This window comes from Hypanus sabinus, chromosome 30 (genome assembly GCF_030144855.1).
Source record: "Hypanus sabinus isolate sHypSab1 chromosome 30, sHypSab1.hap1, whole genome shotgun sequence".
Classification (NCBI taxonomy): Eukaryota; Metazoa; Chordata; class Chondrichthyes; order Myliobatiformes; family Dasyatidae; genus Hypanus; species Hypanus sabinus.
Genome location: NC_082735.1, coordinates 25,502,118 through 25,567,484, shown reverse-complemented (window position 1 = coordinate 25,567,484; position 65,367 = coordinate 25,502,118). Strand labels below are relative to the sequence as shown.

Below are 65,367 nucleotides of genomic sequence, written 5' to 3'. Positions count from 1 at the left end.
CATGGCTGCATTCCAAGCCTCCATTGAAGCCAGTGATATTCTTCCTGCCTCTCCACAGATCCCATTTGCCCAAGCTTGTTCTCCAGCTCTCCCCGGGATACCTCTTAAACCACCTTGACCTTCTCCTTTACCTTCCTCTGCAACATGTTTCAGTTTCTCCCTGTCCCCTGATCTAAAGGGTTTCTTCCTGTGGGTGAGACGAGCATTCAGATCACCGGTGAACCGCGGTTTGTTGTTTGGGAAGCAGCGAACGGTCCTTGGTGACATTACATTGGCCGCACAGAAGTTGATGTCGCTAGTGATGCAAGTTATTAATTTCCTCCCCATATGGTTCACAAAGCACATACCAGTAAGTAACCTCAAAGCAGCCCTTCAAGGCCTCGAAGGCCTCTGGAGACCATTTCATTACTGTCTTGGTGATAACTAGCTGCTGCTGTACTTCAGGCTGATACAAAGCTCAATCTAAATAAATAAAATAAAGATTATGATTAAAGTAAATACAAAGGTCAGTTTCACTTGTGATAAAATTCAGGGGCCATTCAGTTGAAACAATTGGTTTAGAGAGATGCAGAGTCTTATCCTGGCCCTGACTTGGCTCTGGAATTCTAACTTAAAGGGCAGTTGAGGAGGAAGACTTCATTGCATTTAATAGGAACTTGGATACACTCATGAAAGGAAAGTCCTTTGATCTGTTAGTTCCCAGTAGTTGGGGATATTGAGGTAACCTTGATTCCAGGTAACCAGACAAGACAAATTAGTCACCGGATTCTCAAAAAGTAAATCATTGAAAATACAGAGCCTCTTTCAGCTTTAAAGAAACTCTTCACTCTTCACTACTGTCACCACTTGGTCTCAAAATGAGGTTCATCCTATTGCAGGCAGCTGGTTCACAACTTTTAAATCCAAGGTTTTCTCATATCATGGCCTTTAAGTTAAGCCAATATATTTTGTCATCTCTAATATTCTAAATCTATTTTTGCCCTCTGTAGGCCAAGTTTGTTGATGTATCTTGCATCACTGGATTTTGGTCATGTCCTGAATCCCACTGCAAAGAACTACCTCATCAGAGGTTTGAGAAGCTTTCAGAAAGTTAGTGGATGGACTGTGCATCTTCTTGGCATTCTCCAGTTGGTTTTCTTGCACTCTTTATCACTTGTTAGAGAAGCAACTCTGATCATCCACATCAGCAACCCTTCTGGTTCGTAGGGACTAACTGCACTCACTCCAACTTAGTGCTGAGGAATCAACATGGCTCTTAACTCCAAGGTAATGCTCATTCGAGAGTTAATGATTTACTATATTACAACCAATTCCCATCCCGAGAAGCTGGAAATTGCCAACATATATTCAGGTATACCCTTACCAGAACTTCCACTGACAACTGGTTACAGTTGACCATATTTTTCCCAAACATATTCAATATTAGCAAGGCATGATAATGAGTTTTAACCCCCTATGCTGATCCTTTGTCCTCCAGGAAGACCACAACATTGTGATAGGGTTTGGAGGCTTGTGTACCTCAATGTTTCAGAGCTATGCTGTCTAGAATCAGGGCCTTGTGCTTTGACTCTTGGTAGGGTCGCCCATGCCAAATAGGTCAAAGTGTAGACGCCAGTCTAAGAGTGGTCTACTGGTCCTCCAGGTTTGAGGGGTTCAGCTCAGGGCTAACAACCCTGATTGGTCAAAAAAAATTGTTATGCAAACAACAATGAAGGGTCCTATATCAGAATTAGGTTTAATATCACCAGCATATGTCGTGAAATTTGTTAACAGTGGCAGCAGTAAAAGGCACTCCATGATAACATAGAAAAAATAAGTAAATCAATTATAGTAAGTATATTTATGTGTATTAAATAGTTAAATTAAAAATAGTGCAAAAACAGAAATAATAAAAGTAGTGCTTATGGGTTCAATCAACACACACAAAATGCTGGTGGAATGCAACAGGCCAGGCCCCATCTATAGGAAGAAGTACAGTCGACGTTTCGGGCCGAGACTCTTCATCAGGACTAACCGAAAGGGAAGACAGCAAGAGGTTTGAAAGTGGGAGGGGGGTCAGGCTATAGGAGGAAGTGAGAAGAACGTAAAGGCTGATTTTGCATGGGGAAGCAAAACTGAACCAAGATGACTCGCATGCAGTCCGGCAGGCGATCACGAGTGGCAGTTCGAGGCAATGACACCATCCCCGAGCACGGCAAGTGTGGGGGAGGAAATGCCAGCTAATGCTCCGGGTGGGTTGGAGGATCAGCAAAGCGCAGGAGAGAACCCGGCCAAGACCAGGGACCCCAATGGAGCAGCTCTGTCAAAATCACAGTCAGTGTGTCCTTGAACTGACCTGTACAGCTCTATCGCAGCAAACGGACACTGTGGACAACCACTGACTGTGTCTTTTTACACTAAGTCATCACCCTACCCACCAGTCTATGTTTCATTCTTCTCTGTCTTCTGTCCTGAATGTTTGGGCATGCTAATTTCTGTTCTGTATGTTTGATTTTACATGTTAGTTCATGTTCTGTATCTGTTTATTTTCCCGCTGTGGCAGGGTGGAACAAGTCGCAGTTAGTGAACCCAAGGCCGGTAGCATTTTCTGCGGTGGGAAGAAAGGGTTAATATTTAGATGACTAACAGGAGCACGCGTACTGTGTGACTGAACTTACAGCGAGTGTGATATGACAATAGAAGCACTCACTACCTTATAAGGGAAGGCAGATGAGCTTGAAAGCTGGGACAGCCTGACTTAAATAAAGCTTCTTCTTACCATCAGACTTCATGAACCAGTCACTTCCTTTCACACACCCTTCACAGTACTGCTGCTATATTATTATACTCCATTCTCTCTCAGTTATTCTGCTATTGCCATCTTAGCATTTCTTTTGACACCACTTCAGAATGTACTACAATCTTGTCCTCTTAGGCCATCATTATTTAATATTGCTCTGGAACCTTTGGCAATTGCTATTAGAGTATCACCTAACATCTTTGGCATTATTTGCGGGATGGATATACATAAGTTATCATTACATGCAGACGGCTTGTTATACGTTTCCGATCCTGAGAAATCCATTCCTGCGGTGATATCTTTGTTAGCTCAGTTTATTAATTTTTCCGGGTATAAATTGAATCTTATAAGAGTGAATTGTTCCCCCTAAATAGGCAGGTTCCAATTTACGGAAATTTACCTTTTAAATTAGTTAATGATTATTTTATATACTTAGGGATTAAAATCACAAAAAAAATAAGGATTTATTTAAGGTTAATTTTCTACCCTTAATTGGTCAGATTAAATGTTTGTTTACTAATTGGTCACCATTGTCTTTATCATTGATAGGTTGAATTAATGCTATTAAGATGATTATTTTACCTAAGTTTTTATATATATTTCAAGCGGTACCAATTTTTTTTCCGAAATCCTTTTTTGATAATGTTGATTCCAAAATTTCTTCATATATATGGCAGAATAAAAATCCTAGGTTAGGTAAAAAATATTTACAGAAGTCAAAAAAGGAAGGTGGATTGGCATTGCCAAATTTTAGATTTTATTACTGGGCAATTAATATTCAATATTTGAAATGTTAGTTAGGGGATTTGGATTTATCTCCTAGCCCTCATTGGGTAAATTTGGAAATTAAATCTGCACAAGGATCTTCATTGAGTTCTACTTTAGGGACTTCTCTTCCCTTTGCTCTTTCTAAATTGCATAAAGAAATTGACAATCCAATAGTTAAACACTCTCTACATATATGGTTTCAATTTCAGAAATTTTTTGGGTTGAATCAATTTGTTTTAGCAATTCCTATTATATCCAATTTCCTTTTTCATCCCTCTATTATAGACCAAGATTACCTAGTTTGGAAGACTAAAGGTATACTACGATTTTCTGATTTATTTTTGGATAATTGCTTCATATCTTTTGAACAATTATCTAATAAATATAATTTGCCCAGATCTCATTTTTTTAGATATTTACAGATTAGGACATTTTTAAACACTGTACTTTCTACCTTTCCAAATCTAGATTATATGTGTATTCTGGAGAAATTGTTAGAATTAAATCCTTTTCAGAATGGTGTAATATCAAACGCTTACAATATAATTATGGAAATACGTTCAGAGGCCTTTTATAAGATTAAGAATGATTGGCAAAGAGAACTTAACTTTACTATCCCTATTGAGAATTGGGATAAAATTCATCGACTAGTTAATTCATCCTCTATATGTTCTAAACACTCATTGATACAGTTTAAAGTTGTGCACAGGGCTCATATGTCCAAGGATAAATTAGCTCATTTTTATTCCCATATAAATCCTATATGCGACAAATGTCATTCTGAAATAGCTTTTCTAACTCATATGTTTTGGTCATGTCCGTCCTTGGAAAAATATTGGAAAGATATTTTTGATATTATTTCTACGGTATTTGCAACCTCATCCTATTACTGCAATTTTTGGTTTACCAATGATGGAGTCAATTTATTTATCTCCCTCTGCTTGTCGGATGATTGCATTTCTTACATTAATGGCCAAATGATCTATTTTGGTGAATTGGAAAGAAATTAATCCCCCTACCACATTTCATTGGTTTTCTCAAACTATGTAATGTTTAAATTTGGAAAAAATTAGAAGTGTCATATATGACCCTTCTATTAAATTTGAAAAGACTTGGAGGCCGTTTATTCAATATTTTCACATGATGTAATTTGACCCTGTTCCAATCCTATTTTTTTCTGGTTCTGATTTTATATATGTAGAGAGGATTGGAGTTGGGGACACTGATGATTTTTTGTCTTTTCTCAGATACTTTAATCAGCCCATGTTTTTTTTCTTTTCTTTCTTTTTTTTTCTATTAGTTTGTTAGATTAGTTCTTGTTTTTTGGGGTAATAATTTTTTTTCTTTTTCTCTTTTTCCTCTTTGTTTTTTTATATTGCTATACCTAGTTTTTTCTTTGTCTTGTCTATATTATATTTGTATCTTGTATGATTTGGGAAGACTTAACTACATTGTACTTATTGCTTATGTGCTCATTTTAGATTTTGTAATTTTGTAATCCCATTAACTATGTATCAATCTTATTATAGATAGATAGATAGATACTTTATTCATCCCCAAGGGGAAATTCAACATTTTTCCAGTGTCCCATACACTTATTATAGCAAAACTAATTACATACAGTATTTAACTCAGTATAAATATGATATGCATCTAAAATCACCCTCCCAAAAAGCATTAATAAATAGCTTTTAAAAAGTTCTTAAATAGTTTACTAAAGTGCATTGAGTGGTAACTTAAGCTCAGTCCTAACCCCGGCACTTAACATGTCTTGCCCCTGGTGGTTGAATTGTGGAGCCGAATGGCGTTGGGGAGTAATGATCTCTTCATCCTGTCTGAGGAGCATTGCATTGACAGCAACCTGCTGCTGAAGCTGCTTCTCTGTCTCTGGATGGTGCTGTGCAGAGGATGTCCAGGGTTTTCCATGATTGACCGTAGCCTACTCAGCACCCTCCGCTCTGCCACCGATGTCATACTCTCCAGTTCTGTGCCCACGACAGAGCCCGCCTTCCTTACCAGCTTATTAAGACGTGAGGCGTCCCTCTTCTTAATGCTGCCTCCCCAGCACGCCACCACAAAGAAGAGGGCGCTCTCCACAACTGACCGATAGAACATCTTCAGCATCTCACTACAAACATTGAATGACGCCAGCCTTCTGAGGAAGTACAGTCGACTCTGTGCTTTCCTGCACAGGGCATCTGTGTTGGCAGTCCAGTCTAGCTTCTCGTCTAACTGCACTCCCAGATACTTGTAGGTCTTAACCTGCTCCACACATTCTCCATTAATGATCACTGGCTCCATATGAGGCCTAGGTCTCCTAAAGTCCACCACCATCTCCTTGGTCTTGGTGTTAATATTGTTAATATTAATAGTTAATTGTTAATAGTGTTAATGTTGACATTAATAAAAAGATTGAAAAAGAATGTACTACGATATTTGCACCATTTTGCTGTTCTGCACTGTCATTGTTCAAGTTATTCAATATGTGTCACTGTACACATCGCTGAGATTCATTTCCTTGCGGGCATACTCAATTAATCCAATAACCATAATAGAATCAATTAAAGACCGTGTCAACAGGGTGTTCCACCGGTGTGCAGGGGACAATAAACTATGCAAATATAAAAGTAAATCAGCAATAAATATCGAGAACATGAGATAAAGAGTCCTTGAAAGTGAGTCCATAAGTTCAGGGAACAGTTCAGCGATGGAGCAGGTGAAGTTGACTGAGGTACTGTCCTCTGGTTCAGAAGACTGATGCTTCTGAACCTGGTATTGTGAGACCTGAGGCTCCTTCTTCCTGATGGCAGCAGTGAGAAGAGAGCATGACCTGGGTGGTGGGGGTCTCCGATAATGGACACTGCTTTCCTGCGACAGTGTTTTGTGCAGATGTGCTCAATGATGGTTGGCGGCGGGGGGGGGGGGTCTTTACCGATGAAAGACTGGGCTGAATCTCCTGGTGTGCTTGACAAACTGATCAAATCAACCTTCATGACTCACCTGAGGTCAAAGGACACCTTGGTTGGTGCTTCTGGGCATTAAGCTATTGGTTAAGCAGTTTTCGCCACCACCTTAATGTGCATCTTAGGGTCTGCCATTTTTTTCTTACATCTACAGGGACCAATCTTTGCTCTAAGCAGGAATTTTTTTTTACACGGACTGAAAATTACATGGCACTTTAAATCAACATTATATAAAAAGAAATTCCAGCTTTGCGGCAACAAAGGACCATTTACGTTGCTGAGCAGCCATACAGCTTAGAGGAAACAGTGTCAGGGTCTCCTAACCACTCAACAATGTCCAAAATCCTGGGGGCTTCCATTTCATTCTCCTTTTCCTCCTTTCTTAAAATATAGAATGATTTCCAATACCTTCTCAAGATATATTCCACCTCACCTCTTAAAAGATTTGAAAGGTTGAGCAAGCTAGGGCTTTTCTCCTTGGAGCGATGGAAGCTGAGGTGGGGTGAAGATGATGAGAGGCATAGATAAAGTGGACTGCCAGTGATCCCTGGGAGTAAATCCTCACCTCTTTCCTTGCTGCTGCCATCAGGTAGAAGATACAAGAGCCTCAGGACTCGCCCCACCAGGTTCAAGAAGAGTTACTACCCCTCAGCCATCAGGCTGTTGAATAAAAAAAGAGGGGATAACCACACTCATTTGATGAGATGTTCCCACAACCAATGATCTTACTTAAAAAGACTCTTTATCTTGTTATTTCGTGTTCTTGGCATTCATTGCACAACTTGCTCGACTTGCTCTTTCATTGATCCCGTTTACAGTTACCATTCTATAGATTTGCTGAGTATGCCTGCAGGACAAAGAATCTCAGGGTTATATGTGGTGACTGATGATAAATTGTACTCTGAACTTTGAACAGCTAATGTAAGAGCATACTTTTAAGGCGATTGGAGGGAAGTAAAGGGGTTGACATCAGATGCAGTTTTATTGTGGTGGAGGCCAATAGATTAGAAACATTTAAGAGATTCTTAGATAGGTTCATGGATGGGGGAAAGAAGCTATACAGGGACGATGGGTTAGATTAAATTTAGAGAAGGTTAAAAGGTTGGCACAACATTGTGGGCCAAAGGGCCTGTACTGTTCTACGTTTTATAGACAATAGGCAATAGACAATAGGTGCAGAAGTAGACCATTTGGCCCCTCGAGTCTGCACCGCCATTCTGAGATCATGGCTGATCATTCACTATCAATACCCAGTCCCTGCCTTGTCCCCATATCCCTTGATTCCCCTATCCATCAGATATCTATCTTCTTGAAAGCATCCAGAGAATTGGCCTCCACTGTCTTCTGAGGCAGTGCATTCCACACCTCCACAACTCTCTGGGAGAAGAAGTTTTTCCTCAACTCTGTTTTAAATAACTGCCCTCTTATTCTCAATCCATGCCCTCTGGTACTGGACTCTCCCAACATCTGGAACATATTTCCTGCCTCAATCCTATCAAATCCTTTAATTATCTTAAACGTTTCAATCAGATCCCCTCTCAATCTCCTCAATTCCATGTGTACAAGCCCAATTTCTCCAATCTCTCTGCGTAAGACAGCCCTGCCATCCCAGGAATCAACCTAGTGAATCTACGCTGCACTTCCTCAATTGCCAGAATGTCCTTCCTTAAACCTGGAGACCAAAACTGTACACAATATTCCAGGTGTGGTCTCACCAGGGCCCTGTACAAATGCAAAAGGACATCCTTGCTCTTGTACTCAATTCCCCTTGTAACAAAGACCAACATTCCATTTGCCCACTTCACTGCCTGTTGCACTTGCTCATTCACCTTCATTGACTGATGAACTAGGGCTCCTAGGTCTCTTTGCATTTCTCCCTTACCTAACTCTACACCGTTCAGACAATACTCTGCCCTCTTGTTCCTGCTTCCAAAGTGGATAACTTCACACCTATTCACATTGAACGACATCTGCCAAGTATCTGCCCACTCACCCAGCCTATCCAAGTCTCCCACATCACTGAATCGTGGCTGAAGGATGGTTGGAGTTGGAGCTGAATATCCAAGGTTACACGTTACATCAGAGCAATAGGAAGGTAGGCAGAGGGGGTGGCATGGTAAAGAACAGCATCAAATCAGTAGAAAGATGTGACAGAGGATCAGAAGATGTTGAATCCTTATGGGTTGAGTTAAGAAACTGCCAGGGTAAAAGGACCCTGAGGCAAACGAGAACTGGAAATGGGAGACAGCTGCAACAGTAGCCAAGGATGAAGAAATGATCTTTCAAAAATCATTGGACTCTGGCATGGTGCCAGAGGACTGGAAATTTGCAAATGTTACTCCACTCTTTAAGAAAGGAGGGAGGCAGCAGAAAGGAAATTATAGACCAGTTAGCCTGACCTCAGTGGTTGGGAGGATGTTGGAGTCAATTGTTAAGGATGAGGGGTGATGGAGTACTTGGTGACACAGGACAAAGTCAGTATGGTTTCCTTCAGGGAAAATCCTGCCAGACGAACCTGGTGGAATTCTCTGAGGAGATTACAAGTAGGATAGATAAAGGGGATGCAATGGATCTTGTATGTTTGGACGTTCAGAAGGCCTTTGACAAGGTGCCACACATGAGGCTGCTTACCAAGCTAAGAGCCCATGGTATTACTGGAAAGTTACTAACATGGTTAGAGCATTGGCTGATTGGTAGAAGGCAGCAAGTGGGAAAAAAAGGATCCTTGTCTGGTTCACACAAGGAAATCTGCAGATGCTGGAATTTCAAGCAACACACATGAAATGCTGGTGGAACGCAGCAGGCCAGGCAGCATCTATAGGGAGAAGCACTGTCGACGTTTCGGCCCGAAACCCTTCGTCAGGACTAGCTGAAAGAAAAGATAGTGAGAGATTTGAAAGTGGGAGGGGGAGGGGAAGATCCAAAATGATAGGAGAAGACCGGAGGGGGAGGGCTGAAGCTAAGAGCTGGAAAGGTGATTGGCCAAAGGGATACAGAGATGGAGAAGGGAGAGGATCATGGAATGGGAAGCCTAGGGAGAAAGAAAGGGGGAGGGGAGCACCAGAGGGAGATGGAGTACAGACAAGGAGTGATTGAGAGAGGGGCAGAGAGAGAAAGAATAAAAAAGGAAAGAGAGAAAAAAGGGGGAAATAAACAAATAAATCAGAGATGGGGTAAGAAGGGGAGGAGGGGCATTAACGGAAGTTAGAGAAATCAATGTTCATGCCATCAGGTTGGAGGCAACCCAGATGGAATATAAACTGTTGTTCCTCCAACCTGAGTGTGGCTTCATCTTGACAGTAGAGGAGGCCATGGATAGACATATCAGAATGGGAATGTGACGTGGAATTAAAATGTGTGGCCACTGGGAGATCCTGCTTTCTGTGGCGGACCGAGCGTAGGTGTTCAGCGAAACAGTCTCCCAGTCTGCATCGGGTCTCACCAATATATAAAAGGCCACACTAGGAGCACTGGACGCAGTATACCACACCGGCCGACTCACAGGTGAAGTGTGGCCTCACCTGGAAGGACTGTCCGGGGCCCTGAATGGTGGTGAGGGAGGAAGTGTAAGGGCAGGTGTAGCACTTGTTCCGTTTACAAGGATAAGTGCCAGGAGAGAGATCGGTGGGAAGGGATGGGGGGGGAACGAGTGGACAAGGGAGTTGCATAGAGAGCGATCCCTGCAGAAAGCTTGCAGAGGGATTTGGACCAGCTGGAAAAATGGGCTGAAAAATGGCAGATGGAGTTTAATACAGACAAGAGTGAGGTATTGCACTTTGGAAGGAAAAACCAAGGTAGAACATACAAGGTAAATGGTAGGGCACTGAGGAGTGCAGCAGAACAGAGGGATCTGGGAGTACAGATACAAAATTCCTTAAAAGTGGTGTCACAGGTCGTAAAGAGAGCTTTTGGTACATTGGCCTTTATTAATCAAAGTATTGAGCAGAAGAGTTGGAATGTTACGGTGAGGTTGTATAAGGCATTGGTAAGGCTGAACTTGGAGTATTGTGAGCAGTTTTGGTCACCGAATTACAAGAAAGATATTAATAAGTTTGAAAGAGTGCAGAGAAGGTTTACATGGATGTTGCCGGGACTTGAGAAACTGAGTTACAGAGAAAGGTTGAATAGGTTAGGACTTTATTCCCTGGAGTGTAGAAGAATGAGGGGAGATTTGATAGAGATGTATCAAATTATGATGGGTATAGATAGAGTGAATGCATGCAGGCTTTTTCCACTGAGGCTAGGGGAGAAAATAAACCAGAGGACATGGGTTAAGGGTGAAGGGGGAAAAGTTTAAAGGGAACATTAGTGGGGGTCTTCTTCACACAGAGAGTAGTGGGAGTGTGGAATGAGCTGCCAGATGAAGTAGTAAATGTGGGCTCACTTTTAACATTTAAGAAAAAGTTGGACAAGTACACGGATGAGAGGTGTATGGAGGGATATGGTCCAGGTGCAGGTCAGTGGGATTAGGCAGACAAATGGTTCGGCACAGCCAAGAAGGGCCAAAAGGCCTGTTTCTGTGCTGTAGTGTTCTATGGTTCTAAAGCAGAAAGGGGGGGGGGGAGAGAAAGATGTGCTTGGTAGTGGGATCCCGTTGGAGGTAGCGGGAGTTACGGAGAATTATATGTTGGACTCAGAGGCTGGTGGGGTGGTAGGTGAGGACAAGGGGAACCCTATCCCGAGTGGGGTGGCGGGTGGATGGGGTGAGGGCATATGTGCGTAAAATGGGAGAGATGCGTTTGACAACAGAGTTGATGGTGGAAGAAGGGAAGCCCCTTTGTTTAAAAAAGGAAGACATCTCCTTTGTCCCGGAATGAAAAGCCTCATCCTGAGAGCAGATGCGGTGGAGACGGAGGAATTGTGAGAAGGGGATGGCATTTTTGTAAGAGACAGGGTGGGAAGAGGAGTAGTCCAGGTAGCTGTGAGAGTCTGTAGGCTTATAGTAGATAGATATCAGTAGATAGGCCGTCTCCAGAGATGGAGACAGAAAGATCAAGAAAGGGGAGGGTGGTGTTGGAAATGGACCAGGTAAATTTGAGGGCAGGGTGAAAGTTGGAGGCAAAGTTAATGAAGTCGACGAGCTCAGCATGTGTGCAGGAGGCAGCGCCAATGCAGTCGTCGATGTAGCGAAGGAAAAGAGGGGGACGGATACACATATAGACTTGGAACATGGATTGTTCCACAAAGCCAACAAAAAGGCAGGCATAACTGGGACCCATGCGGGTGCCCATGGCTACACCTTTGGTTTGGAGGAAGTGAGAGGAGCCAAAGGAGAAATTATTGAGAGTAAGAACTAATTCCGCTAGACGGAGGAGAGTGGTGGTAGAGGCGAATTGGTTAGGTCTGGAATCCAAAAAGAAGCGGAGAGCTTTGAGACCTTCCTGATGTGGGATGGAGGTATATCGGGACTGGACGTCCATGGTGAAAATAAGGCGGTGGGGGCCAGGGTACTTAAAATCATTGAAAAAATTCAAAGCATGAGAAGTGTCATGAACATAGGTGGGAAGGGATTGAACAAAGGGGGGGATAAAACAGTGTCAAGGTATGCAGAAATGAGTTCAGTGGGGCAGGAGCAAGCTGAGACAATGGGTCTACCTTCTTGTCTAGTTGGCTGCCAGTGACTAGTGGTGTTCTGCAGGGGTCTGTGTTGGGGCCAGTTCTTTTTCTGCTGTATATAAATGATTTAGATGGTAGAATAGATGGCTTTGTTGCCAAGTTTGCAAATGATACAAAGATTGGTGGGGGGCAGGTAGTGTTGAAGAAACAAGTAGGAAGCAGAAGGACCTAGACAGATTAGGGGAATGGACAAGACAGTGGTAAATGTAATACTATGTTGGAAAATGCATGGTCATGCACTTTGGTAGTAGACATAAAGGTGTGGACTATGTTCTAACCAGAAGGGAGATTTTGTCAACAACATTGGTTGCCATGTCAGCAGTGTCTCCACAAAATAGGAAGTACTGGCTGCAAGTAAAGATCGTCGCTGACCACAGATGATGAGACATGATCATCACGATCTTAAGCCTGTCGACTCCTCAAGTTGAAACCTTGCCTCAGGACAGTTTCTATCAAAACATCAACAGTTCCTCCCCTCCCTCAGATGCTGCTGAATTCCGCCAGTGGATCGTTTGCGGCTCCAGTTTCCAGGATCGGCAGCCTCTTATTTTCCTAAAGTTAGGCCTCCTTTGAAGAACTGTGTGCAACTCGAGTTGCCACATTAGCTACAAGAAGAGGCTGGAGGAACTTTTTATACTAGAGTGTCAGAGGCTGATGGGCAATGTGACAGAAATATATTAAACTATGACAAGCCTAGACAAGGTACATAGAGTAACTTCTCGGGATGGAAATGTCAAATACCAGCGGGCATAAATTTGAAGTGGGAGGAGTAAAAGATAAAGGATGTCTGAGAGGCTTGTTCTTTTAAATTTTGAATCAGGTTGGTACACGCTCAGAGTTCAAAATTTCAAAGTAAATTTTATTATCAAAGTATGTATATTTATAACCATATACAACCCTGCGATTTATTTTCTTATGGGCATACTCAACCTCTATAGAATAGTAACTATAACAGAATCAATGAAAGACTGCCCAACTGGGGTGGTCAACCATACTGCAGAAGTCAACAAACTGTGTAAAAGCAAATTTAAATAAATAGCAATAAATATCAAGAAATGAAATGAAGAGACCTTGAAAGTGAGTCCATTGCTTGTGAGAACATGTCAACGATGGGGCAAGTGCAGTTTGCCCCTTTTGTTCACAAGCCTGACAGCTGAAGGGTAGTAACCATTCCTGAACCTGGTGGTGTGCGTCCTGAGGCTCTTGTACCGTCTACCTGATAGTGGCAGTGAGAAGGATGTGGGATTCCTGATGGTGGGTGCTGCTTTCCAGTGACAGTGCTTCATGTAGATGTGCTCAGAGGTCGGGAGGGCCTTGCCCACGGTGGGCTAGGCCGAATCCACACTGCCAGGGAGGTGGCAGAAGCAAATACAGGAACATTACCGAAGAGGTATTTAAATAGACAGATGAACAGTTCGCTAAAAGGATACTCTATGTACAGTGTTATGAAATTCCCGTAACTGGATCACTTACCAGCAAAGATAGAGAGGTCCGTTGAAGTCTGATGGTACTATTTTTAACAGTATTTATTTATAAAGGGGCACTAAAATAAGATTAATACAGACATTCAGATAATATACATCGTCAATACTCAATCTAAAAACGCGGGTATAATAATAATCATCAATTAAGCAATAGCTCTATCGTTTGTCTAGGGGATATTGTATTGTCCGATGGAAAGATAAAAGTCACTGTCCTTTCAAGTTGCAGCTTTTGGGTTTAAGAGAGAGACGGTTTTAAACTTGCCCGGGTCTTTTATGAGGCCAATCCATTGAGTCGGGGGAGTTGGTTCCCCATTGTTAGTTCCAAGTCGTTTTCCGTGGTACCAGCCACCAGCCCCCAGGCAAGGGAACCAAACGCACGTGGCTTCCTTCAAATGGCTTCCCGCTATTACGGGATCGCTAGCATTTCTTTTGGTGCGTCTGAAGGGGTTGTTCCCCAGACCCTCTTTTATACTTCCTCACGGGGTCTCAGATGTCAATCAGGTTGGGGTGATGCAATCTCTCTCTCAACCAGCCCACTTCGCCCGAGGGCTTGCACGTAGCATTGTCCCCAATCCACAAACGTTGCCTCCAGGAGACAATGGCCATGTCTCTCTCTCATTTCCTGGGTCCTCTGACCCAACCCATAATGCTCTTGCGATTCTCACAAAGGAGGGGGCTACCCCGCACCCTTCGGCCCCTCAGAGCTGTGGTGCATTCATAACAACAGGTAGACAGGATTAGACAGATTAGCATCATGGTCAGTACAGATATGGTGGTCTGAAGAACCTGTGCTGTATTAGTCTATGGCGTATTTCAATCAAGTTTCTTCATTAACCCCTTAGTTGTGGGCAAGTAATCACAACTAGTTTTGATTATACACATGCATACACATCCAATTGCCAGAATTATTCCTTGGATTCAGATTTTATCTGCTTGAGATGTACCCTGGGTAGGTTTCAAACTGGCAGGTTTTTCACCAAGTCCCTTCCTCAGGGTCGTCTTGCAATGGTTTGTCTGTGGAGTTACTCTAGTCAGTTATCTCATCATCATTCAGGTGCCTTGCCGTTCTCTCCATCCGCCATGGTCCCTGACCCTCCGAATTGTAGTTGTTGCCTCCCCTGTTTCTAATGTTATGAACCCAGTAACTGGGTGTCTTACCAGCAAAGATAGGAGTATCCTTTGGAGTCTGGTGATACTATTTTCAACAGTATTTATTAGTAAAAATACACAAAAATAATATCAATGCAAATATACAGATAATATACGTCATCAATACTAAACCTAAAAGTGCGGGTATAATAATAATAATCAATAAGAAATAAGCTCTATTGTTGTATAGGGGATAATGAATTGTCCGATGGAAATACAAAGTTCAGTTCAGTTCAGTTCAGTTCATGCAGGCTGCGATAGTTGTTGGTCACTGTGTTGCAATTGTTGGAGAGAGAGTAACAGCTATTGACTTGCCGACTTTCCTTTATGATCTTGATCCAGTGATTATTGTTGTTGTGGCCATTCACATATGACCCCTCCGCCCTTTAGCTAGGCCATTCCATGAAGGACTCATCACCCAGGCAAGGGTGGACACACACACAAGCCCCCACCGGTCTCGTAGCATCTCTCCTGGTGCATCTGAGGGGTGTTCCCCAGACTTTACTTTTATCCCCACTCACGGGGTCTCAGGTGTCAATCAGGTTGGGATGATGCAACCCATCAAACCCGCCCCCTCTGGTTGCCCCCTGAGGGGTTTCAATGAATAGAACAGTACTCAATACACAATCCTTCTCCAAGAGACAATAGCAGTAACCAGTGGTTCCGTTCCACTTTTGTAGGAGGAGACATTCCACTTTGTGTATCTCTGCATTGTCTCTCTCTCATTAACTGACATGAGCTGTTTATCAATAACAACTATCTTTTGCTGTTATCTCTCTCATTTCCTTGGTATCAGACCCGAAATAGTAGCGATTTTGTGATTCTCAAAAGGGGGGGGGCGACTTCGCACCCTTCTGCCCATCAGAGTTGCTCCTCATTCGTAACACTAACCATGATGTTACTCCATCTATCATTCTCATTCTCTGCCTCTGCTTCTGCTTCCTTCCAGCTTTCCTGTTGTAATTAAATGGTCTAATGTCTCTCTCCGCATGATGTGTCCAAAGAATTGCTGTTTTCTGATTTTTTTAAATAATGAGCATTTTGTTTTCATTCTCTGTAGAACTTCTTCATTGGTGATCCTGTCCGTATACAATATGATAGCATTCTTCCGAGGAACCACGTCCCTGCTCCATTGATTCTTTTTTTCCATTGCATTTGTGATGGTCCATGACTCACAGCCATACATCAATTTCAGAAGAATGTAGCAGCTGAGAGTTCCAAGGCCGATGTCAATTGCTCTTTTCTTGTTCATTAGGGTGTTTCTCATTTCTGGAAATGCTGTTCTTGTCATTGCTATTCTTGCTTTTACATCTGTTTCATTTCAGGATTTCATTTCCCAATACGATCTTACAGTTCAGATATCAGGTTTCTTTGATATTCCCATTACTTCAGTTTTCTTTTTGTTTAAGGTTAGGTCAAGTCTTTCGCTCTCTGCGTTGATGGTAGATACTAGTTTCTGTAAACTTATTTCACTGTTTCTATCAGTATTGTATCATCCGCATAATGGAGGTTGTTGATATTGTATCCACCTAAACTTATTCCAGGTAGGTCTTCTTTCTTTCTTTTTCAATCTTTTTATTGAGTTTCATATAAATATAAAAAAAACATAACATAATAATGAATAGGTTATGAATACAATAGACTTGAGATTACATTGATAATAGGATAATAATATCCTATTAAACATCAACAAAAAAAGTACATTAATCAATCGAGTCTATATAATTATATATGAAAAAAAAACAAAAATAATCATCAAAAGAAAAAGAAAAAAAAATTAAAAATGTGTGAAAGAAAATATATATATGAAACAAACACTAAACTAAAACTAACATGGGCAATAATAACAGTTTATAAGTATATGATAGTGTCAAAGAACTCCGGAACTCCATACCTGAACATGAATAAACAGAGAGAAGGTCTGGGAAAGGCCAAATTAATTCATATGAAAATGTCGGATGAACGGTCCCCAAGTTTCTTCAAATTTAATTGACGAGTCAAAAATAGTACTTCTAATTTTTTCCAAACTCAGATAAGAAATAGTTTGAAAAAGCCACTGAGACATGGTAGGAGGATTTACTTCTTTCCAATTTTGTAATATAGACCTTCTGGCCATTAATGTTACAAAAGCAATCATTCATCTGATTGAAGGAGAAAACTGATTACCATCCTCATTTGGTATACCAAAGATTGCAGTAATAAAGTGAGGTTGTAAATCGATGTTCCAAATTGAGGAAATGGTAATGAATATGTCCTTCCAATAGTTATGTAAAGTGGGACATGACCAAAACATGTGGGTCAGTAAAGCCACTTCTGAATGACATCTGTCACATTGAGGGTTAATATGAGAATAAAATCGAGCAAGTTTATCTTTAGACATATAAGCTCTATGTACAATTTTAAATTGTATTAAAGCATGTTAGGTAGGTCTTGTATAGTTCCTATGATGTTTTCGCTGTACAGGGAGAACAGGTCTGGTGATAGAACACAACCCTGTCTGACTCCTCGCTTTATTGGCTGATATTCACCAAACTCGTTGTCTATCCGTATGGCTGCACTTTGTTGCCAGCAGAGATTCCTGATTATTCTTAGATCTTTTCCGTCAATATTAATATCTAAGCATTTTCATGATGACTTGGTGTTTCACTGTGTCAAAGGCTTTTGTGTAGTCAATGAAACAGAAGTATAGGTCTTGTTGTACTTTTATTGACCTTTTGATAATATTCCTGAGAATATAGGTGGAGTTTGTGGTTCCCTTGCCTTTGACAAAGCCGCACTGTTCTTCACTGATCTCTGCTTTAATTTTGTTTCTTATTCTGAGCATGATGATTCTAAGTGGAATTTTTGTGAGGTGGCTCATTAAACTAATTGTTCTGTGTTGCCAACACTCCGTTGCACATGGTTTCTTTGGCTTGTGAAGTTATCTCAAAAGGTATCGATTTATAACATCGGTACTTTCCGTACCTTACATAATTCTTTTTACAGTCAATTATATGACCACAAGTGCTGTCTTAACTCATTTTAACTCCTTCAATCTCCCACATGTACCACACCACGATCACATCTGCTCTTGCTTTCGGTGTTTATGATTTCATAATCTATCACACCTAAAATAGCCTTACCTGCTTAATTTGTTCTCTGGAATAGTTCACAGGGCTGTAAAGTTGTTTCATTTATGTCCTCACCTGGATATTGACCAAGTTTCAATCATGTGACCCACCCTCACTGTGCTTATTTGTCCTGTGATTGTTGGTACATTTTTTTCTGTCCTACAGAGGCCTTGCAGGGTCCTTTGGAACACTGCAATCTCCCTGCCTGCTGGGGTCTCAGTAATTCCAAGGTGTCCTTTGCCAGCTCTGAACCCTATAATGCCACAAACTCCTATAGATTTTACCCTCCAAACAATTTCTAACATTTGAAAGATTATTACCCCACAGTTCACTAAAAACAAATTTCTTCCAACAAAATTTTCCTCCTGTGAACTATTGCCCACAGAAATCTTTTACATTTATATAAATCTCAGTATTTCAACATTTTCTGTATTGGGATCTCAGCAGCAGAATAGTTTCTAAAGGTGATAAAAAAAAGACCTTGTCCAGGATTTCAATTTGAAAGCTTTCATGCTTTTAAACTTAATGCCTTGGTATATAAACTGCAGTTGTCCACCTGACGATTTCTTAGTTGTACCCCATATCTCAGAAAGGGTGTGTTGTCATTGGAGAGAGTCCAGAGGAGGGTCATGCAGACGATTCCACGAATGAAGGGGTTAACATATGAGGAACATTTGGCAGCTTTGTGCCTGTACTCACTGAAATTTAGGAGAATGTTGGGAGGGGGATCTCATTGAAACCTACCGAATGTTGAAAGGACTGGATAAGGTGGATGTGGAGAGGATGTTTCCTATGATGGTGGTATCCAGAACTAGAGGGCAGAGCCTCAAAATTGAGGGGCGGCCCTTCAAAACGGAGGAAGCCAGAGAGTAGTAAATCTGTGGAATGCTCTGCCACAGACTACGGTGGAGGTCAAGTCCGTGTGTATATTTAAGGCAGATCGCACATGGCATCAAGAGCTGTGTGAGAAGGCAGATGTATGGGGGTTGAACGATATCCAGGATCAGCCATGATGGAATGGCGGAGCAGACTCAATGTGCTGATGGCCTAATTCTGCTCCTATGTCTTATGGTCTTAGGGTTTTCACCCGCTAGTCTTACTTTGAACAATATGTGTACCTTCATACCCTGTCTCTAGACATCCCTGTATTTAAAACCAAGTTTATCTTACCATATCTGAAGAAAGATTACTCCATTCATTCTTCCAGTTTTTGACATTACTGTTACATGACTTATGGAACAACTTAGCTTTGACTGATAAGAATTTCTTCAATGTGATCAGTTTTTAATGGATGCAGCAAGTTTCTCTAAAGAATTTAAGTAAATAGATATTGATGAGTTAGTCACTTTGTACTAGTGCAGCGTTTAGCAAAACTATCAAGTGTTCCCAGTCTTCCTATGAGACTGGTTAAAATAGTCAACTCCATCAACTCCAGTTCCCCTTCCGAACTCTCCTCACAATCTGTGCTCCAATTGACAAGTTTCTCATGTGCAAAAAAAAAAGTTCTAGCAGGTCTAATTTTGCATGAAGATGCCTTGCTGCATGTGAATTTCACAGAGTGTACTGCAAAACATGGTCTATATTGATGCCTCTCCAATTCCTCTACTACCTTGATATGGAAATGTACCTCAAAACCATGTTGTAAGTTTCCACATTACTCTCATTTCATCACTAGTAAAGACTGCTCTTGATAAAATTTAACGGCCTGTTCAATAATCTCAATTTTACAGTTTCACGTTATACGTAAGCTTATTTAATAATTTAATTGCACTGTAATTCAATATGTGTATGCATGAGCAGTGAGTCTACTGAGTGCTCTCCAGCACAGACATGTTTCTTAGAGTAGTCCTATTCTCAGAAGCTGGCATAAATCCATCAGTGTATCTCCCGGTCACTCAGTGTACTGAGGCTAACTGTGAGGACTGGTTCTGGGCAGGCTCCTGTGTGATGGAAGCTGCTGTTTCTCTTTCTCTACTAAATGCACGGCTCCCCTGAACCAGAGATTTCTCCATGGTAATAAGAACAGAACTGTCTTGTCCATACTAATCCAACTGCCGCCGCCATTGGGCTATAAAAGTGCAGGAGCAGTGTGTGGTTAAGTGCCTTGATCAAGGACACAGACGCTGCCTTGGGTGAGGCTCGAACTAATGACCTTCAGATCGCCAGCCCGAAGCCTTAACCGCTTGGCCACAGTCAACCAATTGGAGGTTTCCATGATGTCCAGCAAGAGAAGTTGGGTGGTCTGTCGACACATGGAGCAGTCACTGCCAGTCCCTGGTAATGGCCCACATTCACTGTGCCCCCTCTAGCCCCACACCTCAACACCGAGCAGCCACGCCGCCAACTCTGACTCTTCCGAAAGCAGACCTCACAGTCGGCCTCTACTGGGAATCTTGGTTGTCATGGCGAATCTGACCAAAGGGCCCGTTTCTGAGCTGTATGATCTGGGACTCTAACTTTCAACACTGAGTTATCAGTGACTCTAACTTTCAACACTGAGTTATCAGTGACTCATCTTCCCAAGATCATTGCACCGGGTTTCAGGCACAGCAACGTGCAACAACAGGGAGACCAAGAGCTCACATCAGGCTCATGGACATCAGCGCTCAGTCAGAGTAGATGCCCCTTTAGTGAGGGCCGTACCTGTCAGTGGGCAACCAGAGGTACTGCGACAGATCAGTGCAACGTGAGGTCACGCTGAGTGTGAGAGCTGCACTTTGGTCAAAATGGTGACAGACAGCACTGCTCAGAACAATCCCTGTTAAAGACTAAAGATTAACTTTATTTGTCACATGTACATCACAACCTACAGTGAAGTGTGTCTAATTCAGACATTCAGTTTTTAAATATATATTTAAATACAATATTCATTAATTATTTTGCCATTGTGCCTTTCCTGATCATTAAATGCACTGATAGTGACTACAATACTTTGAGATAACTTTGAGGAGATGTCTAACTTTTAAAGTGAAGTCAAATACAGTGACTATAAAAAGTATACATTCCACTCCCTCCTGGAGGTTTTTATGATTTATTGTTTTACAATATTGAATCACAGCGGATTTAATTTGGCTTTTTTGGCACTGATCACCAGAAAATGAGTCTTCCTGTCAAGGTGAAAAGAGGTCTCTCCAAAGTGATCTGAATTAATTACAAATATAAAACACAAAATAATTGATTGCATAAGTATTCCCCCCATTTAATATGACACACAAAATCATCACTGGTGTAGCTAATTGATTTTAGAAGTCACGTCGTTAGTTAAATAGGGATCTGTTTTTGGAGACCTGTGTGCAGTCAAGGAGTTTCTATTGACTGCAGTAAAAATACACCTATATCTGGAAGGTCCAACTGCTGCTGAGTCAGAACCCTGGCAGAAACTACACCATGAAGACAAAAGAACATTCCAAGCAATTCTGCGTAAAGGCTATTGAAAAGCACAAGTCAGGAGATGGGTACAGGAAAATTTCCAAGTCACTAAACATCCCTTGAAATACAGTTAAGTCAATCACCAAGAAATGGAAGGAATATGGCACATCTGTCAATCCGCCAAGAGCTGGGCATCCTCACAAAGTGAGTGAACATGCAGGAAGGGATCTAGTGAGGTTGGCCACCATGAGACCTGTGACAACTCTGGAGGAGTTACAAGCTTCAGTGGTTGAGATGGGAGAGACTGCACATACAACAATTGTTGTCCGGGTGCTTCACCTGTCGCAGCTTTATGGGAGAGTGGCAAAGAGAAAGCCAATGTTGAAAAAAACTCACATGAAATCTCATCTAGAGTTTGCCAGAAGGCATGTGGGAGACTCTGAAGTCATCTGGAAGAAGGTTCTATGATCGGATGAAATCAAAATTGAGTTTTTTGATCATGAGACTAAACACTATGTTTGGCGTATGCCAAACGCCATACATCATCAAAAACACACCATCCCTACCGTGAAGCATGGTGGTGGCTGCATTATGCTGTGGGGATGCTTCTCTGCAGCAGGCTTGTGAAGGTGGAGGGTAAAATGAATGCCACAAAATACAGGGCAATCCTGGAGGAAAACCTGATGCAGTCTGCAGGAGAACTGCGACTTGGAGAAGATTTGTTTTCCAGCAAGACAATGACCCCAAGCATAAAGCCAAAGCTACGCAGGAATGGCTTAAAGACAACAAAGTCAATGTCCTGGAGCGGCCAAGTCAGAGTCCAGACCTCAAACTAGTTGAGAATTTGTGGCTGGACTTGAAAAGAGCTGTTCACTCATGATCCCCATGCAATCTGACAGAGCTGAGCATTTTTGTAAAAAATAATGGGGAAAAATTGCAGTGTCCAGATGTGCAAAGCTGATAGAGACCTATCCACACAGACTCAAGGCTGCAATTGCTGCCAAAGGTGCATCAACTAAATACTGACTTGAAGGGGGTGAATACTTATGGAATCACTTATTTTCTGTTTAACAATTGTGATTAATTTAGATCACTTTGGAGAGATCTGTTTTCACCTTGACACGAAAGAGTCTCTTTCTGTTGATCAGGGTCAAAAAAAGCCAAATTAAATCCACTGTGATTCAATGTTGCAAAACAATAAAACATGGTACTTTCCAAGGGAGGGGTGTGAATACTTATTATAGGCACTGTGTAGTTACTTGTTTTCCTTTGTGTACTCGGTCATCGTGAAGTGAATGAAAGAAGGATCTTTTGAGACTATCAAGTCCACGTAGCCTATCCTGTACCTCATGATATTTTTGAAGTTGTGCACTAATGGTTGTCTTTCATGGTAGGAACACAAATATTGTCTAAGGTATATATATTTGGCTAAGGTGCCCAAGGCTTTTGCACAATACTTGTAGATATTTTATGTATTACACGTTACTGCTGCCGCAAAAAAAAAACAAATTTCATGACGTGGGTGATGATAAACTTGATTTTGATATGGGTCTCTATTGTAGACTGAGAGTGGGAAGGGGACAGGGAGAGGGGAATCATGGTTGGGAAAAGGGGAAGGGAGGAGGGAAGCACCAGAGAGACCTTCTGTAATGATCAATAAACCAACTGTTTGGAATCTAATCACCTTGCCTGGTGTCTCAAGGCTGTTTGTATCTGTATCCACGGCACCCCCTGCCCCGGCACTCCTTCTCTGCCACTGTCCCACACCCATATAACATATAACTATTACAGCACGGAAACAGGCCATCTTGGCCCTTCTAGTCCATGCCAAACGCTTACTCTCACCTAGTCCCACCGACCTGCACTCAGCCCATAACCCTCCATTCCTTTCCTGTCCATATACCTATACAATTTTGTTTTTAAATGACAAAATCAAACCTGCCTCTACCACTTCTACTGGAAGCTCGTTCCACACAGCTACCACTCTCTGAGTAAAGAAGTTCCCCCTGGTGTTACCCCTAAACTTTTGCCCCTTAACTCTCAACCCCTCCTGTGATACCCCACCCTCACCATTCTCAACATCCTTTACTCCCGCCAGATTTACAATCTTGCTCTCTGCTCCACGTCGACAAATACAGTACCGTGCAAAAGTCCTAGGCACCCAAGCTATATATGCCTAAGACTTTTGCACAGCATTGTAAATACATGTTGTTCTACTGGGCATCAGGCTCCTTTGATTCCATCATCAGGCATGCCCACCACCCAGGCCATGATTTCTTCCCGCTGAAGGTGGTACAGCAGCCTTAGGACCCACACCACTAGGTTCAGGAATAGTTATTACCCCTCAGGCATCAGAGTATTGAACCAATGGGGATAACTTCACTTGCCCCATCATTGAAATGTTCCCACAGCCTATTGAGCCACCTCCAAGGACTCTTCATCTCACGTTCTCAAATTGTTGTGTTTATTTATTATTTCTTTCTTTTTATATTTTACAGTTTGTTGTCTTTTGCACGCTGGTCAGTCAGCAGGGTGAACTTTTTGTTGGCGAGATAGTGCCTCCAGTGCCTAATAGCTTCCACTATGGCCTGGGCTACTTTCTCCACTGTGGAGTGCCGAATTTCAAGCCTTGAAGGGTACAGGAGAAGAACACTACCGGCCTTCCTGCTCTTCCTTCCGGCTCTGAGGGTGTTGGGAAGAGGGAGTTCCAACAGGGGGCAAATACAGTCGGGGTTAGGGCCAATAGACAATAGGTGCAAAAGTAGACCACTCGGCCTTTCGAGCCTGCATCGCCATTTTGAGATCATGGCTGATCATCTACTATCAATACCCGGTTCCTGCCTTGTCCCCATAACCCTTGATTCCCCTATCCATAAGATACCTATCTAGCTCCTTCTTCAAAGCATCTAGAGAATTGGCCTCCACTGCCTTCCGAGGCAGTGCATTCCAGACCCCCACAACTCTCTGGGAGAAGAAGTTTTTCCTTAACTCTGTACTAAATGACCTACCCCTTATTCTCAAACCATGCCCTCTGGTACTGGACTCTCCCAGCATCTGGAACATATTTCCTGCCTCTATCTTGTCCAATCCCTTAATAATCTTATATGTTGCAATCAGATCCCCTCTCAATCTCCTTAATTCCAGCATGTACAAGCCCAGTCTCTCTAACCTCTCTGCGTAAGACAGTCCTGACATCCCAGGGACTAACCTTGGGAATCTACGCTGCACTTCCTCTACAGCCAGGATGTCCTTCCTTAACCCTGGAGACCAAAACTGTACACAACACTCCAGGTGTGGTCTCACCAGGGCCCTGTACAAATGCAAGAGGATTTCCTTGCTCTTGTACTCAATTCCCTTTGTAATAAAGGCCAACATTCCATTAGCCTTCTTCACTGCCTGCTGCACTTGCTCATTCACCTTCAGTGACTGATGAACAAGCTTACCTAACTTTACACCGTTCAGATAATAATCTGCCTTCCTATTCTTACTCCCAAAGTGGATAACCTCACACTTATTCACATTAAATGCCATCTGCCAAGTATCTGCCCACTCACCCAGCCTATCCAAGTCACCCTGAATTCTCCTAACATCCTCATCACATGTCACACTGCCACTCAGCTTAGTATCATCAGCGAACTTGCTGATGTTATTCTCAATGCCTTCATCTAAATTGTTGACGTAAATCGTAAACAGCTGTGGTCCCAATACCGAGCCCTGTGGCACCCCATTAGTCACCACCTGCCATTCAGAGAAACACCCATTCACCGCTACCCTTTGCATTCTATCTGTCAACCAGTTTTCTATCCATATCAATGTCTTCCCCCCAATGCCATGAGCTTTGATTTTACCCACCAATCTCCTATGTGGGACCTTATGAAATGCCTTCTGAAAATCGAGGTATACTACATCCACTGGATCTCCCTTGTCTAACTTCCTGGTTACATCCTCGAAAAACTCCGATAGATTAGTCAAGCATGATTTACCCTTGGTAAATCCATGCTGGCTTGGCCCAATCCTATCACTGCTATCTAGATATGCCACTATTTCATCTTTAATAATGGACTCTAGCATCTTCCCCACTACTGATGTTAGGCTGACAGGTCGATTGTTTTCTCCCTCCCTCCTTTCTTAAAAAGTGGGATAACATTAGCCATTCTCCAATCCTCAGGAACTGATCCTGAATCTAAGGAACATTGGAAAATGATTACCAATGCATCTGCAATTTCCAGGGCCACCTCCTTTAGTACCCTAGGATGCAGTCCATCTGGGCCTGGGGATTTGTCAGCCTTCAGTCCCATCAGTCTACTTATCACCGTTTCCTTCCTAATGTCAATCTGTTTCATTTCCTCTGTTACCCTGTGTCCTTGGCCCATCCATACATCTGGGAGATTGCTTGTGTCTTCCTTAGTGAAGACAGATCTAAAGCACTTATTAAATTCTTCTGCCAGTTCTCTGTTTCCCATAACAATTTCACCCAATTCATTCTTCAAGGGCCCAACATTGTTCTTAACTATCTTCTTTCTCTTCACATACCTAAAAAAGCTTTTGCTATCCTCCTTTATATTCCTGGCTAGCTTGCGTTCATACCTCATTTTTTCTCCCCATATTGCCTTTTTAGTTAAGTTCTGTTGTTCCTTAAAAATTTCCCAATCATCTGTCCTCCCACTCACCTTAGCTCTGTCATACTTACTTTTTTTTTAATACTATGCAATCTCTGACTTCCTTTGTCAACCACTATGGCCCCTTTCCCCCGTTTGAATCCTTCCTTTTCCGGGGAAACTGATGAACTGATTTTGCACCTTGTGCATTATTCCCAAGAATACCTGCCATTGCTGTTCCACTGTCTTTTCTGCTAGGCTATCCGTCCGGTCAACTTTGGCCAGCTCCTCCCTCATGGCTCCATAGTCTCCTTTGTTCAACTGCAACACTGACACCTCTGAGCTGCCCTTATCCTTCTCAATTTGTAGATAAAAACATCATATTATGATCACTACATCCTAATGGCTCCTTTACTTCGATTGCTTATTAAATCCTGTTCATTACATAACACTAAATCCAGAATAGCCTTGAATGACTTGAATATCCAGAATGACTCAGTTCTCCACGACACACCCAAGGATAGCAAGTCGGGTGGTTCCGAACACACACTTGTCCTTGTTATAGGTAAAATTAAAAGCTTTGGCCACTTGGAAAACTTTTTGGAGGTTGTTGCCATGATCCTGCCGGTCGTGACCGCAGATGGTGATGTTATCCAGATATGGGAATGTGGCCTCCAGTTGGCACTGGCCCACCATCCAGTCCATTTCCCTCTGGAAGACAGAGACACCATTCGTGACACCAAAGGGGACGTGCAGGAAGTTATAAAGCCTGCCGTCCACCTTGAAGGTGGTGTAGGGGCGGTCCTCTGGGCGGATGGGGAGCTAATGGTAAGAGGATTTTAGGTCTATAGTTGAGTACACCTTGTACTGAGCTATCTGGTTGACCATATCCGCGATGCAGGGTAGGGGGTACGCGGCTGCGTGAACCTATTGATGGTCTGGCTATAGTCCATGACCATCCTATTTTTCTTCCCGTTCCTAACAATGACCACCTGGGCCCTCCAAGGACTTGTACTTGCCTCAATGATCCCCTCCCCGAGCAGCCGCTGCACCTCCGACTTAATGAAGGCCCTGTCCCCCACGCTGTACCTCCTGCTTTTAGTTGCCACAGGCTTACAGTCGGGGATCAGGTTGGCGAACAGCGGTGGGGGAGGGATCTTGAGGGTGGAGAGGCTGCAAGTGGTGTCCGTAGTGCGGCAGTTGGCATGGTGTTGGGTGGGGTGTGCGGGTCAGTGTGTGTGTGTTGTCAGTAGTGGGGTATGTGACGAATTCCCACAGAACTGGGGATTTCCGACAGTGAAAGGGGCCCGTCATACTCCATTGTCACACTTTTCAGGTGGCTCTGGAAGTCGAACCCCAATAGCACAGGGGCACACAGTTGAGGCATGACCAGTAATGTAAAGTCTTGATTGGCTTTGCCCTGCACCACTAGCATCACTACACAACCCCCCCCCCCAGATGTTTGTTATATGCGACCCAGAAGCCATGGCGACCCTCTGGCTTACCGGCCGTGTCACAAGTCCGCAATGCTGCACCGTGTCTGGGTGTGTCAAACAGGCAGCTTGTCCTGCACCCCTCCACCAGGATGTCCATCATTGACCTTGCGAGCTGGTGGGGAGTGCTTTGGTCGATGGTCATGGAGGTCAGAGTTGAATCGCTGTCTTGGTCTGGTGCGGTTGGGTGCCTGGTAAACACCCATGGGTTGTAGGCGGTGCAAGGTGGTGCCGACCAAGATGGCCGCCCCCATGTCTCACATTTGGTGGCGGCGTGCAGACAAGATGGCGACGGCCAAGATGGCGACCCCCATGCCTTGCACACGGCGCTGCTCGATCCTGCTCGCGGTTTGGACTTACAGGCCTTGGCGAAGTGGCCCTTCTTTCCGCAGCTGGAGCAGGTAGCTTCTCGGGCCGGGCAGCGTTTCCGGGGGTTCTTCTTGAGTTCTTCTTGAGTCCGCAGAAGTAACACTTCGTGGACTCGCGACTGGCAGCAGCCGCGGTCGATTCACCGGCAGGTTGCGGGGTCTGCAGCGTCCACGAGGCCGTCGGGTGATCGCGTTGCTGGAGAGCATCAGAGTTGTGCAGAGCGGCCTCCAGTGTGTTGGCCAGCTCAATCGCCGAACGTAAGGTAAAATCGGCGTGTTCCAGAATCCGCTGGTGCTCTGACCTGGTCCCCGTGACGAAGGCGTCTCTTACTAGGAGCTCCGCATGCTGTTTGGCCATCAGCCCCCGACAATCGCAGGCCCGCATGAGCGTCTGTAGGGCTCAGACAAACTCAGCGCTCAACTCTCCAGGCTGCTTCTGCCGCATCGCTAAGCGATGTTGTGCAAAGACGGTGTTTACCGGCCGCAGGTATTGTCATCTGAGGTCGCTCATCGCGCCATCATAACTCAGCTGGTCTCTAATCATCGAGTAGACCCGTGGACTGACCCCGGAGAGGAGAACTCTGCGCTTCGTGGCAGAATCGGTCACTTTAATCTCCTCCAGGTATGATTCGAAGCAGGCTAGCCAGAGTTCAAAAGCGTTTCCGGCCTCAGGTGTTTGCCGGTCGAGATCTTACTTGTTGGGTCTCAGGACGTGCTCCATGACTTAAAATTTCTTCTAATAAAATTGATGCACTATCAATTACTCCAAAAGACTGGAAGTAGAGTAAATACTGAAAGGCTTTTATTAGCGGTAAAACAGAGCACGTCAATGCTGGATGACTGTGGGAGGAGCAGTGACACAATCACCTTTATCCAGGGGTCTGTGGGAGGAGCCACAGGAGCAGTCAGCAGAGGGATATGTCCAGGCATGTCCAGACAGGTATACAGAGAGGCAACTGGATTGAGGTAGAGGAGTGAAGAGTGAAGATTAGAGACCAGAAGACTTAGCAGAATTCAGCCCATTGAGTTTGCCCTGCCATTCCATCATGGCTGATCCCAGATCGCACTCAACCCCATACACCTGCCTTCTCGCCACATCCTTTGATGCCCTGATCAGGAAACTATCAACTTCTGCCTTAAGTACACCCATGGACTTGGCCTCCACAGCAGTCTGGGGCAGAACATTCCACAGGTTCACTACTCTATGGCTTAAAAAATTCCTCCTTAGCTCTGTTCTAAAGGGTCGCCCCTCAATTTTGAGGCTGTGCCCTCTAGTTCTGGATACCCCCACCATATTAAACATTCAGTAGGTTTCAATGGGATCCTTGTTACTAGGTTCGAATATGGCCCAAGTGCAAAGTGAGAGACACTGAAGCAGGTCAATAGTTCACAGAGTTTAATATGAACAGTGTTCAAGGGAGAATAAAACAATAAACGCTGGGCCAAACAGGGCCGTTAACTAAAACTCTCAAAAAGGAGAATGAAGCCTCCACTGCGGCTGAAAAGAACATCTAAACGTTAAATGAATCCTGCTAGTTTTCAAAGTCAGTTAACTTGGAAGTCCAGTATCTCAGGAAAGGCTGAATGCAGAACAGCAGCGAAGCGTTGCTGTGCTCTGTCCAAGTCTCGACAAGCACTACAACAAGTATGGAGTTAAATACTATCACGATTAAATAATAAGTAGCTGACACGTGCAAATTCACAAGCACAATTGCTGTATCTACTGCTCTGTGACAACCCTCCCACTTCTAAATTCCAGCTTCCCAGTCATATAATTTCCCACTCACTTTTGCCATCTTATATCCCTTATCTTTGGCTTTTATGCAGTCCTTAATTTCCCCTGTCAGCCACAATTGCCTACACTCCCATTCGAGAACAACTTCTTCTGTGGGACGTATTTTTCCTGCGCCTTGTGAACTATTTCCAGAAAATTCAGCTGTCAACCCTGGCAGTATCCTCCCCAGCTGCTTGGAAGGTGATAAACAGGCTCTCTGTGTCTTATTTTCACTCTTTCCCAGTTCAGACAAAGGATTTTTAAATGTTAACTCAGTTTCTCTGTCCTTGGACGGGACCTGACATGCAAAGTGTTTCCAGAATTTTCTGTTTTATATTCAAATTTCCAGCATGACCACTTTTTTCTCAACTGGTATTTCAGGGTTTGACCCAGGGAGTCCAATCACAGCTTCAACGAAAAACATGAGCCCCACCCTTTCCAATCACTGCAATACATATAAATACTGGCCCTACCCCTTTCCAACATGATGTTATACACAAATACTGGCTCACCCTCTCCAAACAATGAAATCCATTGGATATTGCAAATGCTATGTACCCTGACAACATTCCAGTAATAGTACTTAGTGTAGTCTTGGTTCCAGACTTTGTTGTGCCTTAGTAATGCTCTTCCCCCAGCAGAACTGCCGTCCCGGCATCTAGTCAATAACGTGGCAAATTTTTAAAGTATGCTGCTCTCGGTGATAAGCAGTGTTAATAGGTAGCATTTGCTTAGCAGCAATCTGATCTTAGAGGTCTGAGGTCCGCCCAGCTCCAGACTGGTGATGAGCCGGGCAGATTTAACTACCCAATGTGCACCCCCAGGAGTCTGAAACTGCTCCCAGTTTCCCCTGCTGTGCCGCTGATGTGAAGAGGATGTGAGTGGTCTGAATTGCCAAAGGATACATTTTCTCAAAATGAGTCTCAAGTTAATACCTGGTCACATATTATTTGATAATATATTTACTTCGAGCTTTTAAGCGAGAGCCATTGCCCTTTATATCTAAGCAGCATTAAGAGGCCCTTCCTGAACTACAGTCAATGGTAATCAGGGGAACCCCTCTGCTGGTTGAAATTATACCTAGCACAAGGAAGGTGGTTGTGAAATTTGTGGCTAATCATTCCAAACCTCCGGATCTCTGTAACTGGATAGAAACATAGAAAACCTACAGCACAATACAGGCCCTTTGGCCCACAAAGCTGTGCCGAACATGTCCTTACCTTAGAAATTACTAGGCTTACCTATAGCCCTCTATTTTACTAAGCTCCATGTACCTACCCAAAAGTCTCTTAAAAGACCCTATCGTATCTGCCCCCACTACCGCTGCCGGCAGCCCATTCCACGCACTCACCACTCTCTGAATAAAAAACTTACTCCTGACATCTCCTCTGTACCTACTCCCCAGCACCTTAAACCTGTGTCCTCTTGTGGCAACCATCTAAGCCCTGAGAAAAAGCCTCTGACTATCCACACTATCAATGCCTCTCATCATCTTGTACACATCTCATTTTGTACACAGGTCACCTCTCATCCTTCTTCGCTCCAAGGAGAAAAGGCCGAATTCGCTCAACCTATTCTCATAAGGCATGCTCCCCAATCCAGGCAACATCCTTGTAAATCTCCTCTGCACCCTTTCTATGGCTTCCACATCCTTCCTGCAGTGAAGCAACCAGAACTGAGCACAGTACTCCAAGTGGGGTCTGACCAGGGTCCTATATAGCTGCAACATTACCTCTTGGCTCCTAAATACAATTCCACAATTGATGAAGGCCAATACACTATACGTCTTCTTAACCACAGAGTCAACCTGCGCAGCTGCTTTGAGTGTTCTATGGACTCGGACCCCAAGATCCCTCTGATCCTCCACACTGCTAAGAGTCTTGTCATTAATACTACATTCTGCCATCCTATTTGACCTACCAAAATGTAACACTTCACACTTATCTGGGTTGAACTCCATCTGCCACTTCTCAGCCCAGTTTTGCATCCTATCAACGTCATGTTGTAACCCCTGAAAGCCCTTCACACTATCCACAACACCTCCAACCTTTGTGTTATCAGCAAACTTACTAACCCATCCCTCCACTTCCTTATCCAGGTCATCTGTAAAAATCATGAAGAGTAAGGGTCCCAGAACAGATCCCTGAAACATTCCACTGGTGACCAACCTCCATGCAGAATATGACCCATCTACAACCACCCTTTGCCTTCTATGTGCAAGCCAGTTCTAGATCTGCAATGTCCCCTTGGATCCCATGCCTCCTTACTTTCTCAATAAGCCTTGCATGGGGTGCCTTATCAAATGCCTTGCTGAAATCCATACACACTACATCTATTGCTCTACCTTCATCAATGTTCTGAAAAACAAAAATCATATTTATGGATTTTGGACTTCTTGACAGAAAGCCCACAAGGCGTTAAGTAGAGTTCAGTTTCTCAAAACCCGTAGCACTGTTGTCTCTCATGCGCCCTTCCTCTGGGGTGGTACACTACTATAATAATTGAGAGGCTTCCCCAATGGCCCCTCCCTGTCTACCACTATCTTCACATTTTCCTCCAAATCACATATCATCCTGACTTGAGGCTACATTATGTCACATTTCCTCATCATCACGGGGTCAAAGTCCTGGGGGCTTTCTAAAAACATAGTGGTTAAACAGCAGGAATTCAACACAACCCATCACAACCTTCTCAAGGCCAATTCAAGAAGGAACCCTGAGGCAAAGCACACACCCCTTGAATGAAGGACACTGGCCCCTCCCTCTTCGATTAGGTAAACACGCAGTGACGTTGGTCACGCATTTTTCCCCCAAGTCGTAAACTCACGCTAAAGCCCTCTTACTGGACACTAATTCTGACGTCGCGGGGCAGGAGCGGAACCTCGGGGCTGTCACGGGGCAGGAAAAATTAACGGCAGGTTTCAGTGTAAGCCATAAACAATTCCAAGTTTGCCACGTGTAGTTTTAGGGTTATTAAACTGGGGCACTGACAAACATTTCCTCGAAGTCAGTGAAACCCAGGATGATAACTGAATTAACGCAATGAAGGAACACAGATAGAGAAAGAATCAGCGGGACGGAATAATAAAGCAATTTAGTCTTGAAATGCAAATTGCGTTTCACTAAGGATATTGTCATTTTTCATTATGGATATAAATGTTACCTGGACAGAGTCCCGTATCAGTCACGCAGTTTGAGCGATAACCTCCAAGTTTTGAAACGCTCAAAGAAGCGGCCAGTTATTTCTTCAGATGGATACAATTAAAACAAACTGCTGGATGGTTGAGAGCCCAAGAGTGAAACTTTTGCCTGTTTTCCTGTGCCGCGCACTTCACGTGCTTTTTGAATTATATTTTATTAACTTATTTGTGATACTTTTTACGTGCTGTGAGTGTGCGATATATGTTTTGTGGGTGCACCATGATCTGGAGGAATGTTGTTACGTTTGGTTGTATATATGCAGAGTCAGATGTCAAACTTGAATTTGAACGAAGATAGTGGTAAAACAGAAGTCCTCTTTCACATGCAATCTCTCTGTCTCTTTCTCTCTATCTGTCTATGTATATCTTATATCTCCCTATCTATCTGTTTGGCAGCGTATAGTTACTATTTGTCAGGCTCCTTCACCTTATCTCCTTCCCTGGTCTTCTATCAGATTCCCCCATCTCTTCCACCAATCAACTCCCCACCTATCACCTGCCACCTTGAACTTCTGCACCCCCCCCCCCCCCCCCCCGCCTTCTTCTCCTTTCCTCCCCCTTCCTTTCCAGTCAGGAAGAAAGATCTCGGCACAAAACACCGACTGTTTACTCTTTTCTGTAGACGCTGCCTGTCTTGAGTTTGTCCAGCCTTTTTGCGTATGTTGCTTGGATTATTTGTGTCCTGCCACAAAACAACACATTTTCTGGCACATACGTCATTGATAATAAACCTGATTCTGAGAGGGGGAAGGGGTGACGGGTGGGAGCGTGGTAGGGGGAGGTGGAGGCAGAAGCTAATAGGCTTCTTCTGCCTTGGTTCAACCCCCAACTTGTTTTCCCCTATCAGTGATCAGCTCTGTCTCAACACCCTCTCCGTCAATCCAGACTGATCTGCACCCCATTCTTCCCCCAACCTTGGCTACTGTTCCCTCCAAACTGCATGGGTGTGTAGCCGCGCAGTAACTGAAATGCTCCCATGCACAGCTGGAATTTACTTCTATATAATGTCAGAATAATTTTGAAATCTGTGTTCATATAATTGTGAAACACCCTGTAATTAATTATGTATTAAATTAACATAATCCATACATTTTCTTATAATAAACATACCACAACCTTTACTTCGAAACATTTTAGAGTGTCAGTGTTTCAAGTTGCACCATTGTTACAAATTTTAACAATAAACACAGAATGGAAGTCTCATAAACCACCTGCCCACTGAAGGCCAATGCCATCTAAGTTTACAAGGCTTTCTTTGCTGTACTGTATTTTATTATACTTTTCAATTAATAAATACAAACACGTTGGCGCATAGCCAAGTGGTTAAGGCGTTCGTCTAGTGATCTGAAGGTCGCTAGTTCGAGCCTTTGCTGAGGCTGCGTGTGTGTCCTTGAGCAAGGCACTTAACCACACATTGCTCTGCGACGACACCGGTGCCAAGCTGTATGGGTCCTAATGCCCTTCCCTTGGACAACATCGGTGGCGTGGAGAGGGGAGACTTGCAGCTTGGGCAACTGTCGGTCTTCCACACAACCTTGCCCAGGTTTGCGCCCTGGAAACTTTCCAAGGTGCAAATCCAGTTATATCGAGACTAACGGAGACCTACACTACAGGAAGTACTGTATGCGATTCTTCCATTTTCATTTTAAATATCCATAACATAACATTCATAATATACAAAAAAAGTGGCGTGGACTTTTCAAGCCGAGTAAAAACTTGCTGCTCAGAATGTTGGTTGGTTCGTGCAACTGTTAAAAGAAATCACAGGAAACATTGACTTTGGCCTTCTGGTTCTACTTAACAGCCTCTGCCCCACCCCTCCAAAGGCACAGCTAGTAATCCAGGAATTATAACATGTTGGTCAAATTGTGATTTAGCTCCATAAGTTTATGCTGCAGGACCTCACCCCTTTTTCATTCGTGTTGTTAATTCCCCATTCCCCCCCCCCCCGCCTTTAGATTCTGACTCCAGGGAGATAATACATTATCTTGAATTTGCATGTGCAGCTGTGGAGGTGTCTGTTAATTCTTCATGCTCGTTTGTGCATGAAACTTTTGGTGCGCTGTTCAGTCCTGCTGGAATGATCCTCGAGCGGTGCCATGGTTACACTCACTCCTATCCTGAGGTTAAACCCAGGTAACTGGTCAGCATTCGGAGGGGGTGGGAATGGAATGACCGAGAACTGGAGGCAACAGCTCCCCTGTGTTCGGACCGAGGAAAACCAAAACCTTGGGAAGGAATGGGGAAAGTCGAAGATCATCGGATTGTTGGGGGAGTGCTCATGTGCAGAGTGGATGATGGATATCAGAAAGGGAAGGATTGTAAGAGGAGCTACAATAGGCAAGGATTGAACTGCTGCCTGTTGTGGAAGAGACAAACAGGGGGATTTAACTACAAGCAGTGGACAGCAACTGCATAATCAACAATGATTCAATCCTCATTTGACTTTGAGGGATCACAGTAATATTATCTCTGTGGTTGACATGGTATCCTCAGCTCCCCCTCTCTAAATTATTAGCTGTACATTCTCTAGGGCAACTGCTGGTGAACGGATGGGGGACAGCTTTTGGTGACTGGCCAGGTCTCCCTCCCCAACTACAGCCACCAACCGGGTGACAGTTTTCACTTTGAGGTAAAACTCTTCTTGCTGTCACCAGCTGTTTGTACACCTACCCCTGGGTCCTCAACGGAGGTCTGCAATATCCGTCGCCCCTCAACCTGGCCTTAAGTATGCTGGAATTCAGCCCAAACAAACTGTCCCTTTGTCTGATATCATATGATATCTTTCCCTTTGATATAATTTCAGTGTGGAACCACACTTAGTGGCTACATTATTAGGTACACCTATACATCCGCTCATTAATACAAATATCTAATCAGCAACTCTATGCATAGAGAGATGCAGACACAGTCAAGAGGTTCAGTTGTTGTTCAGACCAAATATTATAACGGGGAAGAAGTGTGATCCAAGTGACTTTGACCATCGAATGATTGTTGGTGCCAGATGGGGTGGTTTGAGTATCTCAGAATCTGCTGATCTCCTGGGACTTTCACACACAGCAGTCTCTAGAATGGTGTGCAAAAATGCCTTATTAATGAGAGAGGCCAGAGGGGAATGGCCGGACTGGTTCATGCCGACAGGAAAGTGACAGTAACTCAAATAACCATGTGTACAGAAGAGCATCTCCGAATGCAGAATACATTGAACCTTGAAGTGCATGACCTAAAACAACAGAAGACCGCAAACTTACAGAATGACACCCAGAGGACACTTTAATAGGTACCTCGTCTGAGTATAGATTGAGACAATGACACTCTATTGACAAATTAACGCTCATCAGGGACACAGAAGAAATTATAGGCCAGTTAGTCTGATCTCTGTGGTTGCTAAGGATGTGATTTCGGGGCGCTTGGAGGCACCAACAAAATAGGCCGAAGTCAGGATGGTTTCCTTAAGTGAAAATAATGCCTGACAAATCTGTTGGAATGCTTTGAAGAAACAGCAAGTAGGATAGACAAAGGAGAATCAGTGGATATTATGTACTTGGATTTTCAAGAAGCCTTTGACTAGGTACCACACATGAGGCTGCTTAACAAGTTATGAGCCCATGGTATTACAGGAAAGATGCTATCACGGATAAAGTATTGGTTGTTTGGCAGGAGGCAAAGAGTGAGAATAAAAGGGAGCTTTTTCTTGTTGGCTGCCCATGAACACTGGCATTTCACAGGGGCCTGCTTTGGGACTGCTTTTTTTTTCACTTTAGATGGCAATGATTTGGATGAAGGAAATTGATGGCTTTGTGGCCAAGTTCGTGGACGATACAAAGATGAGTGAAGGGGCCGGTAGTGCTGAGGAAGCAAACAGGCTACAAAAGGACTTTGACAGTTTAGGAGAAAGGGCAAAGAATTGGCAGATGGAATACAGTGTTGGGAAGTGTATGCTCAAGCTTTTGATAGAAGAAATAAAAGTGTAGGCTATTTTCTAAGTGGGAAGGAAATTCAAAAATCTGATGTGCAAAGGGATTTGGGAGTCCTTGTGCAGGATTCTCTAAAGGTTAATTTGCAGGTTGAGTTGGTGGTGACGAAGGCAAATGCAATGTTAGCATTCATTTCGAGAGGACTAAAATATAAAAGCAATGATGTTATGTTGAAGCCTTATAAAACACTGGTGAGGCCTCACTTGGAGTATTGTGAGCAGTTTTGGCCCCTTTATCAAAGAAAGGATGTACTGATGAGGAGGGCACAAAGGAGGTTCACAAAAATATTTTCAGAATTGAGAGGCTTATCACGTGAGGAGCGTTTGATGGCTCTGGGCCTCTACTCACTGGAATTCAGAAGAATGAGGCGAATGTCATTGAAACCTATCGAATGCTGAAAGGCCTCAATAGAGTGGAAGTGGAGAGTATGTTTCCTATGATGGGGCGTCTAAGACCAGAGGTCACAGCCTCAGAATAGAGGGACGACCATTTAGAAAGGAGATGAGGAAGAATTTCTTTAGTCAGAGAGTGGCGAATCTGTGAAATTTGATGCCACAAGCAGTTGCGGTAGATTTAAGGCAAAGGTAGATAGACTCTTGATTAGTCAGGGCATGAAAGGATAAGGGGAGAACAGCCAGGAAATTGGGGCCCAGAGGCTAAGTGGATCAGCCATGATAAAATGGTGGAGCAGATTCGATGGGCCAAATGGCCCAATTTCACTCCATCTTAGGGTCTTTTCACACTAAGGAAACAGCTCTGAGCTTATCTGCAGTTTGCGTCGAGATAAACAATATCCCCAAACACAATAGAAGCATTAACAGATCCAAAGCCACAGGGATAAATCTGGACTTGCTGGACTCAGGGCATTACACTCCTCCGACCTTTGGGGTTGGTGGTCGCCCAAAACAGAGAGCATCAAAGAAAGGGTTGGTTAAACATCAGCTAATATATGTGGATGGCGGGGTGGAGATCTTGTCTCTACCAAAGGAGGTGTAAGGCACTCCTTCCCTCCACCAGCCTGCAAGTCACCCTTGGGCAAGGTGTAGCACCTTGTTACCCCCCCCCCCCCACCCCCTCCAATCAGGGACACGTGAAGCCATGGGAGCAGCAGGTGGAGGGTCGTTATGAGCAGCAGGTAGACATCCCAAGTCCTGGTTACAGGACCACTGATGCCAGGCAGACCATCTCCAAAGAGATAATGGCTGGGGTCACCCGCCTTGTAAAGACACTGCGCAGAAGAAGGCAATGGCAGACCACTTCTGTAGTGTTTGCAAGAACAGTCATGGTCATGATTGCCCATGACATGGCACATAATGATTATGCTGAATACATGTTGAACCTTCTTGTATCTCCTTCCTTTGCCAGCTTGTTGCTTGGACATTTTGTTACATAGCTCATCAGTTCATTCATCAAGCCTGGGACAAAAGGTTTAGTCAGTTTTTACTTCTGTTTACAGGCCACAAACTGCCTTTTTTTGAGCAGCCACCAATCCTTCTTTGCTGTAACTGTGAATGAAGTCACTGAGAGAAGCTGAAGCCGCTGATATAGAATATGATATGGTGTATCATATAAAAGGGGGTGAATAGCTATACATTCAATAATTTTGTGTTTTACATTTGTAATTAATTTAGATCACTTTGTAGAGATCTGCTTTCACTTTGACATGAAAAAGTATTTTTCGGTTGATCAGTGTCGAAAAGCCAAATTAAATCTACTGTGATTCAACATTGTAAAACAATAGAAAACAAAAACTTTTAAGAGGGATGAATATTTTTTATAGGCACTGTAGATACAGTTGATCTCATGCTCCCTGCAATCATAGTACAGGACAATGAAACAAAAGTTTGATAGATATTTAGAAGTTTGGGGAGACTTGGAGATAAAGTAATTGTTTTTACCCTATGTTCTGTGTTCTTTTAAGCAACCTCAAATATTTTACATGTACAGTTTTAAAGTGGAACAAAAATCTTCTAGAAAATGCGAGTGGGGTTTACTCTCAAAAATAACTTTGTTAATTGGGAGTTATAAACAATTTATTACTTCCATAGCAACATGACGTATACTTGACTACTCCCATAAATACTATGATAGAACATGCTTTCTATTAGTACAGCGATCTCTTTGGAAGAGAAGGCTTGACTGAAGTATACAGACGAGGACCAGTAGGATCAGCGTGTTGCTGAAGAAATAGTTCAATGGTAATTTTTCTTTTTCATTCTGGTAAGAAATCCAGAAATGTTTCTCCTGTAAAGCCTAGACACAGGGAGAAATACTTTACATGTTTGTGTGCGTGTTACATTTGGCACATTGTGCGCTGTGTGGGGTTGTGTTTATGCTGCATATTTGGCTTGTGTGTCATGTTTGGTGTTGGTGACAGCGTTGTAGTGTGCAACACTAGCACGCCTTTGCATTTATGTGTCGTCTGGGGAAGGAATAATACTTTTTAGTAAGCGAAATCAGGACTGAGAGTGTAAGTGGGAAGCCGACCGAGTGGAGAAGTGAGACATGCGCTGGTAAGTGATATGTGAATCCGGGTGGGGAGGGTTTAATAGCAACGTGAGTTCGAGGACTCTCTAATCCAAGGGCTGTTCCCAGGGACACACAAATGAGGCAGACATTAAGCTCTGCTGGACGATTATCAGCTCAGTGACAGACAGATTTGACTCTACCCGAAACTTGTTAGTCGGTAAGGAAATTCTCCTGACAGGCAGCTTCGGGCTGCAGAAGTACCTGTTGAGAGATGCGCCGGGGCTTGGAGCAGCCAGTGTTAAGGCTTTGTGGGGAAGAATCGCAGTCTGGGGTCTGCCTGCTACCGGATACGGCTGTGTGTAGTTGGGTGGGGAGGTTCCCATTGGGTGAGAGTGGTGAGGGAATCGAAGCTGGGTAGTGGGCTTGGGGGAGGTGTGCAAGAGGAGTTGGATGGATCAGGAGGAGAGAGAAAGGAACAGAGGGGATGTGAATGACCGGAGACTGCATAATGCCAGGGGTTGGAATGTTCTCTAAAGATTCATGCAGGACAGAGTAGGGGGGATGTGGCACATTAGAAGAGGCCATTAGAACTTTATGTGACAGGGTAAGGAATTGGTTTTATGTCTGTTGATAGAAAAAAAATTATTAAATACTTCAGTGCAATAAATGTAAAATTCTCCAATTGAGTTAAATTTGGTCACATTTTTAATTCAGGAAAAGAAACATCAAAATTTTGATGTGGCTTTATTTTTAGCTGTTTATTTAGTTTGTAGTCATCAAACCATTTGTTGACATTGCAGCTTAAGAATAGCTTACATAACCCATCTGCTATTACAACAGTATGAATCTTCTATATAGAATACACTGTGCCAAGATCTTTAATGAATTATTGTGGGTACAAATGCAGTTCTCAAGCACTAATTTCTTGGAATTCAAGCCTTAGCCTGACCTATTGGCATGTTTTGCATAATTTGAGCATGAATGAAGAATTTTTCCCAAGTTATTTACAGTTCTTTGCCTTCCCACTGTCCCAGACGGTACACTTCTCTTTCTCCCCCTTCCTCTCTCTCTCCCTCCCCTTCCCCCGCTCTCTTTTCCCTGTCTCTCTCTTTCTTCCTCCTCTCCCTCTCTTCTCCCCTCTTTTTCTCTCTTTCTCTCCCTTCCTCTCTCACTCTTTCCCCTCTCTCTCCTCTCTCTCTTTCCTTCCACCCCTCTCACTCTCTGTCTCTCTACCTCACTATTTTTTCTCTCTTTTTGTGCGACTTATTATTATCTATTGTAATGTACCGCTGCTGCATAACAACAAATTTTACAACCTATGCCAGTGATATTAAACCTGATTCTGAATATCTGGTTCATCTTATTCACAAGTTCCCTGGCCTGATTTTACAACACCTTGATATTACAAGAACACTTTCCAACTTTTTCATTCAGGGCTGAAAGACTTCCCCCACCCTCTCCCAGCCGCCCAAATCTGCACTTCTGATTTGCACTTGCCCTGTGAGAAGCCTCCATACCACGTACAAAGTCAAGAAGTATACCTGTGATTCACAGGGCAATAGTGTAATGAGGGACCATTCGCAAGATTTGCCTCTTCCTTTAATGGACCTCGTTAAAGGATAACATTGGATCACTGGTTCATTGGGCCAGCAGCGTAGTGGTTAATACAGTGCTCCACAGTACAGGTGACCCAGGTTCAATTCCCGGCACTGCCTGTAAGGAGTTTGTACGTTCTCCCCATGACCATGTGGGTTTCCACCAGGTGCTCCGGTTTCCTCCCACAGTCAAAAGACCTACTGGTCGGTAGATTAATTTTGTAAAAGGCTGGGGTTAAGTCAGGGGGTGGCTCGACTGTATCTGGATAAATAAAATAAAGTCACGACCACAGCTGACATACTTCACTCACCAGATCCCCTCCCACATGTGGTTTCATCTGTCCCTCTCCTCTCCCCTAATGCTTCTCATCACCTCCTTCATTACTTATCAGGTTCCAGCACTGGGGAGTCTTTGTGACCCTGCTCCAACTCCTGCGCTTCCCCGTCAATCCCCATGACTAGGCTAGGATTAAATCGGGGGATTGCTGGGCGGAATGGCTCAATATATAATTAAAGTCTGGCAAGTAAATGTATGGTGAGGAGGTCCAGGATTTCATTATTTACGTTTACAAAAAAAATTTGGATTGACTATTAATCTTTTGGAAATTTACTCACTTTTTTAGGAACCTCATCTTTGCAGAACCCACTACAGAGTGCTTTGTGCTGTAATCCTCTGGGCACATGCCTTACTTTCTGGTAAGTCTTATTTAAGATAAAAACAGTAACCTTATGAAAGTAGTACAGAAACTATGGAAATAAATCAAAATTAATATTTCACTGAGACCTGATGAAATATCTTTTGACTTGAACCTTTAACTCTGTTTCTCTTTCCATAATTACTGTCTGATTTACTGAGTGCTTTTGGCATTTTCTGTTGTTGATTAAGATTTCCACATCGTTTTTGTTTTTAATTCTATTGAGCGATGCTTGCTCTTTTTAAAAGAGAAAAGAAAACTACTTAGTTGTCTTTACAGAAAATTGCCACCTGGAATTATAACTTTAAAAATATCCAAAATCCTTTCAATTGAATTGCAGTAATTTCAGAGTTGCTGATCAGTGGGAAATGTAGGCAGAGAACGTAGAACTTTACAGCACAGTAGAGGACCTTCGGCCCACAATGTTGTGCTGACCTTTTAAGATCAGTCTAACCCTTCCCTCCTGCAATGTTTATAAAGGCTGTGAAAGAACTCTCAGAGGCAGCCGAGCGAAGCAGCCACTGGCTGTGGATGAGGAGGAATGACATCAGCTGGGTCCTAAAATGACCCATGGTTGGCTAGATGTGGAGGGGAGTGCCCCTGGGATGCTGGGTCACACTGCTGAGCCCTCTGGAGGTGTAGAGGGCTTAAACTGAACTAAGAAAGGGGGTGCCTAACTGACGACCTCTGGGAAGCATCTGTCACCCTCCAAGCCCCACCTCAAGATCTTTGTGCTATGACCCGAGTTAGGATCTCCTTACCATGTAAAAAATGATGATAAATTACACTGATGTCATCAATTTCAGTAATTGATCACACCTTAGGAGCAATAAACATATTGACGAAAGATCTGTTATTTAAATGTTACAGTGTTGTGACTTTCACAGTAACAGATTCAGGTAATTGATAAACCTAAGGCATGTAACCACTGTTAAATGGGCGAGGCAGTAATTCCAGAACTGACTTAGCTTTCAGTAACAATTTTTTTTGCATGTGATGCACCATCAATAACTCTCTGAGACGTGAGGCGAGATATAGGCTTTTATTGACTGGAAGAAAGAACAAGCAGCAATTGACCACCATGCTACATCCTGGAGACTGAGGCCGGGCTCAGGCCCCAATCACCTTTATACCGGGGTCTGTGGGAGGAGCCACAGGAGCAGTCAGTGGTGGGGGGGGGGGGGTGTCCAGACAGTTATATGTAGTTTACCACAGTATGTCTGTGATTTTTACTCCTCATGTATATGAAGTATGTAAGTAATAAAGTCAATTCAATTCAATCATTTTAGTAAGAGTTCCTTTTTTCAAAGATTCTGTTGCAGATCAACTTTTTGAACAAATCCTGCCATTTCTGCATCTGTGGTTCACTGTTCTGTGAACTGCCCACTATTGTAAACCTCAGCAGTACTTGTACAATGGAACTGAGTCAGTTCTGAATTTACTCATTTTATTGTGTGAAAAAAAAAGCCAAATCAGTCTCTTCAAAGATCCTCAGCATTTGCACTATCATCTCTGCTTGTTTCCTGTCACATCACACAGCCACATGCTGATCCATGTTTGGATTAACTGTTGGTCTTTGAAGGACTCCAGACCATGGTCTCTTTGAGGGCTTTGCGATTGCTTGAATGCTAGGTGGTTGGGGGGGGGGGGGGTGGCTGATGTTTTTGCTGAGGCAAGGGGGGGGATGGTTAATACTTTGCTGCTGCTTCTGTGTGGGAGGGGGAGGGAGGGTTTAGGGTTCTGACAATTCTGTCATTCGTTCTTAGGGGTTTTTCCTGTTTTGTGGATGTCTGCGAAGAATATGAATTTCAGGTTGTAGAGAACCTGAAATTTCAGGTTGTACATTCTCTGATATTAAATGGAACCATTGAACAATTAATTTTCCATGAGCCATTGTTTTTACCTGTTACGAAAGATGCTGCCCAAGTTCAAATGTTCCAATTTAATTTCAGAGAACGTATACAGCATACAACCTGAAATTCTTACTCTTCTCAGACACCCATGAAACAGAAACGCCCTAAAGAATGGATGACAAAAACATCAGAACCCTAAAGCCTTCCCCACTCCCTCTCATGCATAGGCACGAACTGGAAGAATTCTCCTAGGCCCACAAAAACCTCAGACGCCATCTTTGTGAGAATATCTTTGTGAGAATATCTTTGTGTGAATATCTTTGTGAGAACTAAACTGGGAAACATATGACCCATGTAAATTTGGTCTTATGTAATGTGCATACACGTGGTTATGCACAGCATTCCTGAGAAACACTGCATTGTAGAAAGTCATATGATAATAGAACAGATTGTAGATACTGTCAAAGTATTTAAACAGGTTTTTCCAATGGCCATCATGCTTTAACCAATGCAACCTTTGTAATGTGAATATTGATCCTAATCCACCAATCGTGTTATAAGCAGCTTGCATTGTGCAAACGTATGGTATAGTGGTGTAACCTGTACCTGTTTCATCTCTCACTTTGGAGAGATGCAAGGCACTGGAACTGGATGACATAACTTTGCACTCCCCTTGAATTGGACAGGCTAAAGATAGGCAAGCCTGCTTGCACCCCTGCTCAAAGCACGCAATCTTTATGTGTAAAATGTGAAGGCGTATCTTCAGTTGTCACTGTGAAAGTCACACATCAAAGGAATCCTACATCACTTGTCTGAAATTGCTGACTGATTGCCAATGTGATCAGGCAGAGACAGTGCAGGTTTGCTCTTGGTTCTTGAGGGCTGTTTCCACTCAGACTGTTAGGACTGTCGGCCTGGGTTGCTTTTTTTTAACATACTTTTTTATCAGATATTAGTTGAAGCCTAAAATTGGAGTTGTGATCGGAGCTTCTTTCTGTTGATGTAATTAGTATTTTTAACAGCTTGTACCTTTAAGATGTATTTTTCACGGTACGTGGTGTCTCATCTCTGCTTACAGGCAGAAAACAGTGTAGCTTTTCCAGATTGGTATATCACCCTTTTTTATTTTCCTTCGGCTAAGTAATAGCACATAACACACCAGGTGTGAGGGTGTACTTTGAAAGGCGTAGAATGTGGTGATAGATCTTGCAAAAGTGCCATCTTTATTCTTTGCTCCATCTCTGCTCTTCGACTTTGTCCAGGACTGTAATTATAATTATATTAGGGCATTGCTGGCCTATCTGGCTCGAAGGGCCTATTCTGAAATGCATCTTAACAAAGATTAAGCTGCAAAAATGTTTAAAGGTCTCCCTGACTATTTATTTTCCAGATGCATTTGATGTTGTTGTACCAAAGACCCCTTCAGTTGGTATCCACGGTCAAAGCGTTGTCCTTGGATGTGGCTTTGCAGTTATTGACGGCTTCTCGCTCGAACATATTGTAATCACCTGGCAACGCACCAGGGACAACAAAGTGGTACATAGTTACCATTATGGCAAAGATCAGCATGATAAACAGGACAGGCAGTATTCAGGCAGAACGAGCCTATTTACAGAGGAACTCAGAAATGGCAATATTTCGCTCAAGCTGGATAAACTGAGAGTTGAAGACGCAGGCCAGTACATGTGCTTTGTCAGCAGTGTAATCGGGAGTGCCAAAGGGACGGTGTCATTGGAAATTGCAGGCAAGTTGGCTTTAACTTTCTCTTTGTACATGTCTTTCTGGGGAAAAAAATATTAATTTGGTGTTAGTACATTTTCTGGGGTTAGCGCATATAGCAAATAACTTCAGCCACCAATCTTCAGGTCGGAATATGAACTGTGGATTAAATCTAACACGCGGCTCCGAACAATCGGCTCCGAAGAACCGTGAACCACAGTTAATTGGAGGGCGTCATTTGAGTGTTGGTAGTGAGGGTGCGAGGAGGGAGGTGTTTAGATCAAAGGAAGCATTACAAATATGGAATTGTCCTTTGATCTTTACCATATAAAATGTCTTCATCATGAACCTTCCTTCCCATTGTGATGCCAGAAGAGGGAAGTTCACTAACGATTGCAGACTTTCTATTCACATTGTGATCCCTGTAACAGCCTACCATTGGCAGCATGCCGGCTTGAAAATGATCCTCTGCTTCCTAGCTCCTCTCCGTGCTAAATCCCCAACCTGAATGGAGGGAGCTCGTAGTAGCTATTCTAACAAACCATTGCTGCTGTTAAGGGAATGGACAGCTGATAGAACCTCCTGGTGGTTGGTGGTGGACTGAGGTTGTGGATAGGAGGAAGTTCAGGCAGTTCATTCAGGATGGTGGGGTCTGCATCAGAATCCTGATTAAGCAGGGTGTTAAAATGCTCAGCCCACCTCAGCAGAATGGTATTCTGATTCTTCAGAAGTGTTAGACCATCTGCTGTTTTCAGGGGAGTAACGCATCGATTTATTGGGCCGTAGATGGTTTTGACAGCATTGTAAGAATTATTATTGGGAAAGGATTGGATTTCATGTGCCTTTTCTGTCCACCACTCATTTTGTATGGCCTGTATTGCCTTTCCCTCTTTCCTCCAAACTGCCTGCCAATGCTGCCTGATGCTGATGGATGACGGGTTATCTAAAGTTGCCCGGTGTGCTTTATCCATGTCCTTGAGCAAGTTGTGGATGGTATCTGAGTAATCGTCAAACCAGTCTCGGTGGTTTCTGCTCTTATGGCCGATGGATTGGGCTGCTGCCTCATAGAACACAGTGCTGATACAGGTCCACTGTTGTTCCATGGTATTTTCTGAACTCAGACAAGGTTCCAGCTCCCTTAGTTTCTCAGCTAGGATGTGTCGAAACTCACTTTTTGCTTCTGTGTTTCTCAGGCGGTTGCAATTTAGCCGCTTTTTATTGGGTTTTTGCATCCGCAAGGGTGGGGGACGCACTTTCATATGGAGCTTGGCCACAGTCACACAATGGTCAGTCCAGCACTCTGCACCTCTCGTATCATGGGTGATGAGAACACCCTTGATGTCACTACATCTCACAATGATGAAATCGATCATGTGCCAATGTTTAGAGCGAGGGTGTATCCGCGAGGTCTCATACTTTGTCTTCTGCTGGAAGATGGTGTTGGTTATGGTAAGGTTATTCTCAGAGCAAAGAGTAAGTAGCCTCATGCCATTTCCATTGACCTTGCCAATACCATGCCTACCTAGCACTCCACTCCATATCCTGTTGTTGTGTCCCACCCTGCCGTTGAAGTACCCAAGCAAAAGGATCTGATCATTCTTAGGGATCCAGCAAAGAACTTCACCCAATGTCTGATAAAAGCATTCCTTGGCCTCATTCTCAGATGGCAAAGTTGGTGCATAGGCATTGAGAAGCGTGGCATAATGTTTCTTTGCCGGGGGATAAGGAGGGTCATTGGTCTCTCACTAATGCCAACAGGTGTTTCTGTGAGACATGGTAGAAAGGTGCTCTTGATGGCCAATCCTACTCCGTGGAGATGTTGTCCACCTGGGGGGCGGGGCAACCGATCCAGAAGCAGGTGTAACCCATCCCTTCCTCTGTTAAAGAGCCTTCCTCCAGGAACCTGGTCTCACTCAGGGCAGCAATGTCAATGTTGTAGCACCTCAGCTCAGCAGCGATCAAGCCTGCTCTCCAATGAGGTCTGTCAGAGATGCCATACGAGTCCAGGAGAGTCCTTTCATTCCATGTTGCCAGTTTTAGGTTGTAATTGTTTCTTATTTCGACCGCAGTAGTGGAATAGCCCAATAGGTGCGGTAACCTATCCAGTTGAGTGATTGAATGGGCAATTTTTAGGCCACCTTTTCTAGGCCCTTCCCCAATTGGGGTGAGCAGTGCGGTCCCTAAATAGGGCTGCTCAGTCGCACAGGGGTCCGCCGAAAACAACTGCCGCTCAGTCCCAGCTGCTAGCGACCAAATACCGTGCCGTTGCATGTGACTAGTTACTGTAATAACTGTGCAACACAATGCAGAGAGAAAGCAGCTTCATGGCCTTTTATGTGGCATCTTCTCTAGTGCTTTGGAGAAATGCAAATACTCTCTTTGCTTATGATGTTCTCAAAGAACTAAAATAAAGCCTTGATTCTCTTTCACTAAAACACCCTGATTTTATTTGATCATATCACGATTTTCTAAATATGCTGCTACCATTTCCCTAACAATGGATTCCAACATTTGGCTGATATCAGACCGACAGGCCTATAGGTTCCTGCTCTCTATCTCCTCAGTTTCTTGAATTGGGTTGTTACATTTGTATTCAGGTTGTTAAATCTGCAATTTCTTAATCTAGGGTCTAGGAAATTTTGAAGATTCATAAGCAAAGCATTCACTTCAACCACTTATTTAAAACCTTAGAATGCTGGCCACGGGCCCCGGGCGGTTTATAAACCCAGAGACTTATTGGTTTGCCTGCTCTTTCTCTTGCGGCTGTGATCTTCTGCTGTGAGGACAGTTATAAAATATTTAAGACCATAAGATATAGGAGCAGAAGTAGGCCATTTGGCCCATTGAGTCTGTTCTACCATTCATCATGACTGATCCAATTTTTCCAGTCATCCCCACTCCCTTGCCTTCTCCCCATACTCTTTGATGCCCTGGCTAAACAAGAACCTATCTATCTCTGCCTTAAACACAACCAATGACTTGGCCTCCACAAACACTCGTGGCAACAAACTCCACAGATTTACCACCTTCTGACTAAAGTAGTTTCTCTGCATCTCAGTTCTGAATGGACGTCCTTCAATCCTGAAGTCGTGCCCTCTTGTCCTAGACTCCCCTACCATGGGAAACAACTTTGCCATATCTAATCTGTTCAGGCCTTTTAACATTTGGAGTGTTTCTATGAGATCCCCCCTCATTCTCCTGAACTCCAGGGAATACAGCCCAAGAGCTGCCAGACGTTCCTCATACGATAAATCTTTCATTCCTGGAATCACCCTCGTGAATCTTCTCTGAACCCTCTCCAATGTCAGTATATCCTTTCTAAAATAAGGAGCCCTAAACTGCACACAATACTCCAAGTGTGGTCTCACAAGTGCCTTTTAGAACCTCAATATCACATCTCTGCTCTTATATTCTATACCTCTAGAAATGAGTGCCAACATTGGATTCACCTTCTTCACCACCGACTCAACCTGGAGGTTAACCTTTAAGCTATCCTGCACAAGGACTCCCAAGTCCCTTTGCATCTCTGCATTTTGAGTTCCCTCCCCATCTAAGTAATAGTCTGCCTGTTTATTTCTTCCACCAAAGTGCATGACCATACACCTTCCAACATTGTATTTCATTTGCCACTTCTTTGCCCATTCCCCTAAACTATCTGAGTCTCTTTGCAGGATCTCTGTTTCCTCAACACTACCTGCTCCTCCACCTATCTTTGTATCTTCGGCAAATTTAGCCACAAGTCCATTAATACCATAGTCCAAATCATTGACATACATCGTAAAAAGCAGCGGTCCCAACACCGACCCCTGTGGAACTCCACTGGTATCTGGCAGTCAGAACAGGATCCCTCTATTCCCACTCTCTGTTTTCTGCTGACCAGCCAAAGCTCCACCCACGCTAGTATCTCCCTGTAATTCCATGGGCTGTTATGTTGCTAAGCGGCCTCATGAGGGACACCTTGTCAAAGGCCTTCTGAAAATCCAAGTGCACCACATCTACTGCATCTCCTTTGTCTACCCTGCAAAGAGTTGCAGCAGATTTGTCAGTGTCCCAATGTTCTGTGTCTGCTATTTCTTCACTTCACATGACTCATTCCACAGTTTTATTCTCCAGAAAACTCTAATTACTTCAGCTACTTGCTTTTTTTAATCTACATACAGAAATTCCAGTATGTTTTTATGTTTCTTGCTAACTTGTTTACATAGTCTGTTTTTCCTTTATTAAGATTATATATTAAAGCTTCCTTGTTTAAGAAATGCCTCCTGTGTTGATACTGACGAGAATTGAAAGGATCTGACTCAGTCCCTGCTGCCAGTAATTGCAAGATAACTGGTTTCTCCTTGTGCAATGAAGATGTTTTTTCCAACATACTCATTTGGTTTTATATCTGGAACAAATAGAAATCATGCCAATGCTTCATAAGCTATTTATTATCAAAAGATGCAAGTCTCTGCTGAATAATCCAATCAGTTTTATTTAATAACCCACAGCATACTACAGTGAGCCAGATGTCCTGGTCAAATTCCAATCATCTGGTACAAGTTTCATTCTAACATCTCGAGGTTATCCTGAGGCATCTGTTTCCTGGCACTGTGAAGATAATAACAAGCACTTAAAGCCTGACGTTTCATTTTCTAAAACTGAAGATGGACTTTACTCGCTCAAAAGTATTCTTGAAGTTGCTCAAGTGAGCATGTGTAATAAATTTGTGGCTGAAATACAGAATCATCTTGTTAACCAGACTATCATCAGGAGGTTCAACCGGCCTTTGGCAGGTGAGTTGTTTCTTTTACTCTACAATAAATTGAATTATCAGGGAATTAGTTATTTATTACTACATTTTGGCAATTTTTAATTGGTGCAGCCTGAAGATAACAAACACTGAGCAGAACTGAACTGAAATATGCCTTTTGATTTTGTGTTTTTGCTTGTTATTTGTTGCCGTTGGACCGATTCTATTTTGTGCGTGGCAGCGAGTGGAGTTTGATGTTTTTCTTCAAACTGGTTCTTTGTTTCGTGACTGTCTGTGGGGAAGACGAATTTCGCTTTGATATAAATGCACTCTGAATTTGTTGAATCGCTCATATGTTCAGTTACAAAGAATATGGAGATGGTCACTTTCCCTACTATCCACACCTAGACCTATCTATGCTAGTGAGACGTTTTACCACACCTCATGGTTCATTCTCTATAATTTCCAGTTTGCAGTTTTTAATGGATAGAAACTCAGAAAGCCAGAGCCCTGCAAATTTTTGATGTTTAGTCATGATTCGTGGTAAAGTTGCACAAATTTATGCTATACATTCTCAAAGGGTGGAGCTCCATGAAGGGGGGGGGGGCGCCATACATTTGCAACAATTTTTCCATCAATTTCTTTTTTTTTAATTTGAAACTCCCAGCATTTTATTCAGTTATAGCAGTCTTTAGTTGAAGAGAAACAGATGTAACAAATCTACACAAACAAGTCAATGGGAACGAATGGCTTGTCTCAAGGTTCATTGACAAGGCGGTTGAAACCACCGGGAATTTGAAATCTTTCACATGTTGAACACAGTGAATTTATCGTGCAGTCACCCCATCATCAATCTTTAGGATACTGCGAAGAGTTTCTGTTGCCAAGGTCAGGGCACTGAGGGAAGATCAGCAGAGGCCGAACAACCAGCTCCTCCAGAATGTTAGAAATACCATCCTTCCACACATTAATTCCTGCAGTCTTTTCTCCCTGTGCATGTCTTTCTCTCAGCTCCGTCACAGTAGAAATAGGATTAAGACCTGCATTTTCAGCCAAAGTCGAAGGGATAACTTCCAGGGCATCGGCAAAGGCCCGCACACAATAAGACTCCATACCATGAAGCGTTCAAGAGTACTCCGTCAAACGCAGTGCTAACTCAATCGCAGGAGCTCCACCTCCAGCAATTAAAGCCCTTTTCTTTACCAAGCAGTGAATAACACATAAAGCATCATGAATGGAACGCTTAGCCTCTTCCATGACCAATTTATCGGACCCTCGAACCACAATGGATACTGTTTTCCCTGGATTGGCACAACCAGTAATCTTGACTAATTTGCCAGATCCATTCAAAGTGGCTTCTTCTGCCAACTCTGCTGTGCCCATCATATCTGGTGTGAACTGCTCAAAATAAGCAACTGGCTTTATGCCTAAAGTCTTACAGATGAACTCAATGTCTTCTCGCTCAATGTCCTTAATCACCAAAATCTTTATCTTGTTGAGGAAATGGAGGGCCAGGTTGCTTAATGCATCCCTCAAAATTGATTTTTTTATCAGCAGGACATTGCATCCAGCTTTTTTAATCTGCTTCACCAAGTTCAAAATGTAGGTTCTTTCTTCACGTAAAACACGGTCCATCTGAGCATAGTCAGACTCTATGATCTGATTTTCCATATCTGTTTTTGGAGCAGACAAGCAGAACTGTATGAGTCCAATTTTAGCCTTTTCTACACGACTTATGCCCATATTGACAACTCTCTGAGTCAGAACCAGTCCATTCACCAATTCATAGTCATCAATTGTTCCTCCCAGTTTCCTGACAATTTTGATATCTCTGAGATCCACACTAGTTGCAGTTGCTGGATCAATTACGCTCATTACTGCACCAACACTCATTGGAGCAAGAAGGCTGGCATATTAAGAAACCACTCTGGAGTTCAAAGCAGTAGTTGCACTGTTCAGGAGGGATTCTCTGTCACTTAGTTCTATGGGTTGTGCAATGCCATTCAAAATTTCAACTCCCTTTTCCACAGCCTTTTGGAAAGATTCAGATATGATTGTAGGATGAATTCCTTTTTGAAGTAGTTTAGCACAATAATCGAGCAAGGCTCCTGTGATTTCTACAACAGAAGTGGTCCTGTCACCAGCTTCAATATCCTGGGCTTTTGACAATTCTACCCGCATTTTTGCTGCTGGATGCAACACCTGCATTTGCATTAATATAGTTGCTCCATCATTGGTAATGGTTACATCACCTTTTCCATCTTGAATCATTTTATCCATGCCCTTTGGACCAAGTCTTGTTCTTATAGCATCTGCAGCAGCTTTGGCGGCTGAGATGTTACTGAAACGGATCTGAGCAGGTTTGTCGCTGCCCTGATAAACGCTCTTTGACACGTTATTGGCGGATTTGCCGGCATTTTTCACAGGCATTTCGCCGAGCTTCAGACACCGAGCACAAGGAAGATGGCTGCAGATTGAGAGTGTGGATTGCCAGCAGCAGGCTGTGGTCTTTTCCTTCAATTTCATTTCACAGCTGCACAGACCAACTATTTTTATGCAGCCTGAAAAAAGCTTGGCACATTATATAAAGGAAAATCCCAAATGCACCGCAACAAAGGCTATGTGCGTGGGAGCATTTCAGCTATTGTGCTGCCAGGCACCCGTGCAACTTAGAGGGAACAATGATTTGCAAAATTTCTTTAATTCATACAATGGTGATTTCTTTCTTAGACTGCAGCATGAATAATCACACAATATAGGACATCAATGTTCAAAGGTAAATTTGTTATCAAAGTACAAATTGTATATGTCACCATATGCTACACTGACATTTGTCTCCATGTGAGCATTCATAGTAGATACAAAGAAACACAATAGAGCCAATGAAAAGCTACACACAAACAACAATGGACAAGCAACCAATGTGTAAAAGACAAACTGTGCAAAAAACAATACTGTAATAATAAATGAATAGTGTCTAAAATGAAAAATGAGTTGTAGAGTCCTTGAAAGGGAGTCCATAGGTTGTGGAATCACTTCAGTGTTGAGGTGGATGAAGTTATTGACGATGGTTCAGGAGCCTGATAGTTGAGGCGTAGTTCCTGAACCTGGTGAAGTGACAAAAAGCAAGTGGCAATACTTTCACAGCGATTCCTGATCTCCTGCTGTAAGCAAAGGGAAGGCGTAAAGGGGAAAATCGGAGAGCTTCTTTTGAAGTTGCAGTCACAGATGTTTTGAAAGAAGACTTAACACGACTGATGAAATTTCACTTTTCATTTTTTTCAGATTCAGGCGAGAATAAACAGGCAGTCACTTTCATGAACGTTTGCATTGCCATGGGCTTATTTTTGCTGGCATTTGGCACAATTATCACTCTGTATTTGGTTAAACGAGAAAAGCAACTAAGAAGAATCAATGATGAATTAACAGTAATGAACATATAAATGTGATTCTATAAATAAAATTTTTCATATCAATTCATTTTCATGATGTCAATGGTGCTGGAAAGTCCTGCTGGAAATATGTTTGCTTAACTTTTTGTAAGCCTTTCCTGTGTCAGACATGATAATGATCATTCCTGTGTTGCTTTGCATCACCTGTAATGTCTGGACTGGACACTTGTCGACACCAGATTCTGCTAGTGACCCTGACAAGGTTTCCAGTCGATGAAATGTACCATGAGCACTGGTGAAGAAACTTGGACATCTTGTGGGGAATCATCCATTCCACGATCCTGGTCAACATGGATACAAATCTTCTGCCAACCACAGAATCCTCTGTCCAGGGACCACACTGCCTCTTCCAGCCTGGCCCTGGATGTATCAAGCTCTCAGGCAAACAGACACTCGGAGGAGAGCAACGTGGCACAGGAACGCTTGAGCAAGGGGTTGGCTGTACTAACAGAGGGATAGCAAGAGCCAGTCTCAGGGATTATAAACTATTAAAACTGTCAATAAAATTAAAACCTTTTGAAGCTTTCAAACATTCGCAAGTATTCAAGGAAAGCTTTGGGAAAGCAAACGGGGAGGCAGGGTGGCTTTGAACGAGTGGTACAGATCCAATCGGTGTTATGAGTCTGCGGATATGGCAGGAAGAGAATATCAAGCAACCAGTAGTTTGATCTGCATGGATCATAAAAGCCACAGATTGTGTGCCAACAATCCAGACGATATAATCCCTGAAAACTTCACCACTGCCCTGCTAGAATTTGTAAGGTCAACAGGAGATGACCTCATTTTTCAATGGTTGCTGGTTTCTCCACTCTTCACTGTGCGTGTCTGCAGTATCTGGAGGATCTCTCAGTGGCCACCCATTTTAATCCCATTTCCCATTCCCACTCCAATATGGCCATCCATGGCCTCCTCTTCTGTCCTGGTGAGGCCACACTTAAGTTGGAGGGACAGCACCTTATATTCCATCTGGGTAGCCTCCAATGTGACGGCATGAACATCGATTTCTCAAATTTCCGCTAATGACCCACACCCCCTTTCACCATTTCCCAACCCCTTTTCCCTCTCTCACCATATCTTCTTTCACTGCCGTGTTTGTTCCCAGAGTTTTGTTTTCAATCCATTTCAAACTGTGCCTGTAATGGTCCATTTTGTAATTGTATTCACGATAACTTTGTACATTATTACTTACACAAATACTTGCATTGTAAGCAACATGTTACGCACTATCATGTATGAGTAATTTCCTTGTGTACAAAAGCATGACAGTACAATGTGTTTTGTTGATATTGCATTTTTATTGATATAAACATCATAATTTAACAGAATTTAATATCTTTATTTCACTTTTTTAAGCCTTGAGTTCACTTATCAAAAATGCAGATAGGATGGAATGAACAAAATCTCACCACTTGTACCCGGTCCTGGGCTCTGAGGACTCCAAGGTAAGATGTGAAATGGCCCCAAGGCACAATTGTTGCCACAGTGCCTAATTAACATGCTGAAAATGTGAGCTCTTCTAAATCTTGGGGCAAAAAGCACACGCCCCATTGTATGTAAAGCACGTGAACTGGAGCTCCAACTGTGCTGTCAATATTCCTCACAGTCGGATGGTTGCCATTCTACAGGGGTGAGCGTGTCCATGTGGCGCGACACCGGCTATGTGGAAGAGTACACGTTCCCAAGCCTACACCGGCAACGCTCCATAACACTCCCTCTGCTACGCTGGCAGCTGCTTTCTGTGTCCACACAGAGCCTGTTAACTTCATCTGCCTTTCAGCCGACTCAGATTCACTCAGTCCATTTCCAAAACCTCTCTCGCCTTTCATGAAGCTCACACGTCCCGTGCTCATTGTAAAGGCCAGGAGGGTACTCACTGCCACTAGCACATTTTTCTGTTCAGTTTCAGCTGATAATGGTACCGCCAATAACCACATGGGCTGCCCCATATTAATGATGGGAAATAGCATCTCTAATAAGATAACATCTCTCCTTGACATCTACAGGATTATTCTCACCAAACCTAAACCTTCCACAATCTAGAATCAACCTTGTGACAACCCTATGATAGCAACAGCACAGCAGAGACCAGTAATTCATCTCCTGGAAGGGCAGGCATAGATGGGGCCTATGCAAATGTCCACAGCCTCACCTTAGATCTGGTACGAGCATGGGAGCTAGTCATGCTTGAATTTTCATCGGCTGTTCACGTTCCCAAACCTGCAGCGGCACCACTCCCTCGCGCTTCCTCTGTTACCTTGCATTGCACTGCATCTGCATCCCGCGTCCCAGAGAGAGCTTGCCAACTTCATCAGTGTTTCAACCAACTTCCGTCCAACCCTCAAATTCACTCGGTCCACTTCCAACACTGCTCTCACCTTTCTTGATTTCTCTCTGTCTCAGGAGACAGATTATCTACCAACATCAAGTACAAACCCACTGACAGTTACCTGAGCTGCACCTTTTCCCTCCCCGTCACTGGCGTGGATCCTATTCCCTTCTCTCAGTTCCTTAGTCTGTGTTGTATGGGATCTCACGATGAGGCTTTTCACTATGAGGGACTTGCAATACTGGTCTTTCGCTCCCAGAAATGTTGTGTAATCTGCTGAACTTTCCCCAACACGTTCTGTTTTTACTTAAGTGAAAGCTGTCACTTGCTGATCAAAACAGTCTATAATTGTCAGTCTATAAAGTACCTTTGCCTTGATGCGTTCCTCCTCCCACAGGTTGTGCAACTCTAAGTTGACAGTGCAATCAGCAAAAAAGGCTATCCACCATCAACCCTTGTGCTGAAAGAACAATTACCCCCAGATCTTCAGTCTCAGTAAGATTTCCCAGTGGCTGTAGTATGGAATTCCACTTTAACTGATGACCACTGTTTCTTCACGTGTGTTGTTCGTGACCAGTTTGAGTAAAAACGGGGCTTTATTTTGTATTTTTTGCCTTGTGCCAATTGAGATAGGATGTGACTTTACACTGGCACATCACAGAGTACAAAGCAAATTTTATTATCAAAGTACATATACAACCCCAAGATTCATTTTCTTGTGGGTGTACTCAACAAATCTATAGAATTAGTGAATGACCACCCAACTGGGGCTTTTGGCCGGAGTGCAGCATGCAGAACTGTGCAAATGCAAAAAAAGAGAAAACAATACTATAATAAGCAATAAATATTGAGAATTGAGATGAAGAGTCCTTGCAAGTGAGTCCATTGGTTATGGGAACATTTCAATGATGGGGCGAGTGAAGTTGGGTGAAGTTATCCCCTTTCTTTGAGAGCCCGATCGTTGAGGGTTGAAAGATAGTAATTATTTCTAAACCTGGTGGTGCGAGCCCTAAATCACTAGTGATAAAAGTTTAATCTTACCTCATTCCTTAATCTGCTTTTTCCTGTGCAAACCCCAAGATGATGAAAAGCATTAAGAACACTGGGAGTCTAGGATTAGGATTAGAAATTAGCAAAGCAAGAGTGAATGAAGGCAAATAATTTTGCAGGAAAGTTACACAAGATGAACTGTGTTAACTCGATACTGTCAGAATAAATAACTCTTTTCCACTGATGCACTCGTCCACACTCAACACTTAAAAGTATGTAAAAATAAGGAAAACAAAATAATCTATAAAATCTTCATTTCAGGTTTAGAAATGCACCAGGGATTAGGCTGTCTGAAACCACTCTCCTCTCCTATCAGAGTCCTTCTTCTCCAGTGATTTACCTTTCCCACCCACCTGGCTTCATCTAAAACCTTCCAGCTAGCCTCCTTCCCCTCCTCCCCAGCTTTTTATTCTGGTGTCATCCCCCTTCCTTTCAGTCCTCAAGAAGAGTCTTGGCCCAAAACATCGACCGTTTATTCACCTTCGTAGATGCTGCTTGTTCCTCCAGCATTTTGTGTGTGTTGCTCTGGATTTCCAGCACCTGCTGATTTTCCTGTGTTTCTGATTGTCTGCATTGGCACTCTGAGCACATTAAGGTTCAAGATTCAAGATTGTTTAATGCCATTTCCAGTATACAAATGTAAAGGAGCATGAAATAATTTTTAGCTTGGATCTGATGTAGCACTAAAACATAATCAGATAACGAATACAATAATAAAAAAACATAACTATAAATACAAAAGATTCGCTTATATTTTCCACTGTTTAGGTAACTCATTGGAAGTTCGTCCCGCTGCCATTGGATACTGGATTTCTTAACAGTAAGGCCACAGTCAGTCCATGTGGGCAGCAACATCTCCTCTCCCGTTACTCTGAACACCGGTGCTCCCCAGGGCTGTGAGCTCAGCCCGCTGCTGTCACACTGCCGACGCACGACTGTGTCACAGGATCCAGCTCAAACCATGCCATCAGGTTTGTGGATGACGCAACAGTGGTGGGGCTCACCAAGAACGATGACGAGACAGAGCATAGCGAGGAGGTGGAGCGGCTGGTGGGCTGGTGTGAGAGGAACAATCTAAGCCCGAATGTGGAGAAGGCAAAGGAGATCACCGTGGACTTCAGGAACCATCCCCCTCCGCGAATACACGGCTCCTCCACAGAGAGAGTGAAGCGCACCAAGTTCCTGGGAGTTCACATCTCGGATGACCTCAGTGGTCCCTTAGTATCACCTCCCTGAACAAGAAGGCGCAAGAGCATCTCCACTTCCTGAGGAGATTGGGGCAAGCAAGGCTCCCGCCCCCATGTTAACTGTGCTTTACAGGAGCACCATTGAGAGAGTCCTGACGAGGTGCATCTCCATCCGGTATGGGAGCATCAGACCGCAAGTCCCTACGAAGGACGGTGAGAAAAGCTCAGAGGATTGTACGGGTCTCCCTACCATCCATCGGGGACATTTATCACGAGTTCCGCATAAGCAGGGCCCTTAGTATTATTAAGGATCCCACCCATCCATCCAGCGTCCTCTTTGACTTTCTACCATCAGGCAGGACACTCGGATGCATAAAAACAGGAACGGTCAGGATGAGAAACAGTTTCTTCTTTCAGGCCATCAGGCTTCTGAACTCCTGGCTGCATTGTATTCAAGGTGTCAGTGGTTAATTTGTTCCGTACCTTACAATATTTAAAATTAATGCCCTTTAGTTTGTTATTTATGTGTGATTCATCTGTAGATTTGATCCTTAATAATCCTGCATAAGTTATCGCGTGTTATGTGTATTATATGCTTTACACCCTGGTTTGAAGAAACATTCTCATTTCTCTATACATTATATGGTTATATACATGTACTTATACGGTTAAATGATGATAAACTTGACTAAATGTTTTGGAATTAGGCCAAGTGAGCTGATTTTTACACGAAGAGAAATTTAATGGATGGGTGATGGACAATTTAACGTTCACGTTTTATTCCCAGAGTGTCCCAAGCAGGAGCTGCCCTATCATACTTCCATTCATGCTTTCCTGAGTGGCGGGTGATGTTTACTTTCAAGACAATGTTGAGAGATGATATATCCTCAGCAACCGCAGCAGTGTTGTTAATCCATCACTGTCCAGGAATTCCTGCTCATCCATCAAACAAGCTCAGTCATGCTGGGCACCCAGACAAGAGCGGCTCAGAACTGGTTGCTTCCTGGCAGCACTGAAACCACAAAGAGTATTTAGAAGATAATAAACAGGAGCAGGAGTCGGCCATCTGGCCCATCGAGCCTGCTCCGTCATTCAGTAAGATCATGGCTGATCTGACCATGGACTCATCTCCACCCACCTGCCTTTTCCCCACAACCTTTAATTCCCTTTCAATGCAAAAATCTATCCAAACTTGGTTTAAATATATTTACTGAGGTTGCCTCCACTGTTTCATTGGACAGAGAACACCACAGATTCATCACTCTCTGGGAAAAACAGTTCCTCCTCATCTCTGTCCTAAATCTACTCCCCCAAATCTTGAGGCTATGTCCCCTAGTTCTAGTCTCACCTACCAGTGGAAACAATTTTCCTGTCTCTATCTTATCTATCCCTTTCATAATATTATATGTTTCAATAAGATCTCCTCTCATTTTTCTGAATTCCAGTGAGTAGAGTCCAAAGCGACTCAATCTCTCTTCATAGGCTCAACCTCCTCATCTACGAACCTGGTGAATCTCCTCTGCACCTCCTCCAAAGCTAGTATATCATTCGTCAAGAAGGGAGACCAGACCTGCACGCAGTACTCCAGGTACAGCCTCACCAGTAGCCTGTAGAGTTGCAGCACGACCTCCCTGCTCTTGAATTCAATCCCCGTCAATGAAAGTCAACATTCCATTTGCCTTCTTGATAGCCCGCTGCACCTGCAAACCGACCCTTTGTGATTCATGCACAAGCATTCCCAAGTCCCTCTGCACAGCAGCATGCTGCATTTTTTACCATTTAAATAATAATCTACTCTTCCATTTTGTTCTTCCAAAGTGGATGATCTCACATTTACCAACATTGTACGCCATCTGCCAGAACATTGCCCACTCACTTAACCTATCTATATCCCTCTGCAGACTCTTCATGTCTTCTGCACTATTTGCTATCATCTGCACAATTTAGCATCATCAGCAAACTTAGATACACTACACTCGGGCCCCTCTTCCAGGTCGCTAATGTATATCGTGAACAGTTGTGGGCCCAGCACCGACCCCTGCGGCACACCGCTCATCACTGATTGCCAACCAGAGTAACACCCATGTATCCCAACTCTCTGCTTTCTATTGGTTAACCAATCCTCTATCCATGCTAATACATCATCTCCAACTCTATGCATCCTTATCTTATGGATAAGTCTTTTATGTGGCACCTTATCGAACGCTTTCTGAAAATCCGAGTAAATAGTGTCCATCAGTTCCCATCTATCCGCTGCACTCATTATATCCTCAAAGAACTCTAGTAAGTTTGTCAAACAGGACCTGCCTTTGCTGAATCCATGTTGCATCTGCCTGATGGATCCATTTCTTCCCAGATGCCTCGCTATTTCTTCTTTAATGATAGCTTCAAGCATTTTCCCAACTGCAGATCTAAATGATCTAGCCTACAGTTTACCTGCCTTTTGCCTACATCCTTTATTGAACAGTGGCGCGACATTCACCGTCTTCTAATCTGCCGGGAACTGCCCAGAGTCAAATGAATTTTGGTAAATCATCACCAAAGCCTCTACTATAACTTCTGCCATTTCTCTCAGTTCCCTGGGACCAGGAGACTTATCTATCTTCAGGCCCACAAGTTTGCTCAGCACTACCTCTTTAGTGATAGATATTGTATTGAGATCCTCACCACCCATCACATCCATAACATCTCTCTTTGGCACCATGAAGACCAACACAAAATAGTCATACAATAGCCAAAATATTGGCCATTTCCTCATCACCCAATATTAATTCCTCCTTCTCATCCTCCAAGGGACCTACCTTCATTTTAGCCACCCTTTTCCACTTTATATAATTGTAAAAACTTGCACTAGTTTTTATATTTTGTACTAGTTTATTTTCATAATCTAGCTTGATAAATATAGAAAAAAACTGCGAATTGCAGTAAGTATACAATCCATACTATAGTAAAGTATGTGTATTAAATATTTAAATTAAGTAAGTAGCACAAAAACTGAAATTAAATAAAAAGTAGTGAGATAGTGTTCATGGGCTTGACGTCCATTCAGAAATCTGATGGCAGAGGGGAAGAAGCTGTTCCTGAATCGCTGAGTGTGTGCCTTCAGGCTTCTGTACCTCCTTCCTGATGGTAACAGTTAGAAGAGGGCACATCCTGGGTGATAAAACTTGCTCCAGCTCTTTACGTTATTGTACCTGGGGAACTGGGTAAACCTCTGTAGTTATTAAATTTCAAACATGAGGAACACACACACACACACACACACACACACACACACACACACACACACACACACACACACACACACACACACACACACACACACACACATGCACCACCCCCCCCACAACCCCCCAGCAGGTCAGGCAGCATCTATGGAAAAGAATAAACAGTCAATGTTTCGGGCCGAGACCCTTCTTCAGCCCGAAACATGGACTATCTACTCATTTCCCTTGACGCTGCCTGACCTGCTGAGTTCCTCCTGCATTCTGTGTGCATGCAGCTATTAAACCTGCCCAGCCTCAACTCGGCCACTCAATAGGAGCTGATTGAACAACACCCATTTCCCTGTGATGGGTTGGCTATAGTACTTCAGTTCCTGAAAAGCTCGCAAGAAATAGTTGACTAACAATTTGTGTGATGCTCAATGAATGAGGCACCTTTGGTTGGAGGAAGAAAGGGAAACAGCAATTAATATGCACCACAAATCTGAAAGTACATTCAAGGCAATTTCAAAAATTAATCACACAACATAAGCAGCACGAATACTGACTCTAACCATCTTGATATATATTTATAATGACACAGGAGGCCATTCACTCCATCATATCCATGCTAGCTCCAAGGGATGGAATTGCACCAATCTTATTTCTCTTCCATTAATTCCAACTTTTTTCTTCTCTTGCAAGTCCAATGCCTTTTTTGATCTGTAATGCCCCAGTTCACATCTTTACTGTTACGCTGCAGGTATTTCATTTAGCAGCTCTGTAAGAGATGTCTGTTCTGTTTTCAGCCTGTTTGGGTTATTGTTGAAGGTAAGGATGAGGTGGGATGTGTGCCATCCAATTAGCGGGAGGTTTCTCGCGGTGAGGGACAATAAGGTTGGTCTTGGGCTGGTGTTTGGCAGGAGATGGAGAGAGACGATACTGGGGAGAAGCGGTTGTAGCATACGTTCTGGCGGAAGACCCGTTTGTCCAAGATGGATCACGAGTGAAGTTTGGGAGGTGGTGTGTGCTTTCCCTTTGACCAAGGGCCCAGACTGACTGACAGAGAAGTTGAAGATGAGCTCCAACTTGTGCACATTTCACTGTTTAATTAGAATGGGCCCTTTTCTTTTTGTTACTCTTTACTAACCCTTCAGTTAAGATTCATAAATAGAATTCCTTTAATCGTATGCAGTGTGCTGTGCATTATTTTGTGGCATTGATTTGTAACGGGGTAGGAAATGACACAGCATCCGCACAAACCGGGGCTTGGGGGTGGGATGAGCCGTCTCAATCTCATGGGTTTGGCGGGACTTGGGAGCGTCTTCCCTAGGCTTACACAGCCACGGAAACCAGGGCATTTCAGATCCTTTGAACCTTTTTTCTCCCCCATTACCCTACATCAGGTATTCCCAACCTTTTTGTGCCATAGACTCCTGCTGTTAACCAAAGGATCCTCTGACTCCAAGTTGGGAAACCCTGGCCGACACCAAGAAGCCAGAGGAAGCTCACATGCCTGTGGACAGAACAGAAAATTCAGCAATAATATACCTGCATTTCAACTTTTTGGTACCGACTGGGATGATTATGCGTATTGGGAGCCACAATACCTGCACAAACATCTCTCATCATGCTAACACGCAGGGTCTTCATAAAGCCTCATGAGGCCTCCACAGCATTCCTCTCACTTAGACTGAAGAAGACCTAGGCACTGAGAAATAGGACATTGTGAACATGCGACATTGGTGCCGGAACGTGCAGCCACACTTACGGGCTGCCCCAGCCCACTTTGGGTGCGCTGGTTGCTAATGCAAACGATGCATTTTACCGTATGATTCCATGCATGAGAGGCATCTGAATCTGAGCCTTACAGCTCTGGATAAACCTTTTTGCTTGTCCTCTGGGTTAGCAATTGATTTGAACTGTTTTGCCCCAATGTGCACAAAATAATCGGAATCATCCTCTGGAGGTAGTGGAGAGATGAACCGTTTAATGTAAGCACTGAAGTGTGTGGGTAGCTGTTAATAACTACCTTTCGCTGCTTATTTTTAGCTTGATAGGGGGAAAGAGACAGAGGACAGCCACTGAAGCACATTTGGCTTCCAAAACAGCAGGAGAACAGAAGAGACAGCAGGACTGCAAGTGACAAATAGCTGCAAAGTGTTAATGAAGGAGTGACAGAGAGTACACTTATAAATCAGATCGCTAGCTTGTGCACCTATGGGAAGTGATCCAACTTGGCGGTTCATTTCTCAGTGGAAAAAAAGAGCGCAATTTATTGGCTGGTATTTTAATTAGTTCCAAGTAATATCCAAAGTGCCAGTTTTCACACGTTCATACAAGCTGAAGAACAACAACCAAGATAAAAATTTGAATTGCATTGTTTCTCCATCAGATTTGGGGAAAACAGCTTGAATGTTTTAGCAATCTTCTGTGATCTGATCACAGAATCTGGTGTCAGACCCCTTCTCTGTGCTCAGCAATAACAGAAATGTGTGTCTAAATTTCCTCTGTGAATTGTTTTTAACCTCAGGAAAATGGTAAAATAAAATTGGTGCATAACTGCAGTTGAAAACCAAGTACTGCGAAGATGCCGAGAAACAAATGGCTGCTGGGTGGGCAAGGAGGTGGCAGATGAAGTAATAATGTAGAAAAATGGGAAATTATTGACTTTGAGAGAAAGGATAGGGAAGTAGGAAATTTATATTTTTTGTATCACAGAGATTTGGTCTCTTTACATGAAAGTTCCCATATGGAAATTACAAACAATCAGGAGCATAAACAGCTTGTTGATTTTTATGTAAGGAGTCTAGCTTGGAAAAAAGAGAAAGGAAATCTGCTTCGATTGTACAGGATATTGATGACATAACAAAGGTTATTGATTATGTATTCACTAGTTATCCAGACTCTGAAAACTCACACTCGTTCTTCAAGCTCCATCTCCACGAGTCATCCTCATCGGAAGATGAGTGGTGGAGAGGCTCAGCAACTTTAAGTTCCTGGCTGTTATTATTTCAGGGGATCTCTTATGGACCCAGCACGTAAGTGCAATTACGAAGAAAGCACAGCAGCACCTCAACTTCCTCTGGAGTCTGTGGAGATTTGGCATGAATGGCACCTAAAACTTTGACAAACTTCTACAGATGTGTAGCTGAGAGTTGCTGGAAATCCAAAGCAAAACATACAAAAAGCTCATTCTGTAAAAGGGCTGGATGGTTTAGAGTTTGTGAAATGTGTGCAGGATAGTTTTTTGCAACAATACATTGAAGTACCGACTAGAGATGGGGCAGTGTTGGATCTCCTGTTAGGGAATGCGATAGGTCAGCTGACAGATGTATGTGGTGTTGGGGAGCATTTCGGGTCCAGTGATCACAATAGCATTAGCTTCAATATAATTATGGAGAAGGACAGGACAGGACCTAGAGTTGAGATTTTTGATTGGAGAAAGGCTAACTTTGAGAAGATACGAAGGGATTTAGAGAGAGTGGATTGGGTCAAGTTGTTTTATGGGAAGGATGTAAAAGAGAAATGGAGGTCATTTAAGGGTGTAATTATGAGGGTACAGAATCTTTATGTTCCTGTTAGGTTGAAAGGAAAGGTTAAAGGTTTGAAAGCACCATGGTTTTCAAGGGATATTAGAAATTTGGTTCGGAAAAAGAGGGATGTCTACAATAGATATAGGCAGCATGGAGTAAAGGAATTGCTCGAGGAATATAAAGAATGTAAAAGGAATCTTAAGAAAGAGATTAGGAAAGCTAAAAGAAGATACGAGGTTGGTTTGGCAAATAAGGTGAAAGTAAATCCGAAAGGTTTCTGCAGTTATATTAAAAGCAAGAGGATAGTGAGGGATAAAATTGGCCCCTTAGAGAATCAGAGTGGTCAGCTATGTGTGGAGCCGAGGGAGATGGGAGAGATTTTGAATGATTTCTTCTCTTTGGTATTCACTAAGGAGAAGGATATTGAATTGTCTAAGGTGTGGGAAACAAGTAAGGAAGTTATGGAACCTATGACAATTAAAGAGGTGGAAGTACTGGCGCTTTTAAGAAATTTAAAAGTGGATAAATCTCCGGGTCCTGACAGGATATTCCCCAGGACCTTGAGGGAAGTTTGTGTAGAAATAGCAGGAGCTCTGACGGAGATCTTTAAGATGTCATTAGAAACGGGGATTGTGCCGGAGGATTGGCGTATTGCTCATGTGGTTCCATTGTTTAAAAAGGGTTCTAGAAGTAAGCCTAGCAATTATAGACCTGTCAGTTTGACATCAGTGGTGGGTAAATTAATGGAAAGTATTCTTAGAGATAGTATTAATAATTATCTGGATAGACAGGATCTGATTAGGAGTAGCCAGCATGGATCTGTGCGTGGAAGGTTATGTTTGACAAACCTTATTGAATTTTTTGAAGAAGTTATGAGGAATGTTGACGAGGGTAAGGCAGTGG

At 43.2% G+C, this 65,367-nt stretch overlaps 1 protein-coding gene and 1 pseudogene across 1 annotated transcript; one reads left to right on the top strand and one right to left on the bottom strand.

The window, feature by feature from the left end:
- The first annotated feature begins 27,614 nt into the window (after positions 1-27,614).
- Positions 27,615-54,487, top strand: LOC132383334 (CD276 antigen-like). Its single transcript, XM_059954237.1, has 6 exons — positions 27,615-27,677; positions 39,673-39,720; positions 41,335-41,407; positions 44,650-45,003; positions 49,469-49,753; positions 52,996-54,487. The coding sequence occupies exons 1-6, from the start codon at positions 27,615-27,617 to the stop codon at positions 53,151-53,153; spliced, it is 981 nt and encodes a 326-aa protein (XP_059810220.1). The 3' UTR covers positions 53,154-54,487.
- Positions 49,771-52,963, bottom strand: LOC132383460 (T-complex protein 1 subunit delta-like; annotated as a pseudogene).
- Positions 54,488-65,367: the final 10,880 nt, after the last annotated feature.

Bases quoted from the DNA above. Each gene is read 5' to 3' on its own strand.
- LOC132383334 (XM_059954237.1), top strand. From the start codon at position 27,615: ATGGCGACGGCCAAGATGGCGACCCCCATGCCTTGCACACGGCGCTGC. The intron at 39,721-41,334 runs GTAAGGAATTGG...TCACTTTTTTAG, and splicing joins TTAGAACTTTATGTGACAGG to GAACCTCATCTTTGCAGAAC. The intron at 41,408-44,649 runs GTAAGTCTTATT...TTTATTTTCCAG, and splicing joins GGCACATGCCTTACTTTCTG to ATGCATTTGATGTTGTTGTA.